A 72,089-nucleotide genomic window follows, 5' to 3' on the forward strand; every position below is an offset into this window, starting at 1 on the left:
AACGAAATTTCGATAAAACGAAAGAAAACTGCCGAGGACTTATGACTTATAACCGAAGTCCTACAAATAATTCCAACGCCCAACGAAAATGTACCTACGTCCTTCAAAGAATTCAAGCACATTTTCTTCCCAAGTTGTAGGAATAAATTTCTTGGAGAGCATGTTGAACCAGGAGGATGTTACGTCTTTGGGGTTTCTAGCAACATAGATGACCTGTATGATAGGTAAACATGCAAGAAACAATTATGATTCATTACCAATCAGTGGCTGTATACAAGCGACGATGGCGATCTTAGATTTTGAAACTGATGTAGCAAATTTAGATGGTTTAATCTCCGTTCAAGGAGATGAACTTTTCTTCCTCCTTCATTTATGATTTGCAAAAATGACCCCCCCCCCAAAAAAAAAAAAAAAGAAAAGAAAAAGAAACCGTATTCATACGCTAGATTGAAACGAATACAATCAATAATCATACAGCTCTCCCTCGATAACACGATACTGATGTACTGGTAAGTGAAACTCACGCCATCCAAGAAAAAAAAAAGACCAAACAAACAAACAAAAAACAAAAAACAAAAACAAAAACAAAAAGGGGAAACAAAAACAAAACTGTTGGTTATTGAACATTAAATTTGCTATTCAAAATCAGAAACTCCATGATACAATATTAAATATACTGGAGTGGTTCTGATGTTACAAAGCCCTTGGTTTAAAAAAAAAGTTCCTTACCATTCAATTCAATCATAGTACAATTTCCAATCAACAAAAATCAAAACATAGTACAAAGTATACATGTCATGAAATGATATTGTTCAAACATTTGCAAAAGATTCATGTAATATCCGAGATGAATTATGTAACAACATATGTTTATATATATATATATATACAATAATTAGGAGGAACAATACATATATACTTCGTGGACGTGCGGAAAATAGATTCGATTATGGAAAATAGTGATCCACTAAAAAGCAAAGCTTGTGGGACGTGGATCGCTAGATAAATAATGAGTAAATGATATATTATTCAAGGGTTTTTTTATAGCTATTATATTTAATATAGATTATTTAAATCATTTGTAAAAAAATACATATGTAGTTATATTGAGATACGCAGGTCGGGAAAAAAATGAAAATGAAATATCAATGCTAATGCCCGGACACTGTTCACTGAACCACGTGTACCGGGAAAATATGACAAGGACGACACACTCGTACGCACATCACCCACACACATAATCGACGCGAGACAGTACCGAGAGGAGAGAAGACGGTAACAATACAAGTCTACGAAGAACAAAAGACAGGAAAGGAAGAGGAGAGAAGAAAGAAGAGAGGTCTGCATACAGAACACGCAAAGTGCTGCGACATTAGGACAGGTGAAAGCTCAAGCATGAATTAGAACAATTAAATTATCTAAAATTATTAGTAGAGAGTAGATGTTTTCTGAATTTGTATTTAAATGTGACGAATTTGGGGGAATCTTTTAAACTATTATCTAGATTATTCCAAAGTTTGGGTCCGGTATAAAGAAATGTACTTTGGGCATGTGCGGTTCTCATTAATGGAAGATGAAATTCATCGGATCGTCGCGTGGGATGATTATGTACATGACTGTTTCGATGAAATAAGTCATGAAATATTTTAGGTAAATTATTACTGTTATAATTAAACATAAATTGGCCAAGTTGAAACACATACAAATCTTTTATTTTTAGTATTTTATGGTAAAAAAACAAAGCATCTGTATGTTCTCGGGTATGTAGATTAAAAACAATTCTGAGCGCTTTCTTTTGCAATAAAAAAAGTTTATCTAGTAATATCTGATATGTATTACCCCAAGCAAGAATCCCATAGTTTAAATAAGGTAATATCAAACTAAAATAAAGAGTTAATAATGCAGATGAAGGAAGATAATATTTCAATCTGTTCATGACGCCAATATTACGTGAAATAATTTTACATATTATGTTATTGATATGATTCCTCCATGAAAGCTTGTTATCTACACAAACACCAAGAAATTTAAAAACTTCTTCTAGGGGAGTAGTATCAAATGTTATATTGCCTGGGAGGCTCTCTAAAGAGTAACTAAAAAGCATAGATTTTGTTTTTTGAATATTTAGTGACAATTTTTATTTGCGTATATCCATTGTATAACCTTTTTCAATTCTTCATTTACTGTTCTTGTTAAGATATTTGGGTCTGGGTGGGAAAAGGAAAGGTTAGAGTCATCCGCGAATAATATGAGAGATAGTTTCTCCGAGGATCTATGAAACTCATTGTACAAATTGGTCCAATCAGAAGGAAATCAGAAAAAAAAACCATACAAACAAACTCATGAAACAAAACGTCTGACCGTAAGGTGGACAACTCCAGGACCTCCTTATGTCGAGTATCCATTTTTCCTGAAAGGGCTATAAATGACTATAAACCTTGGCTTTCTTCAGCATGTCTGGAGGAAAGCGATCCCGTCTGAGATGACTTAGGATAGTTCTCGGTGAGGGCGCTTTACGAATGATGTCGATGAACGGCGTCAACTTGGGAGGATTTTGTTCCTCTTCTTCTCTGGTTTTCGGCAGCTCCTCATCCATGTCGATCATCTCAATGGAGCCGGAGAACAGCGAACGGTCGACCTTCTCCGAGTAGCCGTCACTGATTATGAGACCGACAATCTCCGCCACCCAGTGGGTTCCTGAAAACGATAGACATGGGAAAGCGTGTGTTATACCATGGACCCTACCACTTATAGGGTCCATGGTAATACGTTGTCGAATCATCCGGTGTAAGAAAAAGGGTGGCAGATACCACACAGTCTTGTCCTTAACATTGTCTAGGGGTACCCCTGGCAATCATCCGGGTGGCAGTTATCCGGAGGGATAACACACACACACACACACACACACACACACACACACGCGCGCGCGCACACGCACTCATACACCCACACAGAGGCTGACTGCCTAATTCTCGCTGATAAAGCAGAACCTCATTTTAATGATTAATTTGAGAGCATGAAAACCCAGTTGCCACATTAAGTTAGACACAGTCAAAAACAAACAAACAAACAATCGAGCAAACAAACAAAAGAGTCAGGACCAGCAAAATCACCCTATCACAAAAGAATTTTGTATATTCCACCTTACAATGAAGCTCCAGACAGTATACTAGTACACAGAGGAATATCGGCAATCTATGTCGATCTATCTAGTAGATAATGATGAACACAAAAGTTTAAATCTTTAAGAGTGACACTTTCCTTTACATAATAGCTGCAGGTATCTGGTTCTACTCTTTAATTCGAAAGAAATCAGCACAACTATCCTCATAGAGATTGATGCACAAAATTACTTTGACGAGGATGTGACACGTATTTGTTTGAACTCACACTACCCTATTATATTAAAACCCTACAGACAGGACTAATTTCTACATTAACAATTTTGATTACTGTGATGTAGTGTGGAAAAATTGTGACAAAACGTTCATTTATAAACTAATATAGCAAAGATTTTTCAAAACCTGGCACTATGCACCGTTCTAAGTAACAGTTGTATGTATCCAACACACTCAACAGGGGCGGATCCAGGAATTCTGTAAAGGGGGGGGGGGGGCGTGACTAATATTTCTGGTGCCACTTCCGGGTTTCATTTCATTATTTTTCTTTTTATTTCTTTTGTTTTTAGCGAAAAATAAAGGGGGGGGGACGTGCGCCGGTTGCGCCCCTTCTGGATCCGCCACTGCTCAATAGCATGATTTTCATGATTAGAATTACATCATGAACTAAAATAGGACAAACACATGTATAAAACGTTCATGGAGTTCACCCCAAAGTATGTGAGGGACAATTCCGTTTAAACATGCTATCTTGCAAATTCAGTGTGTGACGCATCATATTGAAATTTTGAAAGTTTGAAATTAATTTCAAACGCAAAAATTTGAGAAAAGAAATTAGAACCGGACCAAGAGTATCAATAATCCAGGCCATAATTCAAAATAATCAGGTATAATAATTAAAACAACATCAGTTGCAGTCCAATGATATATTATTTGGACAAAATATCCGGGAACTATCAGTTGTGTCAGTCTTCTGTCCTTATTTGTATTTTTTACGTTTTCTCTACATAGTCCTTTTTAATACCTTTTCCATCTTGAACGTTGAGTTTATTGTGCTGCATTCATGGTGTACTGTCTATTGATTACAGTACACTCAATTGTGGGCAATGATTGCAAAGTTACAATTGAACAGGCTGAACAAGTTCTCGTAATCACCATGCTGAAATGAAATTAAAATGAAATTGAATGATCACATGAAGAAATCAATGTGTCTTATTGAAGCCATGGGCGTAAATCCCAGGGGGGGGGGGGGGATTGGGGGATATATCCCCCCTGAAATGGAGGAGGGGGGATGGCCTGTACAATCATCCCCCCCCCCCCCTGAATTTTGAAGAAAAAAAAATGGAGGAAGCAGAAATGTGATTGTATCAATTTTGGCATATTGCATGACGTTTGTACGCCGGCCTTCAGACAGGTAACAGAGCTGAACAGTATTCTATCTTGTAGGAAATCGAATGCATAATTTTCTCAAGCGCTTGCTCGCTTCGCTCGCTCGCGGACATGGACATACACTGTAAGGTATGGCTCAGACGTTGACAACGTCAAATAGTGTAGGCCTACATGTAAACATGCTAAGACGAGAGTAACTTGGGACCATCTGCAAAATATGTACGAAAACAAACAAACAAACAATAACAAAACTATATTGCCATAATTGAACCCCCTCCATTTCCTGAATCATTCATGAGGAACGACAGTGACTGATGACTCAGTCAAGATACATCTATGGGTATACCCAGGGAAGATCAGGGACGTCGAAAATACCTCGGGGGGGGGGGGGGCAAAGGGCATTTGCCCCGCCCCTACGAAAGTGTTTAGGCAGGCAATCATTTATCCCCCAAGCAATTTCTGAGATGAGGACAAATCTCGAACTTTCTTAATGGAATTATTGTCCAAATACTGCCAGAACTATGCACCAAATCGTTGAATTGCAATCATAAACATGCAAAAGCTCCGCTATACTGGATCCCTTTCGATAAGTACACTGTTGAGATTGACGTATATTTCCCTAATTTGTCAAAGAGTGTGCAGCATATCTTTCACTTAACAAAAGCTCCCTCATATGCAGAGGCGTCGATGGGGGGGGGGGATGGTTCCCCCATAAAAGTGGGACAAACAAAATCGCAAAAATATAGCTAAAAACGGCAGTTTTTGGGGTGTAAAATGTCAAAATTTTAAAGCTAGCTCGCTCCGCTCGCTCGCATTTAAGTGCTAAGCCATTCCCCCGATGTTGCTGCCAGTGATTGACAGCAGTTGCAGGTGCGCCCCCGCCCCCCCCCCCCCCCCCTAATCTCCAAAGCAAAAAATATAGCTACAAATGGCAGTTTTGGGGACTGTAAGATGTCAAAATTTGTCAAGCTCGCTCGCTTCGCACACTCGCATTTAATCATTATGCCATTCTCATGATGTTGCTGCCATAAATTGCCAGCAGTTTTCGCCCGATTTAAAGCTACAAACGGCAGTTTGGGGACTGTAATAAGTCAAAATTTTGAAGCTCGCTCGCTCCGCTCGCTCGGATTTAATCATTATGCCGTTCTCCTGATGTTGCTGCCAGTAATTGCCAGCAGTTTTCGCCCGGTGTGCCTCCCCTTAATTTCCAAAGCGAAAAAATACAGCTACAAACGACATTTTCTGGGATTGCAAAATGTCAAAATTTTAAGGCTCGCTTGCTCCGCTCGCTCGCATTAATCGCTATGGCATTCTCCTGATGTTGCTGCCAGTGATTGACAGCAATTGTGCCCGGTGCGTCCCCTTTAATTTCCAAAGCGAAAAATATAGCTACAAATGGCAGTTTTGGGGACTGTAAGATGTCAAAATTTTAAAGCTCGCTCGCTTCGCACACTCGCATTTAATCATTATGCCATTGTCATGATGCTGCTGCCAGTAATTGCCAGCAGTTTTCGCCCGGTGCTCTCCCCTTAATCTCCACAGCGAAAAACATAGCTACAAACGGCAGTTTTGGGACTGCAAGATGTCAAAAATTTTGAAGCTCGCTCGCTTCGCTCACTCGCATTTAATCATTATGCCATTCTCCAGATGTTGCTGCCAGTTATTGCCAGCAGTTTTCGCCCGGTGCTCCCCCCCCCCTTAATTTCCAAAGCGAAAAATATAGCTACAAACGGCAGTTTTGGGACTGTAATAAGTCAAAATTTTCAAGCTCGCTCGCTTCGCTCGCTCGCATTTAATTATTATGCCATTCTCCTGATGTTGCTGCCAGTAATTGCCAGCAGTTTTCGCCGGTGCTCCCCCTTAATTTCCAAAGCGAAAAAATACAGCCACAAACGACAGTTTGGGGGACTGTAAAATGTCAAAATTTTCAAGCTCACTCGCTTCGCTCGCTCGCATTTAATCGTTATGCCATTCTCCTGATGTTGCTGCCAGTACGAACTGCCAGCAGTTGCGCCCTGTGCGCCCCCCTTAATTTCCAAAGCGAAAAAATACCGCCCAAAACGGCAGTTTTTTTACTGTAAAATGTCAAAATTTTCAAGCTCGCTCGCTTCGCTCGCTCGCATTTAATTGTTATGCCATTCTCTTGATGTTGCTGTCAGTAATTGCCAGCAGTTTCACCCGGTGCCCCCCCCCCTTAATTTCCAAAGCGGACAAAATACAGTCACAAACTGCAGTTTTGGGACTGTAAAATGTCAAAATTTTCAAGCTCGCTTGTAACAGTTTGTCAGAAATATATCACTCTCCCACTTTATATTTCATGCAAAAGAGTGAGACATCCGATCCCTGTAAAGTGTGTGTGTGTGTGTGTGTGTGTGGGGGGGGGGGGGGGGGGGGGTTACCAAGCTTCTCTCACCCCCCCCCCCCCCTCCCCCTCAAGGCTGCGCCGGTTTGGTTATGGGCTTGTAATCGTGGTGATGGTGACTATCGCCGATCATCCCCCCCCCCCCCCACTCCTCAGTATGGATTTACGCCGTTGATTGAAGCCATCCATTTTCGCCGAAATAAGCTTTGTTTTAAAGCTGCAGGAATTGTCTGTGTCTCTTAACAAACATTCAACACAAGATTTTTCAGTAAATTGTCCCCTAGCTGATTGTGGAGAAATGAAAACCAAAAACCACTCAGGTATTGTATCGTGGTTGCATTTATGTGAATGGATCTAAGTATCTTTTTTTTTAAACCTCGAAACCATTGTTTGTTTGTTTGTTTGTTTGTTTGTTGTTTATTTATACGTTATATAGTTCATTTACAGTTTGAAAGGTAAGCCTAGCTGAGCGACGGATTATAACCACTTCCGCAGTAGAAACGCCAGAACTATAATATGCTCACTTATAAAGCCTGATCAACTACTTATTGTCACCAGGTTTCTGTATTGCCGAATTGCAGGACTGAAGTAAACTATCGCATTTATATTGATACCGAGCAACAAAACACATTACACCTTACTTTCATCTACAGAAAAAAAAAAATTAAAGAAATCAAGCCTACTGTGGTGTATGGAACCCGGACTGTACACGTGATTAAACTGGGAAAAAAATACCGTTCTCACCTGATTTTGGAAAAGTGATAATAAAAACATCGTCAGGACGTACTTCCAGGAATTTTACACCTTCGATGCTAGAATCTAGACATATATTTGGATATGTGATCCCTTCGTAGATGTGTCTGTAGGACGTTGATGGACCTTCCCGGATGTCAGTCATCTCATAAACTGAAAAAGAAAAAAAAAAGAGAGAAAGAATTACATCGATTAGGCTTTCAAAATGATAGATAGTACCGAATACATTTCAATTATCGATCAAAAGATTGACCAATAAAATACTGACTATCCAGCATTGTGTATGATATAGAAACAAAATCAGTTTTCGCAGAGCTATATATGATCAGTGTTGCTGAACTGTATATTGCAGTAGAATAGCGCAAATTTATAGGCATACAGTGGCGGATCCAGGGAGGACCTCACCGGGCGCACGCCCCTCCCCCTTAATATTTTTCTGTTGAAACAAAAGAAATAAAAAGAAAAAAATGGGGGGGAGGGGTGCGTGCGCCCCCCCCCCTTTAATTTTGTAAGCGCGCCCCCTCTTTACGGAATTCCTGGATCCGCCCCTGGACATATAAACATTGCCTCCCTTCTAAGTGTATCTATATTAAAAAAAAACAAAAAAAAAAACTGGCTAACTGCTCGCAATGAAATAGGTCGCATTACCTACATACTCGTTTATCCATGCACCCCAATACACCCTTTCATCCTCAGTCATATTGATTATGCGTGTCGAAATGCTGAAAATGCATAACGTTTACTAAAGCTGTAAATGACAGAAGCAATAGTGTTTAAATATTCACGTTCTCTGTGATTGCCGAAATCATGCAGCCACAAGGATTACGTGAAACTATAATGCCTCACCGGTATAATTCCGGTCGGTCACCGGCTGTATGTGATGGTCTGCAAAAATGTCTATGCAACATGGCCAAAGAAGACGCAAAGTAATCAAAAAGGATCATGAAGCAACTAACCCATGCAAGCTTCACTGTCAGCTGCCCTGCAGTACTTTTGCCACGTTGACAGCAGCTACTCCACAGAACTGTTGAATGTCAACTTGAATGCGTGGATTTATCATTTACAAGCCGTTTCCATTAACGAAGTGTACTTTGAACGTTTATATAATATTAGCACCTATATTTTATAGACCTTTACATAGTCAGACAATCTGCATTCAAAGTACACAGAACACGGTTCAGCACTGACAATGCAAACAGCTATAATCAGTGTAATGTATATAAAAATCGTTAGTAATTCATATGATAATGGATTGGCCTTAAGGGGGTACATTTATTGCCTGAACTAGAATTGTATTGCAAAAACCAGGGGAATATGTACAATTTCTTGGAGACACAGCTCAGATGTCTGATATGGGTAATAATCCGGATGGTTGCCCCAACCCCTGAATTCCCTTTATATAAATCAACATGGCGCAAGGAGTTGCATGCAGGACAGCATGATCGAAGACACAGTGTTTGTTGTTGGGAATTTTGAGAAGAGAGTAACAAGGGAACTTGTAGTTTATTGTTGTTGTTGTTGTTGTTGTTGTTGTTGTTGTTGTTGTTGTTGTTGTTGATGATGATGATTTTTGAAGTCGATGGGTAGTTTGATTCGAAACTTGAAAAGACATAAGCGTATTCTTATCAAGACGAGCTTCCATTTGAATTAAACATGTCGTCCTTATTTCAGGGGGTTAGCTATAAGGCAGTCTTTACTGACGATATACGATCAGAAGCAGAAAGATCAAAAGATGCCTTGTGACATCAACCATCTCCACGGGATAAATCTAACAAAATCCAATGTGTAATAAGCATCTAATTCATTTCACAATATCGCAATTCATGTACATGATTTTGTTCTAAAGTTAGAGTCGCAAACGTCAGTCATATGATCATGAGATCTATTTCGTAATCAAAACTCATAACATTTTCACAGAGTGAACGTCATTTCACATAAAATTATCATTCTTGGAAAGAAGGATATTCTGAGTAATTCCAGTCTGATACGTCGGAAATGTAATCTTATCAAGCATCATCCATGGTGAAAGTCAAATCATTTCCCATAGTTCCATAATTTCGTGTGCAACCCAATGCATCACGTTATACTCTTCACACAGTTGACAGTAATTTTCTATCATCTTAAGAAATGAAAGGAAAATACCACTCAACCCCATGTAACCTTTTGTATAAACCAACCTTGAATAAAGATTTCGACATTTTGATATTCATAATCTTATACACCACTTGAAATGTAAATAATGAGCAGGTATTTTATTTTATTGTAAATGTCCTATAGCTTTTGGACGTGTCGTCAGGTCACAGCAATGTCGCTCTCAATAATGTTGCAGTATTTTGTGTATAACAAATCCACGTTGCAAATAAAGTCATCATCAGTAAGCCTGACGATTACTATGGCCAGTGAAAGATCTGCTCTAATTTCGTACCCTTGTCCGCTTTTGTCTTGGTTATTGAAAGAAAAAGAACAAAAAAGATGGAACAAGAAGAAGAAGAAGGAAAAAACAAAAGAAGCTAGCATGCGCGTTGACTCTTGTGCGCACATGCATGCTTTCACCCAAATCAGGTGAAGCAGTCATTGGTGTCTGCTGACCGGTACGTCGCGCGGAAAAAAAGAAGGAAAGAAACGCGAAGTAATTGCGAGACAGGCGAGGATCTTGTCGACTTTATGTCTGATGTGAGTACTCCTCAAGATAACGCCTAAAAGCTACTACCGGCATCTTACGCAGAGAGGATAGCTATCGTTGGTATCAACTGCTTGCTAGCTTCTATGAGGAATCTCTCTCTATGTCATCTGACTTAGAGGAAGGTAAGCACTCATTACTGGCCCGTTAAGAATTTCTTTGATCCTTAATCCTTTGCCTGCCAGATTAATCTCCTGTCCATACGTATGTGTTTTTAAATTTGTGCACATCTGACTCTTTGGCACAAAAAGGATTAAAGAAAAAAATACAAACATTATCTCTTCTAAGCGAAGTTGTGTGAAATCCAGTTTAAAGTACGGTATGAATTTACTTAGTCTTTGTCTCTTTCTTTATCCTTGTCCCTGTCTGTGTGGTTTTTTTAATTTCAATTTATCCTAATTTTGTATATCAATGCATAATTTATATATCTATTTATGTTAAGGGCACACTCAGGTTTTCTACTTGTCGTAGAGATGTGCCCCTATATATATATATATATATATATATATATATATATATATATATATATATATATATTTATATTTATATATATATAGCAGCATGTTCAAATCAATCACATTGTTATTGTACTTATGTATATTGTTTGCTGGAAATAGTGTCATTGAATTGAAAACTGAAACTGATGTGAATAGTCATGAACGCTTGTGTCTTCATCTTTTGAAGGTAGGTCCTAACTTGATTTGAGTTACTTCGTAATGTCAAATAAGAAACAAGCAAACAAACTAAATAAAACAATCACACAATATTTCGAAGTTCAATCTACACTCAGCTTTTGTGTAGAATTAGAAGAAAATTGTGTCAGAAAAACTCACCTGTATAGTTACTTGATCAGGAGACTCGGATATATACAGTGTTGGATACTTGACAGAGATTTTTCTTCTGTTCTCCCATTTGGGGAAAAGTTGGCAACTAAAAGATAATGTCTTGTAAATCACCCAAAGAAATAGCAATTTTATACAAACCACTACTATTTACCAACACTTTGACAAAAGTAGATATAACTGATAGCAAACAATCATGAGATTATATTCCTTAGTTTCATTTTTGTGTCTATACGATGTCATTAGAATGACACATTATGAAAAACTACCTATTCTAATTTATAGCCCTCAGTTTTTGTAATGGAAGTTTCAAAAGAAATGAAACTTTTACTAAGGGAAATTGATATTAAAAGAAATATTAGTTCCTTCAAAGTGTAAGCAGTTCATTTGTATGCTCGATAGTTTGTTTACTTGTTGTTCTGCTGTTCAAAACAGTGAAAAGTCTTTTTTTTTAAACTTTTATAGAGAAATTCTGTTCTAGTGATATATGTACTGTTATCAGGCTCAATCCTGCAGCCAAAAACAAGCCCACAATATTCATCAATATCACAAACAGCTAAAGATACGTCTATGAATACGCCTGTGCATTTGACGCCATATCAGTTGGTTGCATGTTATATACCACGTCTTTAATTCGTCTTTACTTATATTCAGAGAAGACAAAGTAGGAAACAATACTCTTGATCAATAACAAAAAAAAAAATCAAGACAGAAAATAATCACAGACATGCAATTGAATGTCGAAGACGCAATTGAAGAAAAGGGAGAACAGTGCATAAACTCTTAATATCGTTAAGAGTTCGTCCAATTTGACGTAGGTAGTCGAGAGTTATAAAAGATGGTTTCTATTAATGTCTACCAACCGCGAACACCACTTCACGCTCAGTTCTCCCCCAACCATCAGAGGTCGGACAGCCCGTGATGACGCAGCGGTCTACGGGCAAGGCATCCAAGCAGCGACGGGATCAGATCAACACAGAGATTACCCGTCTCCGGGAGCTTCTCCCGCTGCCGTCAGCCATGAAAGGCCGCCTCAGCTACCTCCACGTCATGTCCCTCGCCTGCGCCTTCATCAGAAAGGCAAACTTCTTTACGAAATGTGAGTTTCCTTTAATCATTAATAAGCTGTATGTGCAACAAGGAGAACGTTTTGTAGTTGTTTGTCTGTGATTTCATTTTCCATGGTAGGATAGATTTTGATAAACTGTCTTTGCGTATACATCATTACTAATAACTATAATGCGTGATTGATGATGATTAAGGACATTCATTAATACTACATTATCATTCCTTGGTACGAGGATAATACTTTCTAATCCACTTTCAATAATGCGTGTATATAGATTTCAAATGTTAGGAAAGTGAATATTGTAGTTTATAAATTTTCACAAAATATTTAAGCTCTGACAATCTGAATATGATAATCAAAATGATGTGCATTTTGTTGTTTATTTGTTGTATAGGCCTACAAGGATTTTAAAATACATAACTGTTATGAACACCAAAGATCTCTTTCAGCAATCAAAAAAAGAAAAAGAAAAAGAAAATCAGAGATTCACTATGTATCAAATTGTCCTATATAACAGCTCTCAAACTCTGTAGTCCTCCAAATGACATGACTTACTCGAAATAGCATTATCATCTTATACCCATCTATAATATATTCATGTACCATCAGTTTGAAATCTTTATCATCATTTTGGAAAAGTTGCTTAATGTTTTGCAAACAAGAATAGGCTTTTAAACTTAACGCAATAACCTTCAAACATATGGGGGGGGGAGTAAACATAAGAATACGATAAAACAGGAAATATTCTTATATTGCTTTACGTATCTGAGAGGTATAGCTTTATGGTATTAAAAATGGAGGGCTCGGGCACAATGTCTATTTGTCTAACGGACGATGTATTCTTCGCTGCACATTTTATTACGAGAGCTGAAAATAACAGAAAAGAGGCACCAAAAAAAGCGAGCAATAACAAAAAACAAAAGGTGATGCCATAGACATAACGCATGAAATTGTGTTTAAAGTGGAATCAACTTTAAGATAACAATATTGTTGTAATACCATGATTACATAACAAACTTTAATATAACAGGAAAGCCGCGTTGGAATGGAGCCTTTATAATAGTGAGTATGTAGAATTAGTTGCAATTAAATTGTTCTCAATATTCATTGCTCATCTCAAATTTAAAAAAAAGGAAAGTATACCATGCATTGCCATCCGGTTGCTTAAACATCTGTACATATTTTGTAAATCTCTCAAATAAATTATAGTCATGTTAAAGTTATACAGCAAATACAGAAACAGCTGTTTCCAAGGATTTGATTCTTTGGGATGTATGTTTACTGCAAAAGACCAAATACATGAAATATGACAGTATATTTTCTACGTTTGATATCGAGCAAACTAAATGGGGACAATACCCCCATTCATACACAAACACACACACATACACACATAAAAAAGAAGAAAACAGAATCAAAGGGAAGAAGAATGACGATGTTTCATTAACCAATAATTAGTATTCTCTATACACTGCGCATTCTCTACACTGCGCTAATCAGTTTCCCCTTCCCTGCACAGTGTTCGTGTCGGACGTCGAGGTACCAACTGTCGCCAAGTCATCGACCAAAGGGCTTCTTTCCCTCACCGCTCTCGAGATCACCCAGGTAATAAAACAGTCAACATCAAATTACCGGACAATGCTCTCTGGAGGGATGATATTTTGATTAATACACGCCCCTCGAGCCAGTTATGATTCTTGATTATAGGGATTTGCCTGGGCGAGAGTATCAAACCCCCATGTCTATACCTATATCGTTCCCCCACATCCTCCTCCGCATTCCCGCCTTTCCTCAACTCATCCACTGGATCTGTCCATGGAAACAAGTGTGGCGTCTTGTCGATTATTGCATGAAAATGTGATACCACATTCCACAAACTTGAGACTAATACCACATGTTCGAAATTGGCAAAAGAGGCACTTGTAAGAGGACCTTTCTTTATGTTTTTAACTGCTTGTATACAGTTGTGTGCATCATTTGTATCTCAGCACGTGAAAATGTGACGATTCATGTAAGATTTTGTGTGTGTGTGTGTGTGTGTGTGTGTGTGCGTGTTTTTGTGCGTGTATGCAGTCTCACAGTACATACATTTAAGTTCATAAAGGTGTGTTGTTTTGATTTTATTTGGAAAGGAACAATTTTTACGATAAGAATAAAAATGTATCAAGATATTGGAAGAGGATGTCTCTGTACAAAAGTGTGGAATTTTGATTTACTTGTTGAAACTCAGCTGGAAATGACCGTGGCGTAAGAGACTTCTCAAGGGAGAAAAAAATGGTTCGGAGAAAACATTTAATATAATTATATTCTCAGATTAGCAGGTGATTTTTGTTCACTTCAATGTAATTATGATATAAAAATATATGTTAAGGTACCACCTATTTAGCTAGAGATATTACAGTGAGGTGGGGATTAGTCTGTGCATGTGTGAATTGGGTGGGATGGATGGTGGTGAAGAGTTTGACTGGTACTGATATCATTATTTAGATAATTATCCTAATTGGGTCTATATGTTGTAAATCTGTTTTCAAATTAATGATAATATGTTTTATTATACACTCAAGTGAATGTATGATTTCTGCAGTAATTATGTATTGAATGAAATTAAAGGGATATAAGTGAAAACATGCAGGGAAGTGAAGCTCACTTTCTTATTTCTTGGTGTGTGTGTGTGTGTGTGTGAGTGTGTGTGTGTGTGTGTATGGGCTGTGTGTGTGTGTGACTGGTTTCTATACTTTTGTATGAGGAGAGCGGGATTTAGAGTGCAATTCACCGAGCTCTATTCATGAAAATAGACCGTAGCGACACGGGTACTTTACAGTGAAACTCCTTGGAAGAGTGAGGAATTTATGAACGCGATAAATGCCCCATACGATGTGATTTAGGGGGCTCGGGATGAAAATGTCTCCACGTTTTCTCGGACAGAGTATTGCTATCATAGCGCCATTGCCGAGGGAGAGATCAGCGGTGCGCGGCAGGGGCAGTGCCCGCTAATCTCTTCGACGGGGATCGCCCATACCATGATACACCCAAGGAAGCTTTCTCGCTCTATTTTCCCTTGCGCTGCTTGTCATTAAAGTTTGAGCCATCGGAATAGAACCGCGTGTTTTTGTTACATTTGCAACGCATTTCTTTTCTAGTATCTCGTTGGATTATATCGTTTCATGCCAGGTAAATCGCTGTGATATCCTATCAAATTTGTTCTAACCATATGAAGATTCCCAATAATTGAAAATAAACTGACGAGAAAATGGGTCTTTGCAGTAACTTTTGCGCCCAATCTTTATATCCATAATCACGACTGTTGAGATTTTTTTTTTCCTTTGGCAAACCAATACATAGCTACAAATTCCCATGATTATTCCCATTTAAGGCACTCTTTTCAAACGTGTTGTTTTGGATAGAGAGATTGGCAGATAATTTCATCTTTTTGAAAGTTTCTTTTTAGTTGACCCAAAATCATTTTTGATAGTTTATTGGTTAACTTTTCAGCCTGTCTATTATAGATTCAAAGTTCTGTCAGATCTATCGAATCATTGGTGTATTGTTGCAATAATCTCGGAACAGTAATGTAAGATGCTATATAATGATTTTTGCATTGTGGGTCTCCAGGTCTGAAGGGACCATTATAACCACTCCACATAGGGCCTACACTGCAAAAAGTCCGGTGTTAAATAGTGAACACCGAGCTGGTGTTAAATTTTCGGTGCTCATTTATGGTGTTAAATTAACACCTCCGGGTGTCATTTCCAAATTTTAAACTGTTTTTTTGAAGAGTTTCTTAGTAACTGCACTTCTTGTTGATTTTTAATTTAAACAAGACGATCAAGAATTTTACATTAAAATACTAGATTTTTGAAAAAATGTGAAAATGAATTTACACCAAAGTAACATCAGCTGGTGTGGTCTCTTATTGAAGCTGGACGGGTGTTAAACCATTGATATTAACACCAACAAATATCAAGTCAACACCATGTGGTGTCATTTTTGAATTAACACCAGTACAGCTAGTGTCAAAATAACACCAGGTACAGTGTCAAATTAACACCACGAAGTGTCAGGTGAACACTTTTCAACACCATCACAGTGCATTTTTAACACCTGTGGGTGTGGTCCTTTATTGAAGTTTGATCGGTGTTAGATTTAACACCCGTGGTGTTAAATCTAACACCGATGTTTTTACGGTGTACTATCAGCAATTCGGCATGGAATCTTGGGAAAAGTTTTTATACATTATAAATTAGATGTGAGCAGGACATTTAATCTAATGATTTCAGTTTAATTTCGCCCTGTCACTCCTTTCCAAAACGTCAGGCTTTACCGGGATTTCTGCTTGCTGTTGAATCGTCTGGGAAAATTCTCTACATATCCGAAAATGTCATCGAGTACCTTGGTCATTCAATGGTAAATACTAGTACATGAATAAACTAAGCGGTGTCTTCGTAATCAAATACTTGTATTTCACATTATGTATTGCATGTCATCGTTTCGTCTCAATGAATGGGAAGATCAAGGCAAAACAGTTGGTGTAATATTATGTTTTCACGGAAAACTTAATCACGACCAGGATGTTTATTTAGATATATTATACTGTCACTCAAAATTTTACTTAACCTATAGTTAAAAATCTTAAATCAGAGCCAATTTGAACACATTGAAACAATGATACAACGGACATAGTACTTAATATCTTGGTTTTGCATATAACAAAAAATAGAGAACTTTTTGAGGTGGCATTAAAAGAAACAATCAGAGAATTACAAGTGAAAATGTATAAAGTCAGTACTGTCTGTCTGTCTGTCTGTCTGTCTGTCTCTTTAAATGGGTTCGTCATTAAAACTGCATGGATGAGAAGATTTTATTATTGCTGATAATGATATCTCGACATCACTTGCCAGAAAGTTATAGCATGCAGTCATTTAAGATATTTTCCATCACTTCAAAATGAAACATTTCTCATTTCCACTCCAAGATACAGGAAATGTTACTATCTTATGGGATCAGAGCCATGTTCTCCCCGTGAACATTGACGCTAAATACTTTGAATTTACTACTTAAAATCATTACGAACTCAATTTGCTTTGCGTATTTACAAATTTCGAGAAAGAATTCATACCTCATTACAATTTTGTTGTTGATTTTTGTGCAGGTGGAAATTCTGTCGAATGGGGGCAGCATCTACGACTTCATAGACCCGGCAGACCACGACCTTCTCAAGATCCGCCTTGAGCAGCAAGCAGAAAATCTACGACGTAAGTCTTTATTCCACTGCACTGCCACTGAATGCCGTTCAACATCTCAGGGTCAGGCATGCATGACTATCGTTTTAGGACCTGCCTGATGTGATGGTCAAGTGGCTTAGCCATTGTGCTTTTTACACAAGGGTCATAGGTTTAATCCCTCGAACTCTTGTCTTGGAACAAGACAATTTATATTTATTCATAACGCTCCTCTTCGCTCAGGTTAGTTAAGAAATTGGTAAAAAGTGAGATATCGAATATCATTTGATATTATTGATGCTTTGATGTTCTGTCAGGGAGGTGGCTTCCTGGTTCTGCTGTGCAATCCCTCCTGTAGAATGATGTGGGGCTGTGTTTTACTCCGCATAATTTGTCCGCATGTCTAACAAGATGTTGACAGAGTGATGTCGCCTGGATGTGGAGACTTGATTCCAATGGACGTGGTATAGCTTGCTCCCTCCTTATTGTATAAAGTCTACGGTCTGCCATTGTTGTTTTATGATATTTGCATACCATAGATTTGAGGTAAATAATCTTTAACAATAGAAGGTGTTTGCGATGATGTTTGTGTTGCTGGTCCTTTACAGAATAGTGTAAGAAACTTCAACGTTGTAAATGCTGCGTTTATCTCCCAAATGGTCTAATAATCTTTCCTTCCCCTGCGGCTCTTTCCTATCGATCTGGGGGGGGGGGGGGTGAAAAAAACAAACAAACTTTGAATGATCGATACATTAATTTGAGGTCATCCATCTTTATGTTATATAATAGGTGACTCGAAGCAGACTTTTATTTGTAACATGGTTACTTCTCGAGGCCTGCGACGGAGACTATCACATTCGCGTAACGACAGTCTGGTAAGGAGGCTAAGCCAACTTTTGTTTGTGTGTTTTACTTCTTCTTCCTCCTCTGATGTTCCCCCTCTTAGTATTTGGAAATGAGCTTCACCTATCTAATCTACATCAAGGCATGCTTGTCGAATGTGCTGACGGCGCCTTTCCCATCTTTTCTGTCTTTTCTATCCACGCCAAGCAGAGAGCAAAGTACTTCCAGCTATACTCTCAAGTTGTAAATCGAATATGCTGGTCGACAGTAATTAAAAAGTAACATCGACAAAGTCTGTCTCGAACTGTTCTCATTTTTCACTTTTTATATCCAAAGGCAATTCATATTCAGGGTCATTTTCAAACGACTTCGGAAGGGCGTCCTCATCATGAGGGTGTCGACCGAGCTCTCTTCGCTCTCTGTGCTCCAGTTGACATGGATCTCAGCCCCATCATGCAAGGGGTGACGGACTCTACGAAACAAGCAGACTCCACGGCAGTGTTCACGACAACACACAGCCTCGATATGCGCATCACACAAGCATGCGACAGGTAACTTTCCATACCTCACTATTCTTCACAAATATCATAATGTAATGAAACATCATCACTCTATTAGATTTCTTACCCAGCTTTAAATACGGTTGATGATGTTAAAACTCTTATCCAGTCACTTTGATAGCATTTATCGTGAAGATATAAAAGCAATCCTCTTCCCCGTAATATATCGCGTCCAACGCGCGTACACGACTATGAATTAAAAAAAAACTAAAGTAAAAAACAAGAAGTTGTTGATTTTAGAATTACTCGTCCAAATCGCGTTAAAGGATGGAAGTATTTCTTGGCACATCTGAGAGTCGGTAGTTTGATAATGGTATCTTCCGATGAATTTGTTTTCCTCAAAACTGTTGTATATTAACTCAGTAGTAAATGTAGTTAAAACGTCAACACACTAAGGTTGAATATCGTCATTTTGTCATTTTTACCTGACGTTTTGCCATTGTTAATATTTGGTATGAGTGAAAAGAAAAGTGTTTCTTTTCTTTCAGAATTTTGTTGTTACTAGGTTTTTCCCCTCGCGACGTAACAGGTCACTCTTGGTATGAACTGATTTGTCCAAGTCACGTGGATCAAGCAAGACAATTCCATCGAAACGGTGAGCTCGAAGTCTCAAATAACAATTCCTTTCTCAAGCTTTGATACTTTTATGTCGTAACTAAATCATTACCTCCTGTATGTATATCTGATCTTGGAATTTGCATCATCTTTGAGTGCGCTAAATAATTAATGTGAAGAAGGCCTATAGGCCTACATGAATGTGCCGAAGTTCAACTGGCAGTGATAAATCGTTGCTCTGGCTTTTGGAACTTGTGTATTACGGTACATAGGTAAACGTATACATCGAGAATCTGTCTCTCAATAGAAGTTGACAAATTTAGATTCAAAAGAAATGTACGTATATAGACACCCCGTTTATGATCGTTAGATAAAATACTACCGTTTTGTTGTTTGAAATATTTCCCTCCAATTGCATGAATTTTGGTGAAAGCAGTTAACATACCCTCCCTTATAAGCAACATTACTACTCCTCCCCAAAACAACAACAACAACAACAAAGAGAATACATTGACCCAACAGTAGATATCAAACAATTTCAAGAACGAACAAATTTGAAAGCCTCATAACTAATTTTTCATTTGATTCCGGGCAGTTCTGATAAATGGTGGCGGAAGATGCCAACCCTGCACGGCGGTCCTTCGGCTTGTCACCAAGAGCCAGAGCATCGTAACGACGCGCGTCACGGCACAGGTGTGCCTGGAGGAACCGGCGGGAAAAGCACAGAGACACGTCATTGTCTGCAGGTATCACATTATCAGGTGAGTTCCATGTGGTTGTAAAAACTTAAGGTATTAGTTAAATCTTTGTCTGTGAGAAACTCTTTCAGAAAGATTGCAGACATATTTCGTAGGTGAAATTAGGTATTTCATGAACTCTGAAGCACCTGAACGGATAATGATGATCAATCGATGGTCAACTGCCATCTGGTAGACAAACACTGTGTGTATACATAAACTATGTATCTTCTTTGGTGCTGTCTACTGTAATTGTCTTTGTCAAATTTATTTCAACTTTATTTTATCGATCGGTGGGTAAATCGTTGCCATCATAACTTGTCGGCGTTGCGATACAGGGCTTCATGACTCATTTTGTGTCGAGCGTTGATAACTTTATTTATAAAAATCTAAGATTATGAACCGTGCTTAGCTCGGCATAATATTAGTATTCTACTGTTACATCAGAAACTTCGTATTTTTCTTTCTTTCTTTCATTCTTTCTTCCTTCCTTTCTTTCTTTCTTATACTTCAGTAGGGATGTTGCTCACGTGTATAACACCAGAGCAGCCTCTATCCTCAATGCACGTAGAGACATCGCGAGGAGTCGCAGTAGTTGCAAACTTGGCAAAGTGCCGACAACGTACGAAGGAATCGCGGAAGGAACATTCGGTGGTTGTTCATCAAACTCCTTCGCCCAGGAAGATCATCCTCCGGGATGGAAGCTCGGCATTGAAGCGTCGGGACATCATCAGTACGATCCCGAACAGTGGTCTCAGTATTGTGGAAATGGTCCGGTCAATTCCGAAGGTATTCGAGATCCTTACGTAACGCGGCATGGTGGTTGTCGCCGATTATACCCACAGGATCGACTAAACAACAGTTTCGGCTGCGGAAGACTCTGTAATGGCAGCCGTTCAATTTCCCCAAGGATGAAACATGTTTTGCGACACCAGTCGCTCGCTCATCATCAGGGTCGCATTAAGAAGAAGGAGATGCTGATACACTCAGGAGCTCGTCTAGAGAGAATTAAGAGAATTGTGGACTGGACATACGTCTGTAGAGACCAGGACAGCACCAGAGGCAATGTGAACATTCGTCTGCTATCCTCCATGTGTTCTCTATCTCAGTTAGGAGGTGACTCTGGGGAAGCCATGTCGCTGGCAGCCAATCCCACCTCCAGCGGAGATCAATGCCATGGTAACACCCGGGCTTGTTCTCCCATCTTCCCTGCCAGTTCTTGTATGCTCGCCGATCTGAGCAGGTGGTCCTCAGAATGGTCCTCAGAAGCCGACCCGAACGACTCAACTTCTTGGCAATCGACAACAGTCAACGGCGTCCATGACGCAACCACGAAAGCCTCTTGTAAATTCAGCAATACTGACCAGACTGTCCCTAACATTGGCAATGATGAACATTGGATTGAGGACGTCGGAGACGCTCATTTGCAATCAACAGAAGAGGATTGGCAACCCACAACAACACCTCAGAACTCTGAAGAGGCAAAACTCTGCTACGTTCAAGATCCAGCAGGATTAGCTCTCAGACAACACCATCGATTTTACGACTGCGATGGGGAGAGACGGTTCTCCTGCTCGTCGAGTAAGATGCCTGTCGATGTCAGCGTCGAGGCCATGCTGGCCTGCCTTTCGAGCGACGAGATGAAGATGTTGGATCAGGCCGCGTCCTGCTTGTTCGATACATCTCCGCATTCAAATCATGCCATTTATTGAAAGTGTTATGTCTTCGTTAATAATCAGATAATCTGTCTGTATACCATGGGCGCATAAACATTTTGTTTGTAAGGAATGTCTATTTATAGATTAAAGGATTATTTAACGTGAGGTTAGTACTCTGTGCATTCTCTTCACATTCTCTCCCTATCTTTTCCAAACAAATACTCATGTGAACAAACACACACACACACACACACACACAATCTCTCTCTCTCTCTCTCTCTCCGTCTCTCTCACCCCTTTCTTTTCCAAATATGTCCCATTTTACTCACTCTTCAATATACCATAATTTACATTGATGTGTATAGTGTATCATAAGGTTTGCTACTCTGTTTGTGTGAGCATGATTTTGAGAGAGTATTTTACGAACTATAATTGGTATAAATGTGATTTGAAAATTTCCATTTGGTTCTTAATTTACATAGGATTTCTCGCTGTAGCAAATGTTTTGCGATGGCAGTCTTTCTTACAGTGTAATATAGCATTTGATTATTCATCTTGATCAAGTATTAAATCGAATATGTCCCAAGCGGCATATTTCATATCCATTGCTGAATGTGTGTGGGAATCAAAAGCGAAATCTCTCTGTTTAGGACCATTTATAGTACCATCCTCATTCTCAAAAACAGACATTTTCCGTGTATGTCTGATCATCATTAGAATTATCATTTGATCATAAATTGAACGATTTGTATGTCAGCGTTGTAACCTTAAAAAAAAAAAACCCAACAGTTTATACTGTATGCAATGAAAGATAACGTGAATATCTGTTAACAATGTTAGTTTCCTAATAAATTAACATCAACTTTGTCTCTAACCTGGAATGGTTTGATACCAAGAAAGTATTAGTTATCAAGGACTGTGACTCATTTAATTAAACGACGTTACTACAAGAGAGCTTGGATTCCAATCTCGTTGACCTTTAATTCTACTAGTATGTTATGGTAGAATGTAAAATGCGTATCCAATAAGTAACTGTAGCAATCAAAAATTTTTGCTTACATTATCCCTTGCTAACTGAATGAGAGTGCATTTTGTGCCTCACTTTCTAATATATTTTCTTCATATAGCTCAAACATTCTTCATGTATTAATTCAACTTCCCTATACCTGAGTTGATCTGTTTCTCCATAATTCTACGAATAATCCTAATGCCTATCTCTCTATATATGAATTTATTCCATTCATCCGGCAGAAATTTCATGTGTCTATCATTTTTCCTATCATCTCTCATAGATGCATATAATAGATAAAACACATTTTCATTTCATTCATGGTACTCATTCACTTGAGTACCATTAACTATCCATCCATCTTTCTTTCTTTCTTTCTTTCTTTCTACCGGGAATTTATATGTTTGAATAAATCAAGTTTGAACCAAGTTTGAATCAAGATACATGACTTTCTTCTAATCTATCTGGGAGTTCTCATTATGTACTTAACTCAAACGATCATCCAACTGCTCATGTGCAGTGTTCATACTATTCCTTGTTATAACGGGAGTGTCAATATCTTCAGACTTTCCAGCTCGGGCTCGTTTCTTGCAGTAACATTAATCGTCGATTAATAGGTTCGCGTCATCCTTAATGAGAAGTCGTTAATGTCATGAAATCGGAAATGGTGATGAACAGCAGGCCCGTAATCATATCAAGTAATTACGGTTCGAGTGGAGTGGGTAAGGGACAAAGTGTGTGTGTCAACATGCGGCGCCATAGGATAATTTTAGTAATCGTATAGTATTGTATACACTGGAGTAAGTGTTTACGTACATGTTTGAATATGATGTATGTTTGATACGTTTAGTGTGGAATGTGCCCGAAGGATAATAACGCAAATAAGAAAGGCGAATGTAAGTATGTGTGTGCTTGTGTTCTTGCATTGTTTTTGCGAGTATTTCGTACAAGGTAATGTCGCTCAAATCAAAGAAACTATAATGATCATCATGTTTTTATGGTTTGCATTCTTGAATAAAGCTATGCTCGTAATGAAATCATCCATTTACTCCCAATTCATGTTGTTTGTAAAGTTATATTCCTGGTAGAGATGTTCTTTTTTTATGTTGGTTTGTATAGATTTGGTATTGATTTATGGTGTAAATATCATGAAACCTGCCCTTTCTATCGATGCTGACATTTTTTTCGTCTTGTCAGAGAGCTTTAATGGTGTTTGAAGGAAAGGGACTGTCAAACATATTTCAAAGTTAAATCAGGGAACATTCCACGAAGGGGACTCAAATCTCATTAGAACAGATCCCTAAGACTAACTACTAGTATATTATGTTCGTGATTTTCACATGGGCGGACTTAAATAATACTCAATCACACTCGTGCCATTCACTTTCATGTACAATTTAATATAAGCATTTGTGGAATATTTACAGGACTGAAATCAAGGAGTTGTGACCAACATAAAATGCAAAATCAAAATTCTGAGTGAGATAAATTAAATTACAATACTCTTATATTCGACAACCATGTAAACGGGACCCTGTCTTGGTCCGGTTCCACCTGTAATTTTGGCTTGACACTTGTTCAGAATAATTATACCAGCTTCACTATCAATTCGTTATCCCTGACAATACACTATCTGCTATCAAACGCAACACTATTTGGTTCACACCACCGTAGTGCTGATCCTGAGATGACCAGCCTGCACGCACGACGGTTTACCGCGGTTATAACACTTGTCTTCAATTACACTGCTTCCGTTTACCTCCGGGTTCTGTGCTAACCCGCAATTATCATGAAGTGTATAACTACCAATATTCGAATTATGTGCACATTATTTTCATCTTTTTACCAATTTAACCTGACCTTCATCTCTCTACTTCAGCGACACTTCCACGTCATAACCAATCATATCTACAGGGTGTCATGCACCCGCCAGGTTCATCGCTCACCTGCGTTGTCCACAGAGTCACATTAATTGTCAAACTGTTCGCTTCCAGAACATGAACTGATTCGTGGGTGGAGCGTCCTTATATGCGAGGTTGCTGTTCCAGCTCCAAAGTGTCGCGAGGGACCCGCGTTCCGTATTCGCTGGCGTCCAAAGTTCTCCCTAGCGAGGGGCGGGCACAGTCGCTCTGCTGCGAATGCGTCGGCCTGGGAGTAGATTCGACCTCGGCCTCGGCGCCATCTACAAAATTATTTAAATGCAACATATACCAATGGGGTGTGTTCTAACCACACACACAAAAAGATTATCAGCTTAAAATCCTGACATCACAGTGAAAATTTGAGAACTGCATTATTATCCAATTAACATACAAAATTCACATAATGAAATGTTTCAAACATTGGAAATTTAACAGTGCATAGCTTATCAAACATCACCGCATCGTTTTCAAAAACTGTACACCATTATAATATACTTTATCACTTATTCACGGGGTTCTCCGGGGCTATATGTGGTGTCCTGAAACACATTCACATCCTTTTACACGACAAAGCAGAAATCAAATCGCAATTTAACTTACCAATGACCGGTGTAATATAACCAAAATGCCTCTTCTTCTTGGCTACTGGACAACTGGAAGGCTGCAAAGGCTGTTGGAATACGCCTTCTGGCAGCAAACAAAATCTGAACTCAAATCAGCCAGTATACAGGCTGACGGTAAGGTGGACGGACAGCTCCTGGCCGCAAACGAAATTGGGCTTAGACACAAAATTATCTTGCCAACTGGCGCCTGGGTGTGGCAGGTTTGTTTCCTGCCATCACGGAGCTAACTCAATGTTCTCTCGGTGAAATCAAAATGGTGTCTGCCCCGAAAAGATCCAACTTTTCTGTTAAATTGCTACTCGACTACGAAACTCCTTTTCGAGGCATTTGGAATATTTGATACAACTAAAAGGACTTGAACGAAAACACCTATGCCGCACTCTCCCGGAACTGGAGCTATTTCCTGTCTTTTCTTTCTACATTAATTGACATTGCAAAAATAAATGAACTCCTCTCGGTCATCGATGGCGCGACTTGTAAAACATTTACACCTGTCCTATCACTTTCTCTCTCTCGCTCTCGCTTTCTCTCTCGCTCCCTCACTCGCACTCTTTGTCTCGTTATCCCTACCCGTAAACATGTTTGTCTAGTTGAATGACCGATAGGTGATGTACATGAAACAACCTGGAAATGCATTTTCAATGTGACAGTGATTCTGTGTTACTTAATGGCTTTTCGTAAAATTTTACACACGGTTCCATGAATGTTTCTAGAAAAGATGCATTTCAAAGATGATTAAATTGAGTGGAACGGTCATGCGCTTGTCATTACCTTTTGAAAATGAGTTCAACCCTTATCGAGTTATCATTTTGTCATGGATATTCCATAAAACAGACAAACAGACACGACAAAATTCTTTGATGTTATATAATCTCGATCTTTTTTACCGACATTACAGTTCTTATGATCTAATTTTGGTGTATAAATAAATGTTTAATACGCACATTTATTTGTGATGATGATGGATACTGAACTGATGATAACGATTAAACGAATTAACAAGTATTGTTCATCGATTTATTTTGTATAGCCCGTATAACTATTCTGAAATTCGAAATCTGAAACTTATGGACTGAAACTCCGCTCAAGGATATCTGGAAACTGATGTTGCCTTTCTATTACGTAAAGCTTCATGAGACTTTGTAGTGCGTCAATAGTTTGATGTCCAATATTGCTCGTAGAATCTAAAAATCCCGCAAAAAAGCTCATTTCATCTTAATTTCGCGTCAGTGGACAAATAATTTAAAACACGGCTTTACAGCAACATATTGATTGAAACTATACTTTTCACTTGTTTTTGCCAACATATATTTGCCCCCCCCCCCCCACCAAAAAAAAAAAAAAAGAGAGACTATTTCGAAATAATGGCCTATAGTTGCTCATGTCTTCATGCCCAAAGTTTTAAAGCTATTCGGCTGTGAGATATTTTGATGCCTTTGACTTTGTTATAGTCCTACTTTGTTTAGTTAGACGGACTTAACCTGAGTGTGAGAGATTTTGGAAGGGATCGGAGCGCAAATCTACGATGAATGTGTGTGCATGGGGAACAGAATCACCGTGGTGCCAATCTGAGAGGATAGATGAGATTGATAAAGGGCATCTAGCAATCCTTAGAGAAGTCTATTCAACGTCTTGACGTGCTTGAGGGCACCTTATGGCCTGATACGGATGACTTTATGGGATGCGATCTCCTCGAGTGGTATGTACACAGTACTCATATTTCCAATTATATATTCGCTGTTCTATTCTCAGAAAGGCTTGCGCCTTGCGTCGACCTAATCAAATTTTAACAATGTTTGAGATATACTTCATTTTGTTGACCTACTCATGTTGAGAAAGCACCGCATTGCATCAAACACAGTGAGCGAGACATTTTACGAAAACGTCGTCTTGTTTGACTTTGTCCCTTTGTTTTACGACCATTTCTTGTTGGCGATAATTATTATGGTCGGATCGTACTTGTGCGATGTTGATTGTCATTGATATGACTCCACCTTATACGGAATGATACACACAGACTCTTTCTAACGAAGATGCAGTTATTTAAATGTCAATCTTTTAATCTCTCGTCCATCATCTCATACTATTCTTCCTCTATATCCTTTATCTTTGTATACCTACCCTTCATATTCCTTGATATCGGCACCGTTTAGTCAACAATCTTACGACCACGATGCTAGAAAATTCAAGCAACTTGCACTTCAAGCTCCTTAATCATCGAGCGTACATTGCAAAATGCGTCTGAAAAGGAAAGAACCTCCGTTTGATTAGGATACTTTATGCCAAATCTGCCAAATCAAGAGGTCGATGATTAAACCCTTTTCGGAGAGCACTTGCAATAAAAGTCTCAGACGGATGCCAAAGGGGATAAAAGAAAAAAAAAGTCGCCGCAGCAATCCCCTTTTACGCAGGTTCTCTTTTTTCACCCTTTATACACAGTCATGTCGATATTGCATGGAAATAATGATTTATGATATGTAGAGCATATGCATGTATATCATGTCAACCTATTTTACTCTGTCATTTTGGAATATCTTCCTTTTTTCGAACATGAATCTATGAAATAACTGAACGAACGGAGAGTGGCACTATTCTGTGTAGGCCTATTTCTGCTCCTGGTGTTTGCTCTATACCAATGCCGCCATCTTCGAGTTATTGAATACACACTACGAAATTCTTGCATATTTCATGTTGCCATACACATGTTATTCATATCCTTCTTTTGGCAAACCCGCCAAAGTTCTACAATACTTCATTTGCAAATGTCAATAGGTTATAGATTTTAGTTTTTCTGTAACCATACATGAACAAGGACATATACTAATAGCCTATATATATGTATTGAATTACTCACGGAAGAAGAAAATTGATGAAAACAAAGACCTTTGAATTTGGGTCATTATGTTCTCAGCCTTTTATCGTTTTGCAGTTCTTAGTTATTACTATTTAAAACAGTATAGATTACCGGTATAGTATACCGGTAGTTTAAAAATGCGTACAAATCTGTCATGGACATTGACACGATCATCATTTTGGTTTGTAATGTCATTTTGAGTGTAGGTGTTTAGCAAACAGAGGATATGGGTAATCGATTTTGTCAACGATGCCGAAAACACACGCAGCAGACTCCATCTTACTACAACTGTAACAGAACATCACGACATAATAGGAAAAAAAATGAACAACAAACATCGATCTTCCAGTAGACACTGCAGCTATAATTATGTGAATCACTGAGTATATTGCCGAGGAGTCTATACTTCAAACACCTGTCATAGACAAAAGAGTAGACTGCTGCTTGCGGAGATCATTTTGTATCGTATAGTGCAAGGCAACAGGGGATTTAAATTATTTCAGCACTAAACAAAAGAAGAAAACTCGTGCCGTCATCTTTGTTCAACAACACAACAACGATGACGACAACATCGTTAACTAATTAATCCTGGTATGGTATTAAGGCGGAAGTGAAACATTTACCAGTATTCAACAACAATAATATCAACGCCAACAACAGCAACAACAAAAATTTACTTCATTCATAGTAAAACCGGAAGTCTCCATTGCTGTAACAATGAGAATGGAGTTGACCAAAGAACCGGAGAGTTCTGTGGAGTTGACTCACCGTACAGTGTCGTAGATGGCGTTGTGATGAGCCACAGTCCGGAGTTTTTAGAAGGCTCTGCCACAGTCACCACAGTCATCATTGCTCTTGATCGTAGTACAATTATTGTGTACGGTTTAGGTTTGGTTGAGATGAGAATTTAGCTTCTGAGCTTTCTGCAAGATATTTAGGTACCACTATGTGAAATGTTAAAATGCGTACAATTCTAAAAGGAATCCAACGTTTATTTGATGAATATCAGTTTTTGGAATGGCTGAGATATGAAAAACAAAACAAAAACAAAAAACAGTGTGAAATAAAGTGACCCTAATAAAAGGTGGGTCCCATCCTTTATTAGGATTTCCTTCGTTAGGCTATCTCAGTCATTTTAAAAAACAATTTTCATCAAATGACCTTTCAACTTCTCTAAGAATCATATGAGCTTTTTTGCACTATCTCACCAAAATTTGGAAACCTGAAGCCCCATCTCAACCGGAACCACACCATCCCTTTATATAATTACCTATTCTTAATCTACATTTTGATGACTTTTCCAAGAAATTATTAAAGGTTTACGAGTGGTTCATGTTCACTATAGGTTTGAAGGTAGTAGGCCCTTATACGCTATACATCAAAATAATTGTCCTTCGAATTTCTTCAACTGAGGGTAAACCCATAAAGATATATATTAAACTGAACAGATGGAAAAGAGGGTGTTAATGACTTTTGATTTGCTGGATTTGTGGTGGAGTGTAAGATATCCGATTCTTTCTACTAATTAAGGGCTGATGACATTCTGTACGTGCTTGTACTTGCTGCAATTATTTTTTTTATATCAATCAATTCAGATTAATAAAAAGTTACGTAGTTATTGTCGTCTAAATAATCCTCTGATACGAACTGATTCATCCATTTTATTGTGTTCATGAGCGTTCATTCAACTTGTCGCACGTTTTGCATTAAAAAAAAGGCTGTCTTTGTATATTGATCATGGTAATCCCCTCCCCACCCCCACCCCACCCCATTCTCTCTCCATCTCTCTTTTTCTCTCACTCACTCTTTTTTCGATTAATGCATTTATTTTGTTTTTAGCGTGCTAGAGTTAGTTATTTGAGTTATTCAATTGTATATCGAAATAAGTTTATTATATAGGATTGCAGCTCTGCAAGACCTCAACTTTCATGACTTGCCCACCGCATTGATGTTTGCTGCCCTCGCCGCTTTACATCCCCCCCTCCCCCCCCCCCCCCCCCCCCCACACACACACACACAGAGCACTACACAAGCTCCATGACTACACGCATGAATGCATCTCTCACACGCGCACACACACACGCACCGACCGTAACCGCTAGGGCTGCGCTACGCGCTAGCGCTAATGCTGACGACACACGTAGAGGAGCATTTTGTTGATATTTTGGTTATGGAACAAACGGCACGGCTGGTTGCTTGCAAGACAAAGACATCATCAGGACTAAGGAGGACATTAAGGAAAGGAGAGCAAGTGGAGAAGCAGATGGATGCACTCTTCTACATGAATATTAAATGCCGCATTTTGTGTATTGGCCACTAAAGAGTGATATACACTGCGTGAAGATTTTCAAGAGACAAACCTGGAACACATGATCGTCAGTCCCGTGTACGTATATACATGTAAGTACATGATGTAGACCGCACCGCAAGTTTTAATCATAATCTTACCTTCAAGCTTCACCTTTTAATTTACTGAAGATAAATTACTGGAAGATTGGGCATTGCTGTGTGCCTGTGTAGCAGCAGTCAGACTTCCATTTCTATCCTCTTCATAGTAATCTCTATCATCCCCAGTTATTGGTGGTTGAATGGTATACCGGTACTTGGTTACCGGTTTTAAACAAAAGGCAAAACAAGGCAAGGCAGACTGAGCTGAGCTGAGACAGGCTGTTTAAATTTTAAATGTTTGTAGGTTCTTATTAGACCCTAGTCTCTAGGCAGCCTTGTAAATTACTGCTCATCACATTCACAGGTCAGAGTTGATGTTTCGTAAATTTATGTTTAAAGTCAGGTAGATTTTATAATGTAAACTTGGTATGGTTGGGTGTTCATAATACCGGACACCTAACGTTTTGCTATCAATAGAAACGTGAAAAATCTCACAATTTGCCTGAAATTTTACTCACGTGTGGAGAAAATACTCCGTATTCACAAGCGCGCACTGAAAATGCGATCTGAGGTACGCGCTCTTAGATGGCGGCTTCGAACGCGTGGGGTGTCATTTTTTCCGCACTCAGTTGCCCTGCTCATTTCAACCGACCACCCTGACAATACGTATAAAGGGCACTTAAATGCGTTTTTTTCGACAGGCCGCTGTTTTTTTCTAGCCGTCATTTTTTCCCCAATAATATTTGAATATATTTTGAATCCTTCGATATTACTTTTGAAGGACTGTTTGATGAATTTGACTTGATTTTCATTAGGAAACTTTTCATCGTAATTGAAATAAATTAGATGAGTCGGTTTGTTTTTTCATATTCATTTCACTGTGTCGTTTCTGCATCAACTCGTACGGTCGTAGCGGGCGACAAAATGTTTGTGTATGTGGGTAACGTGTGTGCGCGATCGTACAAGCGGCGGTGACAATTTTGCGGTCAAAATCGTCAAATTTATTACGGAAGGATACTCTACATCTAACAACGAGTCAGCAAAGGTAGGCCTAGTTATATGTAGTTACACGATAAACCTTATTAGATTTTGCTACATTTCGGTAATTTAGAGGGAATACTTAGTTGTTTTCGCCACATTTTACTCGGTAGCGTAGCCCAGTGAAGAATCGAACACCGTTGCGCGCAGTCCCATGCGTACATTTTCTTTCTGTACGCGCAATGCCATTATAATGCGCGGCCGGTCGTTATGGACCCGGTCGGTGGGTTGAACACCTACCATACTTCTACAGTCTTAGCATTTACTGTAAATAAATTATAAACGATGATATAGCGACAGGGTGATGCCTGTTCATTGATCAAACCTTTCAAGTTAACCATGATACAACAGATTAAAAATAAAAAGTTGTCTTTGATCAGCAGTGACATATTTACATGGTTGAGCATACGTTGTATGTCGATGTATACTAGATACTTACCGCTTGTCACTTCCTTCTAGTGCAGTGACTGGAGTGAAAACAAACAGCTTGTGATTTGCCTGTAAATTTTAAAACATGTGTGGAGCATGGTGAGTTTAAACTGTTGATGTTCAGAATTCTTCAATCCTTGATCTACTTTTCTTTTCCATAACTTGTCAAGTAGGCATAACTATTTTGTGGAGCTATCAGAAATGTTGAGATGTTTAAGACCAGTTTTGATAGTTTTATGTAATTTCAAAGCCAGTTACAGAAGAAAAGTAGATAATTTTGGCCCAAAGTGCACATACCGATTGGCTGCATGGCTTTGTTTTTCACTCCAGCCACTGCCCTCTGTGACCCCGCATCACATATTACTGTATACGCCCAATATTTCGCGAGGTTTTTATTTTCACGAATTTCGCGAGTCAGGTGCTATTCGCGAAATTAAAGACACGCGAAAATGTTGACTCTGGTCCCGATTTGAATGTGATGTACGCGTGTACACTTCTGTGTTCAGTTCAGGACTCCGTGATCGCGAATTTAACCACTCGCGAAATCGTCGGGAATTCCCAAAATTCGCAAAAATTTAGATTCGCGGAATATATGGTGTTACAGTATTCAGCTGGAGATCTACAATATTGTAGATACCCAGATGTCGAACCGTGTAAATTGATTTTGTTGACAGTGAACCACAGATAAAAGAATAAAAGAATACCAAATATTCAGTATCTTGGCACTGGATTAACATTTCCAGCCATGATGGTCCATGGCCAGGCCTAATTCCAAGACGCACCACTGTCTACACTGGGGGCTTACATTCTATATAGATTGATCAAATCAGCAAAAGTCATGAATTTGAACAGTAAAGAACTATTGAGGCATCAAATTTTACCCATGGTGAGTTATTGATGATTGAACATCTACACTATGTACGTACAATTGTATTTGGATTATATTTCTGTAGCTTAATTTCATTCCAAAATACGTGTACCACCAATTCCGATACCTCAGTATTCTAAATGCAAGCCTAGACCAGGTTTTGTCATGATCATGTGATGTCTAGTAGTCTACTATTGCAATTAGTAGACTCTAGATCTATATTGTATATCTTGCTTATTGAGGACTCTGCTTTTGTGTAAGAAAGTTGAAAAACTGGGATCTGTGCTGGATTTGGGGGTCCATGTGTTAGCAAAGTGGGATTAGGGTTATCTATTAAAGGATGTTAGGGATAAAGAAGGAAGTCCTTTCAATGATTTATTAAAGAGTGAATAGAAGGATGAATGTAAGTATTAACTATCCAGGAAGTGGACATGTACAGAACCTAGGGGTAGGTCTGGACAGTAACATTACCCTCTACTTGAATGGGAAAAGGCTGGGAGTGCCTAGAGTGGACATGGTACATGTATTTAATAGTACCCTTACAAGACTGTAGAACCAGCCTTATGGATATACACTAGTACCACGATGGAATGTACTCCACGTACTAGCATGGACTAGAAATACAGTGTACTACCGTACACATAAAAAAAAACCCATCGTAATTCTATCGAATGAGTATTAAAAGTCTTTTGAGCTGTGTGTAGTCTGCTTAGTGTTCATCCTGCACCTCTACTTTGGGACATCCATAATGTTATCCTTCCTGTCTCCATATGAACCCCCTGACCTCAAACCAACCTTTTCATGACCCACTCCAATATTCTAAGACATTTGAGGAATGAAAATTGATTTGGAGCACTACATGTACATCTGGCAGATCTTGTATTTGAGAGTTGTACAACCCTTCAAACTGTACCATTTGTAACAAACACCTTACCCTAGTTTTAACCACAACCTGTAGGCTAACAATTCTTTTGCTAGGCACAGATTACTGTTGTAGGAATTTGTCACAAACAAGTCTTGAAAGTATAGAATCAAATGGAACTGATGTAGACCTTTTCTTAACTGGTGTTATTTTAGACTGCTTTATCCAAATGTGTAACAAAATACAAGATAATAATTCTATCTTATAAGATTTTAATTGTTCAAGTATAATGGACCATGCAATATTTCTTTGTGCATGTGATGTCATGTGACATCTGTCTTCATTTGTACTTTGATTTTGCTGTAGAATGGGCTATTTGTGTATATTGATGGCATTGTGATAAAGGCCATGTTGCCGTCCATGTAAACATTTCTGGTTTTTCCACTGAGGATCCAATCAGCAGAATCCACAGAAACATATAAAAAGCATATGTTTGCATCTTGTTTTGGTTTAAAGATATTTGTTGGATTTGTTTTCGCTCCCCTGTCCTTTTCACTGTACAACTGTATGAAATTTTGCTTTAAGATGTCCCCCTGTGCCTCAGTATACATGTACATGTAGGTCACTAGATTAATGGCGGAATTTGCAAATGCTATTTATTATCATTATCATGCCTTTAACTCCTTAGCCACTGATAATGCCAGTGCTACCTAAATGTACCGGTTCATAATGCTCTAGTGCATGTAGAGGTCAGGGGCTGTGGATTTTTTTTTTTTTTTTTTTTTTTTGGGGGGGGGGGGGGGGGGGGGGAACACTGCTGGCCAGGGGTATCGAGGGTCAATGGACTCCCCCCCCCCCCCCCACCACACACACACACACACACATATGAAGTAACACACAGAATTAATGCATGTAATTAGTACTAAATGCCATCAAATTAATTTTGGGTTTTCTCCTCACAGAAGTGATAGTTGTATGATACATATGTGTCCCGTTACAACAAAAGGATCCTAAAGTCGCTGACGAGCTAACCGAGAAAATCGAGTTTGAAGTCAGATCATCAAAATCCGTCAAAACGTTCGGATTTCTGTTTTTGACACAATTTTGTAGTCTAATGTATCTTCTATCATCTGCAGAAATTTTGAAGCTTAAATGATCAAAGGAAAGGCAAGAAAATAGTATTTTTCTGACCCATGATTTTCCGACTTTTAATGGAACAGAAATGTGTCAGAACATTTGGATTTAGAGGCGTAGTTAGACTCCGCCCCTAGTGTCAACGAAGGAGCGATCTCATTGTTCAGTGCGTGGCATCCTGGTTAGTGATTGGTCGTGCGTAGACCGCTGGCGCTAAGCTTGAATGAACATCGCGGAGGTTGCTAGGAGCGTACCTTCTATTGTCAAACGGTGAAAACTGTCTTGCTTCCCCTTGATCATGATAGCGTAGGAAGGAAAACTTTGAAGGCGGTTTTCTCGGAACGCTGATTTCTTAAACCACTCAATATGCGCTAATAAAATCATCGATATCTCCGCAACCGAGCACTTTTATGAGTGATGTTATATATTACATTAAAATGGAAGAGTAAGGAAGTAATGTCATGTGATTTTCAGAAAATTGTCCTCCCCCAACTTTCGGATCCTTTTGTTGCAGCGGGTCACGTATATTCACTGGCATGTCTTTGAACTTGATCCTTCCAGGAAGTGGATGTGTGCTAGGTCCCGATAGCATTACAGTGTAACTCAAGTAGACGAGAACCAGATAAACCTGATTCCCAAAATGTACGAGGAGTCCGAGTGTCTGCATCCATGGCCTAAACTCATGTTTATTTGTTTTGTACTGAGTAGACAAGTTACTTTTACAGAAAGAATTGGAGGTTTCTTCTATCAAAAATTCTGTCTCAGAATTGGACGTACATGTATTTTTGTGTGATTTACCTTTTCTATTAAAAACATAGTAGTGTGCTGTATTGCTGCAAAACTTGCATGCAGACATTATACTTAGCAGTCAAAGCCAGGAGCTCACTAGATTTTTACTTTTGCTGACCCCATCCTTGTACACTCTATTCGTATCTTACTTTCGATTGATAATATACATTGTTCGATGGCACGTGCTGTTGACTGTAGAAAGCATATACGGTGTTTGATGGCGCATGCTGTTGACTGTAGAAAGGGAATATGGCACACTGCTGTACAATGACTCCTTTTACACAGGTGGATTACCAACCTGTCTGTTCTTGTTGGTGGGGGAAAAGGACCTTGTTTCGGGGCATTGAAGGTTCTTGGAGAATAGCAGAACAGCTTTAAAAATGCAATTAACAGATAGACATCAGTCGTCCTTTAAGTTTTTGCAAGTGGGCCATATATTTTACAATATGGACATTTCCTGCTACAGATAGTGAACAATCTAGTCAGTGCACTGTTCAGCAGAGGTGTTGTAACTGAGATTGTGCCACACTAATTCCATTGTACTATGCATTTAAGAAAAAAAGGTCTAAGGTACCGTGCGGTTAGTTTTGGATAGCCTGTCTTAAAGGCAAACATACAGTCAAAGCATATTGTAAACGGAGTATATTCAGGAATATACAATTGCAAATCGAGGATGTAAGTCATATTTCAATGAATTGCACAAGAAATATTGGAGCCCTTTGATGTTTATGCCATGTATAGTGTATTGTCAAAGACTAAAAGCCTGAATGCTTGCTTGGTGCTTACTTCCCAAGATCTAGCCTTTTTCTCTCTTTTTTTTTCTGTGAACGATGCCTACTTCATGTTGTACCTCATATTCCCACCCTCTCCAGTTCATAGACTTTGTTCTGACCCATTCTGCACCTGTAGGGTCACAGATGTTTGCAAGTTTGTGTGCTCAGTGTAGGTACAAAAATATAAAACTTGCTTCTGTGCAGGCTTCAGATTTGTACAGTCTATAATCTTTCATGTACACTTAACTTGGGTCAATGATTTGGGATACAAATATGTCAGCCACAAGCTTAAAGCTCACCTGAGCAAGGCTCAAGTGAGCTTTCGCAAATGATTAATCGTCCAGTGTTCTCTAAAACCAGAAGTGATAGAACGTAGCATATTTTGAAGTGCATTAGTGACCGTAGTTTCAAGTTTGTGCATGGAGCATCCTGGGGAGACCAACTTGGCACCCAATTTTCACATTTTGAAAATCCTTGCTAGACCAAGAAGTGTTAAACTTACGGTAAGTTAATCCATTTTGAGTATTAAAGTGATTGTATCTAGTTTTAGTTCAGATCTAACTTCAGGTTTCCGATATTTTTTGGTAAGATAATGAGAAACCTCATATGAAATAGGAAAGAGTGCGTAATTCTAAGAGGGATTCAATGTTTATTTGATGAAAATTGGTTGTAAAATGGTTGAGATATCCAAAAGAGAGCAATCATAATGAAAGGTGGGACCCACCTTTTATTAGGATCGCTTTGTTTTACTTTGTTTTTTGATGTCTCAGTTATTCCAAAACCAATATTCATCTAATAAACTTTCATTTTTTTTTTTTTTTTTTTTTGGTAGAATGGTGTGCTCTGTATCATTTCATAAGTTGTTGCTTGGTATCTTGCAAAAAAGTTAAAAGCTCAATCCTTATCTCCACCAATACTGTACCATCCCTTTAAAGTACATCGGTGACAGTAGTTTCAAGTTTGCTCATGGCAGATCCGGGGATGCCCCCTTGGCCCCCCTTACACAAGTTGCGGCGACTAATTGATGGTGGCAGTCGCGGTAAAGTCTCCTGCAGTGCTACATGTAGGCCCTTAAATCCTGTGGTCTACCGGATTGAATACCAGAAACCACATTTCAGTGGTTTGGTGTTCTATCTTACTGTATTCTAATGGTAGCATTTCACTAGGTAGTGAGAATTTTTTTTCTCATAATGTTGATCCTTTTAATGGTTATCCCTGTGTGTAATTGTTTCTTTTGGTTGCAGAAGTTTCAAAATCCTCATTATTGCTAAATTCATAAATAAATCTTAGATGTATTTCAAAAGATTATAAGTTTTTAACTGTTCCTCTCTGAAACTGGCAAATTTTTGGAAATTCAATTCAGATTTTGTGCAGATTTGATTAATTCTTTAGCTTCAGTACTCTATCTCCCATGTGTGCAGTAAAATTCAGAGGTGCATATTTAATGATGACTAAGATAATAATGTCTGCAACAAATTTTTTCCAGGACTGTAAGTGTACCATTCTAACTAATGTTGGAATCCACTTCTATAGGGTGCTCATTGTTTGTTATTAAGATAACTATGCATATTTTCATTGCAGTCAGTCTTTTGTACGATTTGCCCTGCAATACCTAGGCCAAATGCAAGAATCTCTAAGCGTGTAACAGTGTCAATCATGCTTTTTTGCTTGTGTATTATTTAAACCAGGTTGATGCATTGATGACCGAGTGGAGCAGGAATAAATGTTTGCATGAAATTGCTGTACTGTACACAGCTGAGCCTCGGAAGGAGTGAGATGTCAGTGGTACAACCTGTAATTCCACTCTCACACCAGATTTTCACTCCCCAGAAGTTTACCAAAGGGCATCCTGGAAATGTCCCATTCTCAAAACCTCATGCCCCATTGTTAACATCTGCTTGATCTGTGTGTGAAGATAAGGCTCATTAAATCAATTCTAGATTACTGGGTTGGTACATCAAATTTGTCCTGTAACTTCGCAAAGCAATTTTGCCAGTCACAACAATGTATACACATTATAGAACACAATGCCACCCATGTTCAACTTAACTTTCGTTGAGTAAACAGTTTTATAAAATGGGTTCAAGAATGTAGCCAATAGGAAGCGCTGAAATGAGACACACCTCCTTCCTTTACTTCAGTACAATTGCACTGCCTGTAATCCTATGGTAGATTGCCGATCGTCTGTGCGCGCGGCGGCTCCTTTGATGAATTGCATGCATACGCGTACGCGCTGTCAATCCTGTAAACAACTTCTAGTTCGGGCTGCCGGCCGGCCGGCCTGTCTTCCCTTGTGCATAACGGTATGTGTGGCGTACGTACGTATACTGTACTATACGTACACTTTGTACAGTACAGTAGACCAAGCGTTATGGGACCGGACGCGTACATGGAGTCACTTTGAAGAGCAAATCCAACGATTTAGCAGGTTAATTCTCACGCCGTTTTCAGAGTATGTTGTCTAGTAGGCCTATATGAGGAGTCTATATCAAGTCTTTAGGGTAAAGGGTGCATATTCTATGTAAAATAAGTAAGTTTTCATGCGGGTGTCCGGAAACCGTTTCAGCGCCATCTGTGGGATCATTTCGAAACCGTCTAACGGTTGATCACAGTGGCTAGTATTTTCGTCAAATTTTCTATGTGCTTGTAAATATCTGTAAATAAATTGTATTATAATGTAAATAGCACCAGTCTGCAAGAATCTTCAGTCTATTGAAGGAGGCAGACTTAATCAGAAGAAGAAGAAGAAACCCAACCCCCCATTATACTTTAACATACTGTATGTGGACTTCCGCGAGTGCGACGTGCGTAAAAGTTTGGGACGAACATCTTCGGACGTCTTGACCCACAAAGGTACGTGAAAAACGCTGAAAATGATGTTAGTTTTCGAATTTTCGACCCATTTTATAAAACAAATGATGCACAGGATTATTTCACGCACTCTATCCTGTGCATCATTTGTATAACAACTGTACCTTTAAGGAACTACTGTAGAGGCTGTAGTTTCAGAGCTATGGACCAGCACATGACTTTCTATGCCATATGGTATGTGTACAGATAATGGATGTAATGTTTAGGAAAATTGTGATTTGATAAAATCGCTTCATCTCATTTGCATTTTGCATCTGTATGTCGCTGCTACCTGTAGGTATAATGTGAAACTTTGGACGTTAAACATGTAATACCATGACATTTTTTCAAAGACCTGTGCCATTCTTGATACTGAGATTTGATGCTAGAAGTGATTGGAAAATTATCAGATCGATAATTTTTAAATATATGACAACTAACAAGACAATTTACCTCATTTTGGATGTCAAGATCTAGACAAATGGCATAACATTTTATGAGCATCTTACTCAGCCATCAGCCATTTCTGTTATGTTATTGTGATTGAGTCATTTGTTGAGAGTACTCTTTCATTCTTTGCATAAATTTTGACTGATTTACATTCAGGTACACATCCAACTGTTTCCAAACCTTTTCTTAAACTATATCAAGACTGTCACCCTCTTTCTAATAATACTCTCCAATAAAGAGGAATGCTAATCCTGTAAATAACAAAATTGAAGCATTTGCAGTTCCATCATGTCACTGAGTAACCAAAGAAGAATTCTAAAACAAATGATATCATGTTAACATGACATTGTAGGGAGCTGCAAATCATGTCTGTTCACGTTTTCTGTTTCACCAATCATCTTCCAAGTGGTGAGATTGACTTGTTTGGCTCAAAATTTCATTAATCTGCTGTTCTTGCTCAACTCTGCACGTTCAAAGCGACCTTTTTTTTTATCTTTGAAAAAAAAAAAAAATCTGTGGGCGATCATTCTTTGTGTAGAACCAGCCATGGATGAACGTTGTCACATAGATTTGCACGAGAAGTCACAAATCCTTACATTAAGTTTACTGTGGGATTCATATTTTTTTATTTAACCATCTGCTCGGACAGAACAATGTATGCATTCTTTTTAAAAGACAATGCCAGGGAAAGAGACAGTTTGTTTATAAGTAGCAATTTAATTGCTTTTTCATGGTTAGCAGAAATTGTCAATCTTGAGAATGTCAATATGATTGACTGTGTCATGACAACAATTTGTAATTATCAATCAAGCGTCTAGAATAGATTTGGTAAAAACAGTGACAAATTCTACATGATTTTGTCATTCTGCTCAGAAAGATAATACCTACAAGTGTTGCAATGTGTCTGTACTTTACTAAAACAACGAGGCAACCAAACACCCACCCAAGTTTTAATATCAGACAATGAAATGGAGCAGTTTGTGTTTGATTTTGAGTGCTCTGGGAAACAAACAAAGATGTTGACATTTAAGAAATTGACATTTTGACCGATGCAAACACACTGTTTTCTTCCAACTTGTGGGAAAAACAATTCTGCAGCTAGTGGTGTTTTGACCAAAGTTTGTATTTTTCAAGGGAAGCTGCAGTATTATTCTCTCTCTCTATCTTGCCATCACAGCAACTCAAAATAAAGAGTGTGACGGGGCCAAGAAACTGTACACAACTTCCTCTGCTGATGATTGCGTTTGTCACCAGGGAAGTGACTAACGCCTGTTGAACTTAGCAATCTGTTTTCTGCTCGGACTTTCTCGTCATACTTGTGTGCATGCAAAGTGTGTATTCCAGATATCCAGGGTGTCACTGTATTTCAGATCTCCACTGCATGATACCTTCCAGGAGGTGATGTCATTTGATTAGCAAATTGTCAGAGTTGGTGGAAGTGTCTGGTCACAGCGGCAAGTGCTGAAATCACTGAAGAGGGTTTGGAAGGAATTAGTTAGGTAAGACAGGGTGTGTGGAGGCATCTTCTCAAGTTGAATCACTTCCTTTAACATAGAAAAAAAAACTAAATTTGCTTTGCTCTAAAAGTTATGGTCACGCCATATCAATTGTTCTTGAAATCAGAGACTTCCATTCATTATAGAAGTAGCATTCTTGAACTATTCAAATTGCTTTGTTAATGATCATCACTTTGGTTTAGTTTAGCCAGTATTTAATGCATACATGCAACCTGTTTTCATGTCTGATAAATGGTTGTAAAAGTGCTGAAGCAAAGAGGGGAGTTGACCAGAGGAGAGAACACTTCTGTGATAAGCATGCATTGTGCTCCAGCGAACGTCTTTGAATGGGGAAAGTTTTCTTCATTGGCTCTATCACCGGTCTCCAGTGCCAAGTGGAGAAAATGGAGATACCGCCATATCACAGTGTGTTACTGCTTTCCTTCACTTTACAGGGTGCGTATGTGTGGATCTCTCCAAGACTGATTGCCCAGTCTCTCGATAATGGCTCACTGGATCGCACATCTGGACGGCGGACCGAGAAGGGTCAACCATGCTGCGGTCAGCGTCGGTGACCACATCTACTCATTTGGGGGCTACTGCACAGGGGGGAACTACGAGCAGTTGGATCCCATCGATGCCTTTGTCTTCAGTATTGGTGAGTTTCAGTATCATCTGCTATAGAGTATTAGAATACTACTTAACCCATTGACGAATTGATCTTGCTGTTTGATAGCATGCATTTCGCTCATAGACAACTGCCTTTAATAGAATACTTGGGACTTATCTTCAATGGGTTTTAACAGTTAGCCCGAGATCGAGTACTCAATGCCATGCCAAATACATCTGTCCATCATTGGTATCTGCATGTGCGGCTATTTCATTCCCAATTTCTTGTGCAATGCAATCAATGTAGTTCAGAGGTCTTCTGTATGGGCAGAGTAGTCACAAGGAATTTACATCAGATGTAATTTGTTCCTTAGCATGGAAACATTGACCAGTGGATTGTATTCTACGACTAGCTATAATAGGAGAAATGGGTGGAATATCTCCATAGATCTCCTCTTTTTGTTTTGTGCTCTCACCAGCTGTTATAAGACTGTGCTCTCATAAGAAGCTATGAATATTTGTTGGTGTCATGGTTTTTATCACATCGCTAGAGCGGGTTTCAAGGTTATGAATGAAGAAATTGTCTCTATTGTTTTATGAATATGACAGATGATGTTGAACTGAGCTTGGTATCATTAGGGTCATGTCCTTCCCATCAGGTTTAAATGCTCTGTTTGGCTGTCAAAAGGCGCTTGTAAAAAGCCCTGCTGCCATGATAAAAATACATGATTAACTTGTAACGTTTATTCACAGAGTTTCAATTTGTTAAAAGCACTAGTGTTTATTTGCAACTTTGATGTTTCCATAACTTTGCATTCAGTACCATAAAACTAAGATTTTTCTAAACTGGAACTGTTGCTGAGCAGTTCCAGTTCACCAGTACACCAGGGCCCTGTTTCATAAAAGATGTTAGGATGACAACTCTTGCTGGAATGACAACTTCCAATTACAAAAGCCAATCAGGAAGCTGGATTCTTGTCATTACCATGACAATTGCCATTCCAGCAAGAGTTGCTATCGCATCGACCTTTTATGAAATGGGGCCCAGCTGTTTTGTTTGTCTCACACTAATTAACACATACTGATTGATATGAGAATTCGTGAGAAGATTTAAATGATTTGTCACAGTGAGTATTACGTGTCTAATAAAAGTGCTTGTTAATTTGTTGTTCAATTTTTTTTTTCTCACATATATACTGTAAGCTCGTGAAATACTATCTTGTCATGAGGATGATCCCATTAGGCTACATTATTCGGTCACTCATTGCTATTTAAAGCAACAAAGTTGTTTTTTTGACTGTTGATTGTGATCGTGCAGAAGAATCGCCTACTACCAAGTTATTTCTTTGCTGTTATGTCTGTGAAAACACTTCAGAGAACCACCCACAATAATCCTACTACATGCCTCTGCCCTGCCTGACGTAGCAACAGCCACTATTTGCATTGTACATTGCATTGAAATCACATCATTAATTCGAAGTCTTTCCTCATTATATTAGCTCTGATGTGGACTATTACTAGTTATTCAGGCTTTTAAATTGAGCCACTGTTGATTTTGAATACATTATAATTGTATTAACCCCTGTGCTGCTGGACTCCAATCTTATTTGTTTTCACAGGGAGGTCTAAATGGTCACCCATTACGTATGGCAACCAGCCCAGTGAATGCCCCAGGCACCTGCCTTTCCAAAGATACGGACACTCCGTGGTCGCTGAGAAGGACAAGATATACCTGTGGGGCGGGAGAAATGATACTTCAGGGGCTGACAACAAACTCTATGCCTTTGATACCAGTGAGTAGAACAGGGAGAAGTTCAAAACAACCAATTATCTCTCTTTCTTTTTTCTGTATTACATGCAAGTATGTATATGATAATATATGACAGATGCCCAGGTGGAAATCAAATTTTTGCATATGAATAATGATAGCTACTGTAAAAGTGATTATTTTCACATTCCATTTTACACACTTTGCTGAGTAAGATGAATTTTGTGTATTTTTAATTCCATGGAATCAAGATATTTATCAGTGGAACATATGACATGCAAAAATATTTCCTTGTTTTTTATTTTCGTGCTGGTTTCTGGTTGCATGAAGTGCGTGAAGATTTCCACACCGCAAAAATTTCCACTTTTACAGCAATACCAAGAACTGCTGACACATATTAGGCCAACTATGAATACATGCTGGTTTTCTATGATTAAAAGAAGAATAGAGTGAAGCAGCAAACAGCAATCTTTTGAACCGTTGGGCAATATCATGTAAAATAGTGTTTTTGAAGATTTTTTTTTTTTTGCAGTGGTATGAGTTTAGGTTAACAATATGCTTAGATGGAGGAGAGTTTTCCTCTTAACCCGTTGAGGACGAGTCCCGAGTATACTCGGGCAGGGGTCTATGGGAAATGTGTGTTGTAGCAAAGTCAGCCCATCCTTAACGGGTTAAGGATGTAAGAGAACAGGGCAAACACATTTTATCTGGCTACCCATTTTTATTTTTGTTTTTTCCTTATATGTACTAAATGAGATATATATCTTTCTTGGAAAAACATTCAAGTGTATGAGTGCACACTGTAACAAAAGAGTATGACTGACATGCTCTCATGGAGATGTTACATGACACACACTAAATATCAGTACATCTGTCCCACAATCCTCTGGTTGAAAACCATTTCTTGTGCATTGAGAAAGTCGACCAGTTGCTATGAGGAATCTAAATGCATTGCATTACATACACATGCATTGCTGTTGTTAGTGCTAGAGGTCATTACAACTCCCCGTCTGATTCAGAGGACAGCATCATAGATTGCTTGATTGCATAAGTGTAAATCTGTTCTTTCCTTTCCTTTGTTCTACATGAATTCACTACTTTTCACAAGACTACACATGAGTGAACACAACAGGAAGTGACTTTGATTGTGCACAAGAGATATCCTGAGTTTTGAAAACAAAGCTAAACAAAAGCAAATCGACATCTCTGAGGCACACACACACACACACACACACACACAAGTTACTGTGTATTTTTCCAATAAATATGGTATGTTTTAAAGAACGCATGCTAGGTGTTTGATTTTGTTTTGTGTGATAATTTGTCTATGACATAAGAGTAGTTTATGACATGAAAGGAAGTTAGGTCAACTGTGCAGAAGCTGTAGCTGCCCACCTATTACAGTGTTTTGCAGCCAAATTCCCTGTCTAAATGATGGGCTTTTCACCTGTGTGATTTGTGCTGTACAAGTGTAACTGTTTCAAAGAAATAATGATGAATCTAAACAACTATGACAGGGCTTAGATTAATCCAAAGTTACCCATTTACCCCCTCCCCCCCCCCCTCTCCTCCCCCTTCTAAGTAGCCTTAATGCCCCTCTAAGATATCAATGTATGGCTTTCTGGATACTTCTTTATGAATGCTGTCTTGAAAAACAGTTGCCTTTTTACAGAAAAAGGGCTATGCCTTTAAAACTGCATGTGTACAGTGGTTAAATGCAAAGTATGGAGTTGGAGCAAAAAAAGAAAATGCAGCAAAGAAAACCCTTTTTTCCTCAATTGTCTAGATTATTGTTGTGACCAAACAAACAAGGTGGCAACCAGAACTGTGAATTGTGTTTCATTCAAGCCTGTTTTGGCAAGAAGGAGGTAGTGAGAAGCTACATATGTCATCCATAAAAAGCACAACACGCACTGTCACAAAAATGAAAACGCAAACACACACAGACACACACACCACACAGACAGACAGACAGACAGACGGACACACACACATACACAATACAAACAGAGTTTAGTGTTTTTTATAAGATGTATGCAGGATGTTTGTTTGTGAGTGATGGTGTGAATTGATGACCAAGAGTGAGTACCCTCCTCCCGTGAGAGTGGTTTTTAGCCGATCCTTCCTCCTAGCTGGTCTGTGGCAGTGCTACAGTGTGGAAGGATGCTGTCTGTGAGTCAGCGGGCTGATGAAGGCAGCATTGGGCCAATCAGTTATGATATCCAAAGGATCAACTTTTGAAGCACACTTGGGATAAGATCAAGATGACCTTTGACATAACACTCATGGAAGACTGCTACAAGTGAGTGTCATCAGCGTCATACTTGATAGACAAGCAAAAGAAAAATGAGTAGAAGCAAACAAAAACAAAAAGGCAAAATTGACAGGAGAACTAAAAGGAAGAAGGACAAAAGGAAGTTTACCTAGTGAACGCAATTATCTATAATATCCATCGGAATGAAGAAGAAGAAAGTAGAATTATCGGAGACAGCTGCCATCAGTTATGTCTTGAAACCAGATTTGACAGCCAGTTTGAGATGAGAGTGACATGCGCTGCCTAAAGTGAACAGCACATTGAGAACTTGGGGCAGCTGTAAAGATATTGAGAAGACAGCAGAGGCAAAAGTCTTGAAGTGTGGTTACATGTTCGTGATGCATGTGAAGATCCCCGGCAAATGATGGTATCTTTCAAGAGACACCTCGCCCGGAAATGTTAACATGACTTGAGGAATGTGTGTCACTTGTTCTGATGACACACGTAAACATACACACACACACACACACACACACACACACACACACACACACACACACACACACACACACACACACATACACACACACACACACTTTAATAGTGGAATGTATGTCTGTTGAGCCTTCTCAGATCCGGACTGACAGTGCGCTTTTGAGATGCAGACCGCACAAACTGGCATACAAGTTCCTTGAACCTTTACATTTTTGTGTGACATTGCCCCTTCATCTCTCACATCTTTCACTCCCATGAGGAAAGGACAATTAACGTGTGTTGGTTTCAAGGGCAACTAAATCATGTTTACCCTCTTTTTCACCGGAAAGTTCATCCGTAAAAAGACTCTTGTGATCGATGTTGGTGAATTTCAAGCAAAAGAACACAAAAACCTGTAGAGGAAAATTGGAGTATTGATGAGGATGAGTCAATTGTTGAAATGTCTGGGATCTATCATGCATTGCGTCATCCACAGGTCAGCCCTAATACCTGACATCTGTAGTGGTCGCTCAGTTATGATGACACTTTGAATGAATGGTCCCCTTATTTGTGTCATACAACGAAAGACTTTATACAAGCCCATTTCCCTTCCTTCTTTTTTCTTGCATATGATATGTGTCAGAATCTGCTTCCTCTGTTTCATGATTTATTCCAAAGAATGTCATATTCTTGACTCATCTGGAGTGGACTAGTAAAGAATGTGTTTCCTTTGAGAAAAAAAAAGAGTGTGATATTAATAACATATCATGTACACGCCAAATCTCAAAGAAGCACAATGTCTGCAATGCCTTGAATACACAGCCAGGAAAACATACTATTACGTGGAAATGTTCCAAGAATTCTGTGAGGAAGTTTTGTAGTTGTGCTTTTATGAGCTCTCTAATTTGGTTAACATTGTAACCATGACCTTTATGATGTTTGGAGACCCTGCCATTGTTTGATGTGAGCTGTCTCTCTGAGGCAAAAATTTCCTTCCAATGATGATATAGAGCATGTTTGCGTCATAGCGTACACATCGGGAAGCTTCCAACCCCCCTTTTGTGCCCACAAGTTTGCACTTGGAAGGTGGAAAGTCATCCTTACTGATGTCTCCCAGGGTTAAGTTGCAACAGGTGTCAATCATAGCTGTTCTGAATGACTCCGGCACTGTGGTGGACGTGACTAGCATACTTGTGGTGACCCCTTTTTGCCCTCCTTGGGCTGTCACACGAGATCCATGAGATACTGCTTGATGTGATGGGCCCCGCGGCAGAAATTCCATTTGAGTACATCATACCACTCAGAAAATCTTCTAAGTGAAAAGGCTTAATTGCTATTTGTCAAGATGTGGGAGCACAGAAGTATTTTCTTGTGTTCCAAGAGTTCTCTTTCAGCAAAATCCCTCATGATATGCAGTCGTAATGCACTTCATTTATTATTTTTTATGCTTCCTTACTTTCGCTGTGTTTGATCTGATGCAAGATGCAGATACAAAGCCACTTTATTTCTTATTGCAACTGATTGACAAACCGCCTTTCATCAACTGGAATTAGCCAGTCAGTGTACAGTTGAAACAACTCAACACAAGAATTTATCAATTTGAATATATTTCTTTTTCCAACCCTTGTTTGTGACTTGTGAGCATGCTGATATACACAAACCTCTGTTTTACTGAGCAGTTTCTATGTATGCTTGTTAAGATACAGTGCTTTTTTTTTTCTAAGAAAGCTGCAGAAACATATCAACCCAAATAAATTTTGTGAAGGAGTCAAGATACTTGTAATTGACTGCATGCTTTTGATTGCTCCCCCCCCCCCTCCCCTTCTCGCCCTACCACTACCAGAGACAAGCCGTTGGATGCTGGAGTCACCGAGGGGACACCTGCCGGACGCCACCGATGGCCACACGGCATGTGTCATCGGCAACCGGATGTATGTCTTTGGGGGATTCATTGACCTGGTAAGTGTTTACCTTTGACCTCTCCAGATCAACCCTTGTATAGAAACGTCTTGAGACTTTCTACAACTGTAAAGCAAGATATTGTTGCAGCAAGAAATTTTCGCAATTTGGAGCTGGCGGCCTTCTTTGCGGCATGATATTTTTCCATGAATTGCAGCTGGCATTCAGTGCATATTGTGTAGACAAGAACTTTCGTATGCAGTTTAATTTCGCAAATTTAAAATGCATGCAAACATTTCTTGTTTTACTGTATACCAGAATGAATGACATAACTGATATAACTTCATGTATATTAGTCATATATGTAATGTGCTAAGCTGCCTGAAACTACTATTATACAGGTATTTCAGGAACATGTATTATGACCATTCATCTATGACAGTACCAAATTTGTGGAGTTGATTTTCAACATTGTTATGAAACTATCCCCAGGACATGATATAAGTATGTATGCAGTGAAAGGGCAAAGTAGTACTTATTTTGGAGAAATGGGATAAATCATTGATAAAGTTCAAACCATTTACATTGACGTAGATTGATCACCTTCCTCTGACCTTTGTTGGATGCTGTAAAAGAATTGTGGTGCTAATGTGGCTATAATGTCTCTTTTGAAAGCAATGAAACAAATAAGATATCAAAGCCTAGCATACTTTGCTCTCTGTGAAGGATGAAAACTTAGATATGACATTGAAATTTTGAGTGGCATTCTGACAATGCCAGTGATATATTTTGCAATGTAGCAATTTGTCTCATGTCCGAAGTTTTCCAATACTGTATGAGCTGAATACTCCTAGCAGCACAATTTATCATCAGTTACATAGCATGGATTAGTTAAGCTACTCTTAAGCAATTGAGGATGGTTTGATTTTTTTTTGCTACAACACGCATTTCCCATAGACACTTGCCCAAGTATACTCAGGACTCGTCTCAATGGGTTAATACATTTACCTTCAAATTGCCATATGATATCTGTTGAGAAGGCTTGAACACAATTATTGGTGATCTGGTTTTGAGCATTGCATGAAATGTGAAATTTATTTTGTTGCTTGTACAGAAAGTATCCATTTCTTCGTTGTTGTATATGGTATCATTTGCCCCCTTTTTTTCCTTCTTGAAAATGTGCCAATATTCGATGATTGTGCATTGTATCCAATCAATTCCAGATTATATGCCTGTAATGCAATGCAATGAGTGGTGGTAACATTATATCTGTACTTGAAAATGATCCACTTAAGTATAATCATGTTTATATGTTCAGTTCACTGGTACTCAACTACTGGTAATGGATCTTAGGTACATGTATTATTATCAATTAGGCACAAGCCTTCTTTTTACCTCATTTTCATTTCCTTCATTTTCCTTATCCCATGTTCAGATGCAGAGCTATTCCAATTTAACATATGCCCTGGACTTCAGGGAAATGAAATGGACACTACTGCAGCCAAAGGTTAGTCTTGGTTCAAGTTGTTTTTTATCAGAATCTGTGTGAGTGAGAGTGCATGAAGGAGAGTGCGAGGTTGAGCAAGATGTTTGTGAGCATGATCGTGATGTGTGAGATAGTAATCATCTGTCTCTTTTACACAGTATGTTTTTCTCTGCTGCTCATTAAAGGCAGCATGAGTCAAACTTGAAATGATGCATCTGTTTGTTTGTTTGTTTGTTTGTTTGTTTGAGTGAGAATGTCCTCCAGAGACTAAAAATGCATGTGTGTAGCTGTTTTATATTGATGGGGTTTGCCGTCTTTTGTAACAATTTCCAAATACCATTCCTTGACCTTAAATATCATGTAGCTGTTCTGCCATATATTTCCAATGCAAGAGAATATGTGGACAGTGAAAGCAGAAAAGAGGAGGAGGTCAAAATCTTGTCATTTTTTCCCTCCATTTCATCCACAGGGTGGCGAGGTTCCACACTGGAGAGACTTCCACACCGCCACACCCTTCGGTGACCACATGTACGTGTTTGGTGGTCGGTCAGATGTCTCGGGACCGTGGTACACCGGCCGGGAGTTCTACTGCAATAGGCTGAAGATGTTCGACACCAGGAACTCGCAGTGGCTGACGCCCAGGGCAACAGGGGACGAACCCATCGGGAGAAGAAGTCATTCAGCAGGTGAATTAAAGCTCCGAGAAGACCCCAGATTATTTTGAAAGAGCTGAAAGGTGCATGGTCTGGGTCCCGTTGCATAAAACTTTTTTGGCAACCTTAAAAATTCAGGTTGGGATTTGCCCAACCTGAATTTTTAAAGGTTGCTAACCAAAGAATGTAAAATCTGTTGCATAAAAACTCTGGTTGAGAGCTTCCAACCGGAATTTTGTGATTTCAACCGGAAAAAAAATCCGGTTGGAGTTTTATGCAACGGGCCCCCGCTGGTGTTTTAGTCAAATGCGTACGCGGGCGCACAGCGCAAGTTTCCGGTAGAGACCTACGCTATCGACTCCTCTCTAGCGCCTACGTTTTGGCCCACTTCCCCGAGTCCAAAGAAGTCCGATTCACTGTAGTCGGTGGTCGGATCACAGTACAGTTCAGCTCGTGATTCGGGTGAGGGGGAAGACAGCTTTAGTAAAGTTCTTTTGTGATGTCGTAATAACAAGCACATATGCACGCACCATGGCATTACTACAGACTGGGCAATGCGCAGAGAAGACAACGTAGGCAACGTTACTTAGCAACAACTACGCACTTTACTCTTGATGACAGCTCAACTTCGGTAATCTTCGTATCAAAGCTAATGGTGATTGGCAGTATCATCAACAGCGCCCTCTACACCACCTGGACTATGCCCCTTTAAGAGTGGAAGAGAGATAGAAATGTTGCACATCAGACAGAATGAGGACATGCTGGATCAGGCTTCCCAATTATGAATTTGACTGCGTGTGATTGAATGTGTACTTTACACAAAATATGTTTTTGCGGTGTCTGTAAGTTTACAAGTCAACTGATATTCACAAAATGAAAAGTCACAAAAATAGTGCCTCATACAGTGCAGAATGGGCAGTACATCATATGTGACCCTGCATCACCAAACCAACAAAAAGTCGCCAGACATTGATTTTTAGTTAAGAGCAGATTCTGAAAGAGCAGACTTCAAGCTTTAAAATGATGTATAACTCAATTCATATGGACTTTCCGAACACATCTAAATGTTGGAAAGAAAGCACACACTCTGGAAAGTGTGAACTGAGAAAAAAGGCTGTGAAGTACAGGGTCTATTCAAGCGCATAATATTTGCCAAGCTGTGATAGCTGTTTGAGGAATGGAAGAAAAAACAGGATGTTAACCACTGGAGCAACAACAATGAAGGAATTATCAGATTAAGTTGAAATTAAGCATCGTGTATTAACACATTCTGTAGATGACTACCCCATGGTAATGCCAACTTTCAAAGCAGTAGCATCATCCTTTCTAAAGTTATTAGAGTTCAAAGTGAAGAGTATGGACAGGGTTTGTAGGAATGAAAAGGGGACTCTATAACATACGCCTAATCACACTATTCTACCATGAAGTGTTTGAGGAAAACTGAAAAACACAATTTCCTGTGTCTTTTATGATCTCAAACTTTGGGATAATGTAAAAAAAGACTTGCTCTTTCAGAAAATATAAAGCTCAAGACTCAAGATTTGCTGGGTTGACCCATTTCACCTATTTTCAGTCCTTACACAAAATCAATGTATGCAACTTTTTGTTTGTTTTGTGATGCACGGTCACATATTGAAGGTTGTAAATCACAAAGTGAAGAAAGATAATATGGGTATCTATTCCCATTCCTTTACTGTGCTTCTTTACTATGAATTTACCCACTTGCGAAGTTGTATTACTTGTTCAGATTCATTAAACATTGTATTTGCGGAATATAAGGCATTCGCAGGAATCAGTTCCCAAATGTAATTACCTTTGGTAACTGTGAAATTACCATACTGTCGTTGGAGAAGGGGAGAGGGGAATTCACCTGGAGTATAAGTGCCATTAGCTTTGCTGAAAGAAAAGTGCAAAGTAGTTTCCTTACATATGGAGGGAAAAGTGTAAAAAATAATGCATTAAAAATATTGTCATTATCCTCTGAAGGAAGATGGGGACTGGAACAGATTTGGACATACATGTAGCAGTCTATAGATTTAAAAGGAAAGTGTTCCAATGTGCCAGCCTAGCAGTGACAGAGAGATTCTTTTAAACCATCCTGAGCCATTTTCTAACCCTTTTCAATCCTTCTTATTTGCATGAGTCATAAGATGGCCCCTAGAAAACTGTCAGTAAGAGAGATTGCCTCTTAGCCCCAGCAAAAAAAAAAAAAATGTTACCATGGTAATAAGGATAGGTATGTAGTGCACAAATTATATTTGTCCTGAAAAAAAAAAATACAAATCTTGAATCTAAGTTATCACTACTGCATAATACCACATTTGAGAGATTCAAGTCATTTTTACATCATGAAGTATATGCTGTGTTCACTCTGCTTATAAATAAGCTCCTGAGCAGATTAAAAGAAGTATCTAAAGGAAATATGTTTTGTTCCCAACAGTACTGTATGATAATCACCTCTGTGTGTTTGGAGGCTTCAACCACACCATCGACACCCACTTCAACGACCTCCACAAGCTGGACCTGTCGTCGATGGAGTGGAAGAAGGTGGAGTGCAAGGGAAAGATTCCGTGCAAGAGACGTCGACAATGCTGCATTGTACATCGCGACAGGATGATCATGTTTGGAGGGACAAGGTGTGCATTTTGGACTAGACTATCTAACAAAGCCCCCTTCACTAGTTCAATGACATACCAATTATAGCTCTGATAGTGTGATACTCGATAAGACCAGACATTGTAATGGCATTGAACATGAGAACATTTTTTTTTTTCTTTAAGGGGGGGGGGGGGGGAGTGGGTTAGGGGATTGTTTGTTTTGGGGTTGGATTTTTTTGGGGGGTGGATAGGGAGAGGGCAACATGGTAACATGCAATGAGGTAATTAAAAAAAAAGTCAACCACATTGTAGCTGTCCTTTCTGTCAAATGACAAGCATCAAATAAAGAAAAACCTGTAGAAAATGAATATTTGTGTGTTGTAAATTAGCCACTTAGGGATATGTGATCATATCAAGGGATAGATAGTTTGATTGGTAGAGGGAATGCCATTTGGCTGTCTATCACAGAGAAATACTTTGTTTACCCCTGACTATTACTGAGTAAAACCTTATTCCCATGATAGTTCTAGCTTAAATTTTGGAGTGTAAAGGTTGTGATTGTGATCCTGAAAATGGATCATCCTATTTTAGTTCTCAAGACATTGTCGGATTTCTGCATTTGCTCTCTTTTTTTCGCTGCATTCTGATCATTCCTCTTATGTTTTACTTACAATTTTTTTATTTGTGGGTGCGGCTGGATTGTTTTGTTGTCTCTGTGAAACAGAAGTTTGAGGCTGTGGTAACAAAGTCAAGAGCTTTTCTCACAGTGCATACTATCTTGTTGTCTCTGCCACAGCCCAAGGGAAAAGTACATCCCTGGAGGAAGTCCCGGGGAGAACCTGATTGACCTAGCAGATCTACACATCCTGGACTTTGGTAAGTGGGGAGCTATTTCTAAAGGGCTGCATACATTGTCTGGATAAGTTGGGGATGTTCAATTGCTGTGACTAGCCTCTTCCAATTATCACAGAATGTTGTTGTTTGTTTGCTTGCTTGTTTGTTTTTGAAGTACAATGTATGGTGTTTTGTCTGGCTGATTGCAGAAAGAATGGTAATTGACCTTATCTGTACTATTAGCCTAGAGCAATGAAATCAATTTATGTCTTGGATGGACAAAGTGTTGTATGAAAAAAAGGGGGTTATCATACCAGGTACCTATACAGGATGAGCACTCAAGGAGAAGATACAAAATATGTTCACAAGAATTTACTGAGCAAACACTGCATGACAGTGAAAGGTTTGTGTCGTGTTTGGTATATCCATCATCTATAGGTGATCCTTGGACTGAGTATTGCCCCAGACATTGTACCAAATATAGTTCTACGGAAATCGTAGGATGAGTGGGGCTGTTGGAGGGGTGCATTAAAGCCCCACACGATGCAGTCTTAAACACAGTGCCGATATTTCACACCCTGTAAGCCTCCTAAACCCAGCTCCCAACACATTCGAGTGGTGGCAACCACATTCAACGGTGATAGTAAACCACCATTATGCATTGTGGCAGAAAAGAGGAAGATAGAAAGCTGAATCCATGCCATGCTCAAGCTGTCTTGGATTTATGAGTAGCATAAGCGCCAGCAGGCAGAATGGCGTAAATTGAATTCAGATGAGAAAGATCTGTTGTATTGAAGTCGTGCATATTTTCATGAAGCAGGGATGTTGGTGGAAACCACCTATTCAATCTATGACAGGCAATGGTGTCTCCATTTCTCCACTCTCACAGTGGTGTGTACACATACCTCGGGGTATTCACTTCAGAAAGCATGTGTTCTTTTGAAAGTTTGAACGATGATATAAATGAGGAAGAATGGTTTGCAGTTACACCATGTGTATGTAGGCCTCGACAGGACTGTTGTTTAGTGAATGAGGACCCTGGAAAGAGGAGAGTGGAGGAGGGAAGTGACATAGGGAGAGTGTATGGTAGGCAAAAAGTGACAATTGAGGAGCAGCAGTGAGCTGGAAGTTGACGTTACACTAGTAAAGATGGGAAAAGAGGAGACAGGGACAGTTGTAAGGAAGAATAGAGCATGTATTTGGTCAATAATTGAGCTGCTGCAGCCCACCCATCCTCAAAATTGATCTTTTCCGAATCATATGTGAAAGATCCCCATGATTTATTAAAGGAAGACAGAAAAAAAGGAAATTATGTGAAGTTTTTTTTTTAGAGACTGAGGTTAGTGTGAGACTTGGGGGACAAGTACTCTGATTATCACCTCACACATGTGGTTGCAACCTGTATAATTGTTTTTCATGAAAACACATAAAACTTGAAATCCTATAACTTTCTCACTTCATACCTAAGGGCCAAATCTAAATAAACTTCCAACATTTCATTAATCAAACTTTACTATTTTCATTAAAGTTAACTTGATTGTGGAGTGGCATTGATTGTGCTCTAATGATGCTGGTTTGAATGATTTGGGATGTTTCAATCTTTATTTTTTGTCCCCGCCGAACGAGTTCGAGCAGGGGACTATGAAACGGGCTCCGTACGTGTGTGTGTCCGTGTGTCCGTCCGTGTGTGCGTCCGTGTGTGATCAAAATCTTCAATTTGCTACTTCTCTGTCATTTATGAGCCAATTTTGATTCTGTTTGCTTTGTATGATAGCACTACATGGGAGCTTTGAAACTTCTACACAGAATTTCAGTCGTGACCTTTGACCTTGACCTTTGACCTATATTGTACATTTTGCTACAAAATGCTACTCCTTCGCCATTTCTAACCCGATTTCGATTCCGTTTGCTTTATGTGATGGCACTAGGTGAGGGCTTCAAAACTTCTACACAGAATTTTGACCTTTGACTTCTTTGACCTTTGACCTTGATTTTTTGACCTATATTGTACATTTTGCTACAAAATGCTACTCCTTCGCCATTTCTAACCCGATTTCGATTCCGTTTGCTTTATGTGATGGCACTAGGTGAGGGCTTCAAAACTTCTACACAGAATTTTGACCTTTGACTTCTTTGACCTTTGACCTTGATTTTTGACCTATATTGTACATTGGCTACAAAATGCTACTCCTTCGCCATTTCTAACCCGATTTCGATTCTGTTTCCTTTATGTGATGGCACTAGGTGAGGGCTTCAAAACTTCTACACAGAATTTTGACCTTTGACTTCTTTGACCTTTGACCTTGATTTTTTACCTATATTGTACATTTTGCTACTAAATGCTACTTCCGGCGGGGACATATATTACGCACCGCGTAATTTCTACTTTTCCTTGTTTCCAGAGCCATCTCTGAAGACCATGTGCCAGATGACAATTATCAATGAGAAGATTGACCCGTCCTGTCTGCCAAAGACACTGAGGTAAGATATCTTGGTGTCTCATCACATCCTGCAGTGATAATGAAAGCAGTGGGCCATTAAACAGGACCAACTGCCAACAATAGTGTTTGCATTTTCCGTTTTCAATGCAGGTGGCATGTCAATTGCATTGTTGTTTTTTATCCATAGTTATAGTTATCCACTCTCTAGATGAAACTGATCGCCAGTATATTTTTTTATTTCAGAAAATATCTCAAATTTTGCTAGCACACATTTTTTTTTTTGAAGTGTTTGCACACATGGTATACTCTGCGTACAAACACTTCAAAAAAGCTCATGATGATCAAGATTCATGTACTGCCAAATAAGAAATAAATAAGAGGCTTTTATGTGTATATGATAACATCTGTTTCATAGATCTATTAGACTCTTGGAATATGTATTTTATGTTTTATAGAGGGCAATGCCTAAATGATTTCCAATGTCTTGCCACATGTGCTTCACATGCAGGTTTTGTCGCTAAAATTTCTTACATAGCAAAACATTAACAGCAGATTAACCCGTTCCACACTGAATTCTAAAATCCCCATAGACTTAATACACAGGCCACCAGGTTCCCGTATGGAACGGGTTACAGCAGAGGCAGTTTGCCTCTCTGTCTGTCTGTTTGTCTGTCTGTCTGTCTATCTCTTATCTTTCTTTCTATGTGTCTTTCTTTGTCTCTTCGTCTCGAAGGTGGGAAATTGCTGCCATGACAACGAACAGTGACATCAGCCAGCCGTGTGAGGCCACGCAGCAGGGATGACCTCCAGCCGTGTTGTGGAAATAGCTGTCAGGAAGTGGGGGAGCTTCTTGCTGCTTCTCTTGCCAGCATCTTGCATGCCAGTCTGTTATTATGCTCTCCAGTGGATGAAAAACAAACCTTAAAATCGCGGGAATATGTCTGAGAAAAGGCACGGACAGTGTGGGAGAAAAAAAAAACAAAGAAACAGCAGCTTCCTCTTACACCAGGTTTTTCTGGAGCTGACTTCACTGTACTGTGCCTGGCCTGTCTGGATGACAGTGTCACTGTTCTCTGATTATTCTCAGGAGGTGAAGATGACGCGCACATCTTACAATCATCATCTTCAAACTCTATCGAGGCTTGTCTCTTGAAAGTTCTTGCCATTGTGATCAGCTGCGTACTCGTATGCAGCACTCTTATTTTGATGACTGCAGTACTTCCAGCCTGTGATTTGTGCTAAGAGAACTTCAGAAATAGGATGTGCAGAGTGCTAACTTGGGAAATATCACTCTCTCATCCGTACATCTATTTCACTGACAGTATTTTACCATCAAACTTTTTCCTTATCAACCGCCTTTCAGAAAATGGAAGCAGGGTATTTCTTATGAAGAAGACAAATAAGTTGGTTTTTTTACAGAAAAATTTTAAAGCACCAACAAAGGAATGAATCGGCAAAGAAATCTGACAGAATGACAGTGCAACCAAAAGATTGACAATTCAAATATATTATGTTGAATTGACTTTATACCAAATGCTCGTGGGTTCAAAACTCGCTTTTGCACCAAGCCAGGTGTGCATTCATCCAATCTTGTTAATATGTGTGCTTTTGACTAGATTATTTTGTTCTTTTTCCATCCAACATCCCAAGTGTGTGCGCAATGGACGTGAACACTAAGACAGTTGCTGTGTATATACACGTATTTTGTGTGTGTAGCCAAAATTGAAAGTTTCAGTTGAACTAAGTTTTGTGCTTCTGCTGTTCTGTTCAAAAATGTTGTCTTACACGTTGTAAACCTTGTGCATAGCTGCCATGTATTCAGAGCAGCAGTCATGGGTGGTTATCCTGATGTCATAGTATTTCTTCTGCCATTATGTCATCTGAACTCATCCCTCTGTGGGTAAGAGATGCAAGAGCCAAGAGTCAACCCTTATCATATTCAGAACCATTTTTGAAATGTATGAACTTCAATGAAGTGTAGGAAAAATGTGCAATGAAGTTTTTTTATGGGGAATTTCTCTCTTCACAGGTCCGAGCCACTGAGCAATTTATTTCACTTGTCAAAGACTTTATATGTGTCCACCAAAGATAATAGCAAAAAAGGCAAGTTTTTGATGAGCTAATGTTTGAGTTTTTATGAAGTTGTGCAGTTTTGAGAGTTTGATGTGATTTTATTTCTCTATAGCTATATGCCATACGTTATATGGCAACTTTTTTTTTTCTTTTTTTTTTTTCTACTGATATCCCTGTGAGCTAATATTTTAGTTGTCCAGCATGTTAACCCCGGGGATGGCATAGTTTAGAGAAGAAATGACAGAAACATTTTAGAAAATGGGTAAAAGTGAACCCAATAGTAGTCAATTTTACACTGTCATTATGGCACCAAATTACAGAACAAAAAGAGGGGGCGAGATTGCTTGGTCTGTAGTGATCTGCATACAAAATACAATGCAGAGATGATTCATGTTTTCCTGACAGTGCTTTAGTGAAATTCACAATGCCTGTGCATAATTTTTAGTACCTAAGATTGTTTGTGCTTTTGCTCTTTGTTTTTAAAGGGAAGATATCAAATCTCCCTTCCATAGGCTGTTTTGAACGCTCATGATTAAAGGACAGAACTGGTCCATTGTGTTACCAACATTGCATCAGTATATTTTCTAGACAGTTTGTGAGGAGAGTTGGTACGTTTCCTTTCATGTAAGTAGTCCGACAAGAAGACCGATGAACTTGATAACTCATTCCCACAAACACGTTTGATGTTGCTAAACAGCAATTAGCCCAGCACTGTTTCAGACTTTTACCATTATTTGAATGTCAGAGATGGAAATCAAGACAATGTTGAGGTTATGAGCAGTGAAATTAACATTTCAGCAAGTTTTTGACACTGTGCATGATATATTCTATGAAGCCTATGAAATTTGATAACGACTATTAAATTGTTGGGTTGTTTTTTAGGTTTTTTTTTGTTCTTCTGATATTTGATTTTTTTTTTTACTTATTTCCCTGCCCCTAAAGGGTGCCAGAGGCATTATGTGTTGGAGGTGTCCATCCGTCCATATGTCTATCCATCTGTACATCCATTCTTCAGTCCCAGATCTTGTCACTGCCATTGACGAAAAACTGTTTCTTTTTCTTTGTACCTGGTCCTAGTATGCTACATGGTCATAAGGTGTAGATGTGCTGATTGGATTATATCTCAAGGTCAAAGGTCCCTGAACTTTTGCTGAAAAAAAAGCATGTTCCAGCTGTAACTTTTTTAAAGTCCAATAATTATGTTGTTTGAAGCAGTGGATAGAAATAAGTGTAGATACAACTTTGTGCAGAGAGGGTTAAAGGTCAATCCTCAGTCAGTGGTCAAAGGTCATTGACCTTCATAAAAGTGTACATATGAAAAGCCATGTACTTATAATGGCAGATACAGTGATTGCACTAGAAGGTGCCAGCATCCCAGATGACTGTAGGCAGGATTTCACTGTGAAAATGGATTGAAACACACCATAGGGCCTACTACAGTCTGGGTGTAATCACAGTGCCTGCCTGCTGACTGTGAGGATGCTGAAATGAGATCCAGTGTTTGTTATTCAGAATAGGAAGACCATTAGCAGGAAAAAAACGTTTGAACTGTTTAACATGTGGTTATGGACCAAGGTCTGTCATGACTGTGAATAGACAGGCATTTTTAATAAGTTACAATAATCGTAGCTGTGACAGCGACATCAAAGATATTCACAGCTGATTGGTTGTTTTGTAAATGCTGCCATGACAATCTTTTATTGATGTTGTTCTACAGGAGGAGAAAAAAAAAAGCGAGGCTGTGAAAACCACACAGAAAAAAGCATATCTAAAATTGATCTTTTCCATTTCGCACAAAACATTACTTTGGTCTGATAATTTTGTTGTCCTTTCTTTGCAATAGTGCAGGAATGCATACACATCTATATGTAAATATGTTTGGGGCTTTTCGTGTCTGTGTTTGTGTTTAGTTTTAAGAAGCCCTGTTTTGCACGTTTTCTCAATTAGCACAAATTTTAGCCATACGTGTTCTTGAAAATTGGCTTCAAAATGACCAATGCGAAATCTTAAGATCACCCAATGTGGTTTTGCTGTTTTCGAAAATGTTCTTTGGATTGTATCCATTTTGTTATACTGAAAAGCATTTTTCAGTAATTGTAACACAGAGTTTGTCATTCCCTGTGATCAGGTAATCTATATGACCATGTCTGTTATGTTATATACCGCTGAGAGAAGTCATCATTTATAGATTGATGAGCTTGGGCCTTCAAAAGGCAGTAAGGTTTTACATCAGGACTCACTATGTATGCTGAATACAGACTCACAGGCTTTAATCGGGAAGTGAACTACAGGCAGTTTTGTGTGGCGTGACAGTGGCTAAGAGAGCTCGGCATTGGTTACATGACAAACTTTGCCATGTTTCAGCACCATGCGTTCAAATTGAACAAATTTCAAATAGATTTGCTTGGGTTTCGAAACTTACCTTAGTTTGCAGTCACATTGGCAAAACATACGAGAACTTGACTAAAACTTTAAGTTTTGCCAGTGTGACCATGGCTCTTGAGAAGGTCGAGGATTCAAGCCCCATCATAAAACTTGCATCCTTGCACAAGACTGCACCTCACAATGCACCTTTCTACTTAGGAGGGTATATTGCAGTGGCGGATCCAGAGGGGGGCGCACCGCCCGCCCCCCCCCCCCTTTATTTTTGGTTAGAACAAAGGAAATTAAATAAAAATGGGGTGTGTGTACACCCCCCTTTAATTTTGCAAAGGCTCCCCCCCCCCCCTTTATGGAATTCCTGGATCCGCCCCTGTATTGGTATATGGTGGGAAGCTGAATGTTCTTTGTTTTAATTAAGCCTGAAAGATATGGACAGATGAGTTGACATACACAAAGTGATGTCAATTTGTTTCAAATATCTGGGGCAGTGATACATCGTGGTTAAGCATTTTAAGCTCCATTATGTTTTGTTCTTGAGAATAACAAAAGACTGTTATTGAGGCAATCATCTTTGTACCGTTCTTGTTTGTTTGTACCACCATGTGAGTGGTTTGGGGACAGGGTAATGTTACTCCTTTTCTTCCCCCATAGATTGAGTTCTGTTCTGTAGTGTATATGACCCGTAGAACATCAGTGTTACTCCGTAATTGTTTTATTACAATATTTTGTTGTGTAACACTTGCCTTGCAGTCCATAGATTTATTCTGTAAACATTCTCTTCTAATGTCTTTCATGTGTTGCCTCATTTACACTGTAAAAAAGCGTACCAAAATGAGTGAATTTTTGGTGACGTTACCCATATTCTGTCAATATGACACTGCTTTTTACTTATCAAGATGTTTTGTGATTCTTAACCACTAATTTTAATATATTTTCTACAATAATCTTATCTTTATTATTATCGTTATTTTTTTTTGTACACACACAGAGTTTTGTGTTGTGTGTGCTGAAAGATAAAAAGAATGAGGTGTGAGGCTGCAGTTATTGCTAGAACAATTCCTCAAAGGAATTATGAGCTACCCAGTGCCACCCATGAGCCTGATAAAGTTCATGAACAATGATTTTTTAACTTGGTAGTGATAACTTCTGCAGACCATTGGCTTACCAGTTATATAAATTTTTGTCTCGCTGTGTTTCCAAAAATATATATACATAAATAGACCAACAAACAAACAGTAAGAAGGCATGAGGGTCATTAAAGGCATAATTTACCATTTGCAGATGAAACAAAAACCCAGCATTAGTGCTTTAAAATAATTCTAAAATGTGAGTTAGGGATAGAAACAACCACTGAAAAAAATTGAATCCGTATAATCGTGTGAACAGTTCTGGTTGAGGTGTGGATTTAGCTTTTAACGTTTTGCGAGATACAGGAAACCACTCTATGAGATGTCAAAGAGCATGCAATTCTGAGGGGTATCAAAAGTTTATTTGATGAAAATCGGTTTTGAAATGGCTGAGATATCCAAAAAGAAGGTGAAACAAAGAGATCCTAATAAAAGGTGTGACCTGTCGCCTTTAATTATTATCAGTTTTTTGGATATCTCAGCCATTTGAAAACCAATTTTCATCAACTAAACGTTGAATTCTTAGAATTACATGCTCTTTCATATTTCATAAGAGGTTTCTCATTATCTCACTTAGGAATGTTCAAAACATGAATCCCCACCTCAACCAGTACTGTACAGTCCCTTTAAGTGTTGTTAAATACACAAAATGTGAACAATAGTTATGATAAGAATGTTTCCAGACTAAACCATCTACAGTTACGGTTTATTGGGAAAAACACTGATATCTCCTTATATTTTAGGCTTTATTGCGAAAATTTTATATGTAGGATGTTTTGTGATAGAACAGACTTACACATATGCATCAAATGTATTATCTTGAACATTTTAGAAATCACTGCTCCCAAAGGTGAACTCTACCTTTAAACTCTGGTCAGATTCAAACATCATTGTAATGTGCCTCATGAAAACCAAAAGATCACCGTAGATCACCTGATGTCGGAAATATCAGCAAGAACCCAGTGATACTACTGATCTGCTGCTATTTAATTCAGGGTGGACTATTCTTGAATTTTTGAAATACATGTATTGTGTACCTGATATGTGGAAAATTGGATTTGTTGGTGTTCATTTCTTGTCCAGTCAGTATATGTGTACATCCAGATTTCATACAGTCTGCTGCATTGTTCCATTTTAATGGTAACTACAGTACTGATTATCAAGGCTGGTAACTTTTTAGAATACCCAAGTGAAGAAAGTGACTTCTGGTGTTTATTTTTTTTTTATTTATTTTTTTTTGTTTTTGTTTTGTTTTTGTTTTTTTGTTTTGTTTTTTTTTGCATGTTCATTGTTTTTAAATAGATATCACACTAAGATGTAGTGTACTTTGTAGTTTTTATGCACAGATTTCATTTATCATTTTACTTTTTCATTATTTCGAGATATTCAACACTCTTTTGGAGTGAAGCTGTGGTACTCCAGTTTCATGTTTTTGCTGTAAAGGGCAATTAATGTGTATATATGGAGTTTCTGTGTCAGAGAAGAACATTTGACTTGGTGCTATATGAGTGTCTAATTTTAGCAGGACATCGATGCAAAGGGTTACCATCGAAAAAGGTCAGCTTATTTTTTTCCTATGCGTGGCAGAACGAGGAAGAAATATTGTGGCCTTCTGCTTTAACCTGATTGAGTTTCCCGAAACCAAATCACATGATAGTTATTTCTTTCCTGTTGCTTTTCCTTTCACTACTCCCCCCCCCCCCCCCCCCACTTTCCTTTTTTTTATCACATGGACAACAAAGTAGCTTCTTAGACTGATTTCTTCAGCCTATGGAGCATTAATGCAGACCCTTTAGTGGCTACAATGTTTATGGCTCATGTAGTAGTGACAGATATTTCTTATTCATGTATGCACATGTATTGGGATTCTGAAAAGCCAGTTTGTCATTAAGTTGTGGGAAGTTTTCATTTCTTTCTCTTTTTTTTTTTCAAGTTTGAATAGTGTGCAAAAAAAATGTTTGTTTCCATTCATGTTCATAACCGCATGAGAAGGTATGGACTGTTTGTAATAAAGAATTGAAATAAAGTTGGCCTCCCATTGTTGTGGGGCACCGCAAATATGCCATGATAATAATGATAATTTTATTATTATTTGCGTCATACACATATTAAGCTAACATGCCATGGCCGTTCAGCATCTGAGGTGTTGTGATAGCCCAACATTCTGCATTCATTGCACCAATTTTGGGCAAAGTTTTCATATTCTCAAGGGGAAAAAGGGATTCAGGAAAAGCATATTCATTTATGTTTGAATGAAGACCCCCTGCCCTGTAGATTTGAGAAGTCTTACATTAGTCTATTAGAACAATCAAAAATTTTAAAAGTCCACAGAAGTTAGGTTTCTGTTATGTTCATGAAATAGTGGTATTGTATCGGCCATAATCACACTGATTTATCTGATTTTGCTATATACAGTGTAAATCAAAGTGTATCATTACCCTAAAAATTTACTTCGTGACATGGAAAAGCACCTAAAGGGCATTGTCAATTTCTTCCATATAATTTTTTACCTGGCCCCTACAGAATTTATTCCTAACAGTTAAATGAACTTAGTAAATGCCCGTTTGGTGTGTGCATGTTGTCCTTGCGTGCATCTCCTCATTGCACCTGTTACAAAATTATCTTAGCCATACAATTGCAACCATGAAAGCGCATACCATATGTCCATGTACATCGCATCTTACCTCGGTATCAGGGATTGCATAATTTATATGATGTGTGTATCGAATGCAATGGGGTTTACAATATACCTTCAGAATATGTGCTTTCATCATCATGCATAACTATCGCTGACGCCATACACCGTATACATATGATAAAGCTGACAACATGCATAGCATATTGGTAATGTAACAGTGTGTGTATTTGATTTATTAGCATTGAATAGTGAGTGTGCCTGCCCCACGTTACAAAGATTCAAGATAGCATAATGAATGCGTGGGATAATACTACGAAGTCTGTTAGTGTTATGCAAAAACATGCCTGAACCCTCCCTTCACTGATTGGGCAAGTGTGTGGTAGACAACTACAGCTGGCCAAGCCATCCCGCACATACGTATACTACACACAAAAGAGTCACACAAAAATATCCAATCTTTGCGATCAACCTCTATTGATGGTGTTTGTTGACTTAGCCTGAATTAAAGACATTTACACTTTTTTAGTGCAATTTGGAAGAATTCTTCTTATCATTATTTCTACTAAGAGCTTCACACTCATATTCTAAGAAAACATTATTAGAATGACTCTTCCACGAGATAGACTGCAAAGACAGTAAAAAATACTGTTCCTAATATAACTACAGCAATTCTTGCTGAATGTGAGCTTGAGAGTGACTGAGGTGTTTCAGACTAAAAGAGAATGAAAGCCAAATACTGAGTACTACAGTGAATTGAAGGAATGCAGCAATATGACAATCTCTTCAAAAGTTTTAAAGCTTTGGTGCAGCCATTGCTGGATGAGAAAACTAAAACACTTTATGATGTCCCGCATGGAAATTGACAAAAACAAAATATACAGAAAACATATTTTCAACATACCATTTACATTTCAACATATTTTCAATTTCCTTGCATAATGAAAGAATACTTGACTTCCTATTTCAGAAAGCATGGGGAATTATATCACCCTTAACATAATGTCAATAACAGGTCAAGGGAAAGTTTACTTTTTATAAAAAAGTGAAATTTGTGGAATTCTCTTTATATTTTCTTTACATCATTGTGCATCCCTAATGTCAACAACCATAGTAGTCTTCTCATCCAGCGATGGCTGCGCCAAAATGTTAAGAATTAGTAAGTTTTTTTTAAAAGATTGTCTGATTTTCTTCAAACTTTCACCAATGTGTAGTACTAATTCATTTACTCTATCCACATGTATAATTGGGTATCATTTTTCTTTAAGTCATCTAGTTCCACAAACCACAGTTCTTAGTCTGGAACTAAATTTTGATGAACTAAATCTTTTGATTTAGACTTTTATCATTAATTATTATTTTTTCACAAAGTAATCTTTTCTTTGAACACTTTATTGTTTCAGTTGCAGAAATTTCACAGACCTTTCTTTAACGTTTACAAGGTATATTTCAGTCTTTCATTTTTGCAAAATCTGCCACTCTATTGTTAGTTAAGTTCATCAACTACTTGCAAGACTATTGCCATGAAATTCTTAAGAGAAAACTGAATGATGACAAGATGATTTCTTTTTCTGCAGCAAACTCCCCTAAGACCTACAGGTTTTAAATAGACCAATCCTCAATGTTGCAACATACAATGTACTCTTCTAGTAAACACTAGCCACAAAGTATTACTATTGCATTGTGTACTTCACTATGTCAAATTAACCTTGAATAAGATTTTTACTCAAACCATGAATCTGAGCAAAGAGAAGCCTGAATATTTCAGTCACAGATATACAATCTGAGCAAAACAGTACAGAAGATAAAAGCCCTAATTTCAGCGCCTCAATAGGAATAAAACAAGATGTGAGTCATGGCTTAGCTATAAACGTTCCTCTGATTTCTCCAATTGCATAGATATGAAAATAGGCATTGGTGCAACTACAGCAAAAAAGTGGAGGTAAAACTAACACATACAAACTTGTTACCTTGTACACTCGGAGTCACATGTAATGATAATGGGAGGCTAATTAAAGTGAGCTTGTACAACAGTCCTAATCAAGCCAAAAAGGTGACAGTGAAATGAGTCATTAAAACGTGTGAAACGCAGGAAGCAAGCAGATCAGCCCATTTCCTCTGCTCACAAAATTTGCATACAAAAATAAACGAGCTTCTTAATCTCAAAAGGTAGAAGCACTGGTTAATTTGTTGCTTCATATGGGATTAAAAGTGACTCATCTCGTTAACTTTGACAACTAGTGCATTTAGATTTTCTTCATGAAGCTCAAAGAAATGTACTACATGTAATACTCTGAGATGGAATAAAAGATGCTGCTGGGATCATTCTTTGATAGTGGTATCAGCTGTCAAGTCCATGGCGAGTTCACTGTTAGCGACAGTCACTGTGACCTCGTGGTGACCAGCATCAATTACAAAGTTGCCTTGATCTTCATTTGCCTGATCAACTGCCTGATTGATCAAGTTTCCAGAGGTGAGAACCTCCTGGTTGTAGAGGGACGGATCCAACGTGACGTAGGTGATGTTCTCCATGACATCATGATGGCCAATGATGCTACCCTCTGTGCCTGGCCCCAGAGTACTGGCAGCTACGATGTTTAAGTACCCCTCCGCATCTTTGAGGACTACCGTCTGGACTGTCTCATTGACAACGGTCATGTCGCCACCCTGTGTAGACGGTGTTGGTGCCTGAGAGTGAAGTCTGGCCTTCCCCTGTTGACCTGTGGTTTGTTGAGTATGTAGAGCAGCAACGTCTCCACTACTACCCTGCACATCTCCTTGTGGTGGAGGCTCATTAGTACTGGATGCCGTAGGACGAGCTTTAGACACCCCACACTCTTGTGGGGACGTTTGAGTCCTGGATGATCTCTTGTCCTGTGATGAGCTTTGTGACATGGCTGTGAGATGATGTTCAACATTGGGGGCAGTGTTGCTCTCCACAGAGAGGACCCTGTTGCCACTGATGTTATTGCCTTTGCTTGACACATCATTGCTGACTTGTGTTTGGTATAAGGATCCCTGGGTATCTTCCGTTCGTGTGGGACTTCCTGGACCAATTTGAACACCACCTTCCACGCTGCTACTGCCATTTACTTCCTTGACTTTTGGGGTCTCAGCATTATTCCTCCTGGCTCTAGAAGACCCCTGTGATCTTTTCTTAGTCCTATAGGTCACTCCTTCTGACAACTTCTCGAGCGAGTGCAACATATCGCAGAGGAATCTCTCATCTTTCACCAGTGAGACCTGAGAATGGAGCTTGTCAAGGAGGTCTTTGTTCTTGTTGATAAGTTGCCTGCACTTGGTGGCATTCCTCTTGGGTGTTGAAGATGCCTTTGTACTTTCTGGCTTGACCGAGTCAAGAGACTTTACAAGGTCGTCATCATCATCTCCTCCCGGAGGATGACGGTGGGAGTCACCGTCATGAAGGACATCATCATCCAAACAGAAGAGGGGATTGTCTCTGTAGGACTCACAAAGTTGGTCCCACGACCACCCCTCTACATGTCGGAAGATGGCACAAAAGTGTTTGCATGGCAGGAGACATCTAGACCAGTACGAGCATGAGCAAGACGGGAACTTGTCCTCACTGCCAAAGGAGACCCTGTGGGCCTGAGATTTGTCCCCTCTGACCAAGAACTGGCCGTTTTGTTCAGCCTGGATTCCCTCCGCCTTGATACCAGAGGCCATGTTCTTTTCGATGTGCTCTACGATGAGTCTTGGTCTGCTGTGCAGGAAGGCAGGAACGGCTTCACTGTACTTGAGGTAGCTGCTAGAATAGCGAGCGTTGAATTCAACATACCTAGCATGTAGGAAAAAGGCAAGTGAAATAGATCAAACAGAGTGGGACAAGGTGAAATACAGGAAAGAAATCATTTCAAAATAGTTGCACAAAATTGTAAGTTTTGCTTACATGAGGCAAATACTTGATGAAACTTGATAGATATGAACATTCTCTGATCAAAGATGCAGATCTTGTATGGAAGAAGAAGAAAAAAAAATCTATCTCACATCTGAAAAGATGATGACTTCATGAGTATGCGGAGAAATAATCATGAATCCACATGACTTGGCCAGTAAAATGAGTGAACAATAATGCAATGTTTATATAAACCTTTTTACATAATATGGAAAGGTCAAGAATGACCTTCTGAATATTCAGATGACATGGTTTAACCACAGGATGAGATACTATGTCTCTGCTTCTATCCTATCTCCTGTTGCCTTCTGGTTACTCTGTTCTTGTTCTTGCTCTTGTTGTTGTAGACAATGTTGTGTGACATAAATTTGTTCTGCATGACATGGACATATGCTTTGCAATACACTGCACTTCTGTTACGATGAATATGGTTATAACGAAACTCTTGTTACAACAAAGCAAAAATTCAGGTCCCAAAATTATTGTCTATATATCGTTGTATACTTCACTGTTTGGTTATAACAAAATTTCAGTATAACAAAAGAAAACTGCTAGTCCTTAGGACTTCATTATAATGAGAGTCACCTAGAATCCAATTTTCCACTAGTATTTTTTTTTCTCAGCTCATATGCAAAGCCTTACAAGGAGTCTCAGCCAGAAAAGGGTTCCTGCCAGCCAGCATAACAGGATAACTTACACCTTCAGTAAACTACTCAAGATAGCACTAAAAGCCATTTTCAACAAGAAGACATCCTATTCACCTAGAGGGCATTAGTAATTGATGGAACTTGTTTTCATTGATTCAGCATTATCCATAGCAGAATGAGAATTGGAGATGACTTGATCTCACTTTTGACATGAAGCACAATTATGATGCTGTAATCTCGCAGAGGAAATGTTGTACACATGGGGGTAGGGAGAACTGGAGACAGAGAAATACTACAGTGGGAACTGGGAATAAAGAGAACCTTGGACAAGGAAAATTTGATCAATATCAGTTTTTTTTAAACTGAAGTTAAAGGGTGTGTACAGTTCTGGTCGATGTGTAGATTTAGCTTTCAACATTTTGCGAGATATTCAGAAACCACTCTATGAGATGTCAAAGACAATGCAGTTCCAAGGGGTATCAAAAGTTTATTCGATGAAAGTCGGTTTTGAAATGGCTGAGATATCCAAAAACAAGGTGAAACAAAGAGATCCTAATAAAGTTGGGGCATGTCGCCTTTTATTATTAGCACTTTTTGGGATATCTCAGCCATTTGAAAACCAATTTTCATCAAATAAACGTTGAATCCTTCTTAAAATTACATGCTCTTTCATATTTCATAAGAGGCTTTTCATTATCTCACTTAGGAATGTTCAAAACATGAATCCTTACCTCAACCAGTACTGAACAGTCCCTTTAAATCTTAAAACAAAAAAATAAAGAATTTCTCTTTAAGAACCCCCTGAAAATATCAGGTGTATAGCCCAACAAAAACTCTTTAGACCAAATTCTCTCAGGAGTTGAAAGGTAGAAATCATACGATCCTTACCTCCTGTATGCAGCGGGAAAGTGCTTTGTGTAGAGGACTGTGATGACCTCACTCAAGCTACACTCCTTGTACTGGCTGATGTAGTCGCAGCGGAACATCTCGTCTTGCTGCCGAACGCCCTTGGCTGCATACAGGCTCACCCTGACACTCTCACTCTGAAAGGCAGCTGCCCATCTCTGGGGTTGCAACAAACAAATCAACAGTTATACAGATGACAAAGAGAATGTAAGAACCACAGACATATTTTGCATATAAAAACAGAAAATGGTTTCTTATTATTTTGTTCAAGGCAAACTGCCCTTAAGCTCTTGCTAACAATGCACACATTTGCATCTTCCACTCACTGATTGATTCAAAATATGTTCACTATGATTACTTATAAACTATATACAGAATGTACTTTGCAGTGTTTTATATTCATGAATTTTGGGAGCCAAAAATATTCAGAAAGTAAGCAACTTGAAAAAATATTGCCTCCTATAACACAAATACATCATCATCATCACCTACTAGCACCTGTGCTACCTCTTGGTTCTTTTAGCAACCTCATTGTATACAACATTGCCATATTGTAGCTCTTTTTTAGATTAATAGTTTTAGATTACATAATCATTTATATTATAGATTATATTCAATATGTTTTGTTTAGATCGTTAACTACATGTAGTATGTATTAATATTGATGTATAAACATGTATTCAAACTTTCCTGTACATATGTTGTTGTTATAAATAAACTCAAACTCAAACTTCTAAAAAGTTGGATATTGCAAGCTTTTCTCTTAAGAAGTGATACATCATCTTTCCATTCCGTCAATGTGGTTAATGATTGAGAATTCAACCGCTTGCGAAACTGTCTTGCAAGTCCCAATTCGCGATACCAGTAGGCCTACTTGCAAAACATATGCAGTATGCAGTAGTCGATCCATGTCTGTTCATCCATATTGATGTCTCTTTTTTATACATACTTTATACTTTATAGATACTTTATACATATTTACACATATGTATGCTTTATACATAGATATCTATATATATATACATGTGTGTCTGTACCTTATACATATATACCTATAATGTTACATGTGAAGCGTTGTGGTGAAATCAATCAGTTCAAGCATGAACTACATATAAATACGAAGAAATACATAGAACCACACTCAATCCAAACTCCTCCTCCAAGCAGACCTTTATCTATCATCTACCTTGGAACACGAGAGCCAGTAAGAGGAGAAATAATTTGCCACCAGTTCATTCTCTTTCCAGGTAAACATGGAGCGCAGAACCTTGAGGGCGGATGCATGTTCCCTGTGGGTTGGTGCCATGGCAACACGATGCATGGTCTTGATGATGCGGTTCCTTGTCACTGGGTTGACAACCTCAGAAGATGTCGCCAACCAATCTGTCCACATCTTCTCACATCGGCTGACAGAGAATAGAGCAGTGCAGTCTGTGGAAGAGGAGTAATACTACTTTCAGCTCTTAAATGGCATTAGAGATACCCCCCCCCCATTATGATACAATCACATTACCACATGAGGCATAAAAAAGGTTGCTCCTAAATTACCATTATTCACAACATGATATGGCACCAATTGTACATGTACTTGGAAGTCAAGCCAGTTATACAAAGCAGTCTTCACGCATCAATAACCACCACACTTAACCAAATTTGTGAAATCCAAAAATCAATATTAAATATCAGTGATTTTTATTTTCACTGGAAAATGTAAAGAAAGTGCCATGCCTCTCGACTTCGTCTCGGGGCATAGCACTGTTGAGAAATCACCTCCGTGCATATAGGTTTACCATCTCCCTCTGAAGCAGTCGATATTTGTATACTATCCCCTCTCCTTCCCCTCCCTCTACAAAGAGAGAGAGAGAAAAAAAAAAAAAACGACATGAAAAAGAGAGAATACTTTACCTGGCAGAGCAGTTTTCACGGCCTCAATCTCTGGGTCAAAGTAGTCAACCAGAAAAGCGGCAGGTTTCCACATTGGATTCCATCGCATGAAGATGCGAAGGGCCTCAGCTATATCCTCCGCCGTGTCACTGTGGGACACAAAGAAGCCGACAACCACATAGCCAGCGTTGGTTCTGACTGACAGGAGGAAGAGGGGTAAGGGGTAGCCAGCA

The 72,089-nt window shown here is 38.8% G+C and overlaps 3 protein-coding genes across 3 annotated transcripts in view; 1 reads left to right on the forward strand and 2 right to left on the reverse strand.

Annotated features, from left to right (window-relative positions):
- Positions 1-8,323, reverse strand: part of LOC139731533 (sulfotransferase 1B1-like) — a 10,240-nt gene extending 1,917 nt beyond the window's left edge. The window contains exons 1-4 of the mRNA XM_071642416.1: positions 8,272-8,323; positions 7,615-7,776; positions 2,438-2,697; positions 99-213 (exon numbers count right to left, since the gene is read on the reverse strand). Coding sequence (XP_071498517.1) covers positions 99-213; positions 2,438-2,697; positions 7,615-7,776; positions 8,272-8,323 — 589 coding nt within the window. The remainder of the gene's footprint in view (positions 1-98; positions 214-2,437; positions 2,698-7,614; positions 7,777-8,271) is intronic.
- Positions 8,324-41,775: 33,452 nt separating this feature from the next.
- Positions 41,776-58,324, forward strand: LOC139731519 (kelch domain-containing protein 3-like). The gene is made up of 9 exons (XM_071642402.1): positions 41,776-41,929; positions 43,500-43,673; positions 48,220-48,335; positions 49,711-49,782; positions 50,231-50,447; positions 52,855-53,050; positions 53,808-53,887; positions 56,248-56,326; positions 57,020-58,324. The coding sequence occupies exons 1-9, from the start codon at positions 41,776-41,778 to the stop codon at positions 57,087-57,089; spliced, it is 1,158 nt and encodes a 385-aa protein (XP_071498503.1). The 3' UTR covers positions 57,090-58,324.
- An 8,377-nt stretch (positions 58,325-66,701) lies between these two features.
- LOC139731520 (uncharacterized) overlaps positions 66,702-72,089 on the reverse strand; it is a 10,903-nt gene continuing 5,515 nt past the window's right edge. The window contains exons 6-9 of the mRNA XM_071642404.1: positions 71,878-72,089; positions 71,159-71,403; positions 69,955-70,130; positions 66,702-68,302 (exon numbers count right to left, since the gene is read on the reverse strand). The exon at positions 71,878-72,089 is cut by the window's right edge and continues 106 nt beyond it. Of these exons, the coding sequence (XP_071498505.1) occupies positions 66,826-68,302; positions 69,955-70,130; positions 71,159-71,403; positions 71,878-72,089 (2,110 nt within the window). The 3' untranslated portion in view covers positions 66,702-66,825. The remainder of the gene's footprint in view (positions 68,303-69,954; positions 70,131-71,158; positions 71,404-71,877) is intronic.

The sequence above is a fragment of the Diadema antillarum genome, unplaced genomic scaffold (assembly GCF_040938485.1).
Source record: "Diadema antillarum isolate AM-2024a unplaced genomic scaffold, OU_Dant_1.0 seq00000377_RagTag, whole genome shotgun sequence".
NCBI classification, from domain to species: domain Eukaryota; kingdom Metazoa; phylum Echinodermata; class Echinoidea; order Diadematoida; family Diadematidae; genus Diadema; species Diadema antillarum.

Excerpts from the sequence above, each read along its gene's own strand:
- LOC139731519 (XM_071642402.1), top strand. The coding sequence starts at position 41,776 with ATGGCTCACTGGATCGCACATCTGGACGGCGGACCGAGAAGGGTCAAC. Across the intron at positions 41,930-43,499 it reads TGCCTTTGTCTTCAGTATTG|GGAGGTCTAAATGGTCACCC; the intron begins GTGAGTTTCAGT and ends TTGTTTTCACAG. Across the intron at positions 53,888-56,247 it reads TCTACACATCCTGGACTTTG|AGCCATCTCTGAAGACCATG; the intron begins GTAAGTGGGGAG and ends CCTTGTTTCCAG.